Source organism: Glandiceps talaboti (genome assembly GCF_964340395.1).
Source record: "Glandiceps talaboti chromosome 2 unlocalized genomic scaffold, keGlaTala1.1 keGlaTala1_2_unloc_1, whole genome shotgun sequence".
NCBI lineage: Eukaryota > Metazoa > Hemichordata > Enteropneusta > Spengelidae > Glandiceps > Glandiceps talaboti.
In genome coordinates this window covers 202,114-263,061 of record NW_027554289.1, presented here as the reverse complement: position 1 = coordinate 263,061, position 60,948 = coordinate 202,114, and the positions used below count along the sequence as shown (strand labels likewise).

The window sequence follows — 60,948 nt, the reverse complement described above, 5'->3', positions numbered from 1 at the left end:
ACATCACTCAATAAATGACTATATTTTCTTTTTATCTCGATCTAAAATAACGTTTAGATGTCACAAAACAATTACTGAAAAAAAACAAGACGTTTGTTAAATCTATTTTGCGTGAACGTCTTTCGTAATGAAGATGTTGAGCTCGATTAGTGTTTAAATGTAGCACAGTCTACGTCTCTAAATGGGGCACCCCTTTCAGCTATAAGTCAACGTATCAAATGAGATTACACCATAATACTAATTCGGTAGGCAAACTCAGATAGACACAAAGTAAAACTATTATGTTGTCGTTGCATGTGGACGATACACAAGTGGCGATAATGGTGCCTTGGCTATATAGATCACAGACCACTATAGAAAAGTGGTCTGTATCGCTATAACACCTTGTCATCAAGATAGTGTAAATGCTGAATGAGATTGAATGTGCGACACCTTCAAGGAAACTTGTCTTCATATAGACCTCATCCTCATCCTATACTATGAGTGTAATTACATTAACATTCTTTGCTAGCTTATATCAACATGTTGCTTTACTATATAGTTCTTGTTTGTGTTTATCCTAGTTTGCCTATAGCTTGATTTTCGTAGTACATTCTGACACTCATATGAAAACAAATCAGAATCGATAATTCAACGACCCACTAAACTGTTCCATTGAACCATTCGTCCAAATTCCAGGCTAGAACTGTACACGATTCAACACGATTTAGTAGTTCGAATCAAATAAGTGTATCAAAATAAAACAGTAACTCTAAAAACTATTTAAAAAATTAAAGACTGCGCTCCTTTAATACACTCAACCTTTGTTTGTTATTTGACAATTACTGTACAATTTGGAACTGATATGTCGCAAATAACATAAAATAAAAAATAACAATGCTACATCGTTTACTGCTTACCTTTTTATTTTACCAGTCAATGTTGTTCGTTATGGTACTGTGTATAATTTGTAATTTTTTTGTGTAAATATAATTTCGATTTAATTTTCAAGTATAATAAGCGAAAATTATTTAGCCTTTGGTCTAAAAGACTTTGTACAATTCAATAAGGAGTGTATGTGTGTTCACCAAAATCAATTGAAAATGGGGATAGTGTACATTTCCAGGGCTTGAATTGTATATATATAAATTATTCGTAATGAACAAATATGTACACACACGGCCTCAATACAACGCCTTGGGACTCACGGTCGTGGACACCTACAGAACAATATGAATCCCTTATCCGACAACAATATCAATATGATAGTAGAATAAGTAATATATGTAACATATTTGACGAGATTACTCAGACTCTTACTGAAAAGAACGTACAGCTTGCATGTATAAAATCATTAGTATATTGACTTGTGGAAGTAACAAAAACTATTTTATATGAAAACTGCACAGCTTGTCACATAGTCTCTATGCAAAACGCACAACTGTGCCAACATGATGATGACATGGTGAAGTATTACAAGGTAGACACCGAATATCGGTGATTGACATTTCTCATTACCATGACAATTTCTGGCTTGACCATTACAACTTTTTATCTGCATCTTAAAGTCGCCATATGGCTTATAAAACAATTTTATCATAGCTTCCTACTTGAAAAATCAATGTGCAAAAGTATGTTTATAACTCAATACATTGCAAAAAGCTAAAAAAAAATATGTGCAAAAAGTTTGTTATTGTACGTACGATAACAAGCATTTTACACAATGTCATGTATTAATGTTTATTGAGTTACAAACAAGGTCTTGGCATATGTTGTTTCACATTGATTTTTCAAGTAGGAATCTATGATAAAATAAATTCAAAGTATAAAATAAATACCCAATTTTCATCCATATGGCCACTTTAAACATTTATTTTGAAAGAGAAACAAGGTATGATTTGTATTCAACACGACGTGCAGTTGACTGATTACGTCTACCGTGTAACTTTCGTGTGGAAAGTTGTCGTTATTAGGTGGAAAATATTCAAATTTGAACAACGAATTTTATGGGTGAAGTATTCATCGAGTAGTAATGATTATGTGAGAACAGTCATGCATCGCTGACGTAACAGACGTGGTTCAATGGCCCAACATGATATGCATGGAAAGAAAAGTTGGAAACCAATTTCTCGTGTAAATTTGTACTAGGTTTGCATTGTAATATAATGAGTTCTGACGTTGTGTGTTGTTCTGTTATTGTATGTTCCGTTGTAAAAGTGATGTTTTCGTTTAATATGGTGTGTTCCGTTGTGCTGTGCTGCAGTGTGCTCCTTAGTCTGTCACCGTTTACTACTATCAATGTGGTGTATTCTATCATACTCCGCTGTTTGGTGTGTTCTGTTGAAATGTGATGTTTTCGTTTGGTGTGTTCTGTTGAAATAAATGTGCTGTTTCGTCATGGTGTGTTCTCCATAATATGATGTTTTCGTAGTAGTATGTTCAGTCTGAATGTGCTGTTTTCGTTATAGTGTGTTCTGATGTGATGCACTGTTTTCGATATTGTATACACTGTTGCATTGTGTTGTTTTCGATCTGTTCTTTGTAATTTGCTTTCGTTCTGGCATGTTCTGTTGTGATGTGCTATTTTCATTCAGTGGTGTGTTCCGTTGTGCTGTACGGTGTTCCCGATTGTGTGTGATGTTGTACTGTGTTAGATATCATAGACGGGCCCCGCCACTGTCTATGGGTCTATTCGTTTCGGTATATATCTTGTATATTATGATGTGCTTTTTTCCCTATGGATATCGTTTTCTGCTGATTTCAGTTCGTTATGGTTAGTTATTATAGTGTCGTGCCATGATGCACGCACCACTGAATTGCTTGATTACATTGACAGACAGCAATAATGAATTCTATCAAAACGTCCACATTTCGCATATTTGTTCTTCCTTTTTTACATATATTTTTTTATATATCAAAACATAGTTATTACATTAGAAGTAATCTGCACAGTCTGGCAAGTTTTTTGGTTCTCTAATCACATTCTACCGAATGATTCAAAGATAGTCAGTGTATGTACAATTTCAAGAATATATCTCCAGTGCACTGTATGACATGAGATCGCTATTTAAAATTCAAAATTTGTTCCAAATACCGGTATTCCAATATAGTTGCAGTGATGAAGTGTTTATTCATACGATGTTCACACTGTTTGTATTTCGAACCTTATTTCGACGGCGTCCTCTGCAATCCGCCTTATTCCCAACTTGATTCTTCATTGATGTTAATCGATAGTTTCACCGTATTAAAGTAGGTCGGTGAAATACAGCCTGAGATTGTCTGTGGGTGAAATGGTCGATCGTTATGGTTTAACCCTCCGTAATATCGCAGATGGGGAGAACATTTCACAGGATCGATAACATTCTCGATTATCTTGTTTTGGGTTATCTAATAAACGTTACCTAGATACTGTATTGCTACCCAGTCACTCGTCGTTGAAAGAAATTCACTCTATACATCGTTCATGGAGTGCTTTGAGATGTTACGCTGGTCGATATTTTCATTTCCTCGGGTTATAAAAGTTTATGCATAATACATGTATATCACTGTCAATATTCGGTGTAATGGTCTATCAAAGTGCCAGAGGGGGACAGCTAGCTAATATCGACAGCCTATCCGTATCCATTTCACGCCTCTTTCACTTTGGTCAATCGATTGAATGCCCTACAATCAACATGAAAACATGTAATACACTAAACTGATTTCTTTCGAAACAGCTGTTTTTCTCAGTTCTGTAGAAATATATATTATTTAATAGTTTGAATGGTCTCATATATTCACGTTATATTTTGTCGTGGCCAGTCTATTGTGGGATCATCAACGTTTATCGTTTCACTACATCTGGGAAAAAAATCATACCATCACCTAAAAGATGTATTTAATTGAATAGAATGCAAATATTTGACCCCAAATCTATATATTAAATACTATTCCTTCATTCAATTCATTGCCAATGTCGAGACTGGCGTCACCTCTCTCCCTTATTCGTTGCGTTTCGTGATCGTGTGCTTCGATGTTAAAATTTATAGCATCGTTCTTTTCAGAGGTTCCCCCACTGTTCGATATTTCCTGCATATTCGATTTTCCGCTGTTCGCTCTCCCATTTTGAACAGTGTTGTCAAGCGAGAGATTATCAGTAGCGTTCCTACTGTTTATATTTTGCATGTTGGTAGTTATTGTCGCTGTTTTTGTATCATTGTCATCTGGGTGGCCTTTGACACCGATACCATCAAATTTCGTTCTTTCCCTTGTGTTACACATTTCAATGATAGCATCAGTGTTTTGCGTTTCTTTGTTATCTGATTGACTATCAGTTGTACCTACGTCACAATTTGTAATCGTTCCGGATCCCTTGTCGTTTCCATTTTCCATTATTGTACTTTTTGCAATGAAATGTGGCAGCTTTTTTGGTTTGACGTTCATGTCATCGGCAATACTGGTGTTAGTGGCGATTGACACACTTTCGATTTTACCATTCTTTTGTTCTTTGTTACGTAAATTAAGTCCTCGTTTCACAGCAACGATATCAGTTTGCGTTTCCGTGGAAACCTGTATATCATAGTTATCTCCGGAAACCTGCGAATCTTGTGTTTCCATGGTAACGTCTATATCATCTGGAGTCAAAGATGGATTGTCATGTCCACCGCACTGATTTTTATCTTCCACAGAGACTGTTTTCTTTCTCTTGAATCTAGAACTCCTCCTTTTTCTGGAATCTCCTCTAGATATGCCGCTATCGTCTTCACTAGCATCTCTACCATCGACACAACCTAATAGATTTGAACTTGATCCAGAATTTCTTGTTTCTATGGTAACTGTAGTGATACCTATTTGAGGTCCATTTTTACCTAACATTTCCGGAGAAGAGTCAGCAGATCCTGGCGTTTTACCATTTGGTACTTTAGTCTCATCGGCGATTTGAATACCTGTATGTTTGTTGTATTCAACGATGTCATGTCTCCAACCAGGTTCTTCTTTGGCATCCTCGGAGGAAATGTTCTTGATTGCTGCTTCTTCGTCTTCCGGGAGTTGATCATTCTTCCTTTCGGCCCTTACCCTTGCATTTTTCTTTATAATCCGTTTGCGGTCCCTGTGGGAGCAGAAAATAAAATGCATTTTAAGGACAACAGTAGAAATAAGTGTCGGACGTCATATAACTATTTTCAAGTTTATTCAATGCAAACACAGACTGCGATAAAAAGTCAGTATTTTTATTTCGACACGACATTGTAATATTGTCTTTGTAGTATGAGTAAACGGGTGCGCACGAGTTTACGTAATAAATATCTTTATGAAATCAATATGTGTCTTACATCCTTTATCCTTGTATAATGGTATATATATTGCCATTGATATTTTCACACGTTCTTCCATTTCAAATGAAAAGGTTTTTTTCCTGATTTTATGAAGGAACAAAAAAACGATGGAACGACGAGAAAGGTATAAGAATAGCAGTAACAAATGAACATTTTATACACCTGGTTAAGGTTTTTGATACTGTTAAGGGTGTAAATTGCAAGCATCTTGACGTGATGTAACATGAGATGAATTTCACGTCAACAAATATATTGATGTATTTGTATATGGACACAATACTATCTTGATATTTACACAGGCATTGATTTCATGCCATCTTCATGTGTATCTACTAAGAACATATTGATCATTACCATTAAATCATTTGCTTTAAAATGTTTTCGACTTCGATTTCATCATCCTCTCCTGAAATTCTATGCCTGGATGTGTATTATATGTATAGTACTGGGGGCCTGAACTCTAGTAAGATTGACCCAGAACGACGGTCCATTACAACTAATGGGGGTGTCTGTATACATAGTACGACTCCTGGGGTACGACTATCAATACCTGCATATTGCCTGGATAGTAACAATTCTGCTCACAGGAATAAACAGTTGATGTACATAATTTTTTTAATGCATTTGAAAGAAAGGCATAATTATCGTTATGTTTGATTCTGTCAGTATATATTTGAAAACATAGTAGATTTTTCGATTAAAATCCCCATTTAATGTATTTGTCCTTTCTGACAAAAAAATATTTGTAATCATGTTTTTGAAAGTAGTGCGATGGTTTACGGATAATTTTGTTTGAAATCAAACTATCTTATATACAGACGAATTTATCTTCAACTGTGCTAAATCTTTGAGGGGACTCTAACCGTATTACTAAATTTTCTATAAACAAGCAAACAAACAAACAAACAAACAATCAATCAATCAATCAATCAATCAATCAATCAATCAATCAATCAATCAATCAATCAATCAATCAATCAATCAATCAATCAAACAAACAAACAAACAAACAAACAAATGTACACGTGTACATAAACATATACATGGTATGTACATGCACCAAAAAGGAAGTACGCACAGTACTACGCGTACGTTTTCTCCGGCTGTAATTTAATTTCACTGTAACTTCAAATTTGATAATTCATCATTTGTCAATCCTTGCATTTCGTTTACATGTGCTCATCTCCGTTTTTAAAAGTATTTTATCTTGCATAAAAAACAACATTTATGGATGCATTTACACAAAAACGCATGAATAAATAAACATATTCTAATCTCTATCAGATCTTTTGTATTAAACTGAAGAGAACGTACAGGTCGTAATTCGATACCGATTCAGAGAGATTTAGTTTGGGGATAAGGATTCATTATTCATGATCAGTGTGTCACTCGTGTGTGGGATTACACAGTTAGATATACATTGCGTATATGATGTATTTAGCAATAACCACCACTCTACATTGAAGTATGACTTGACTTGACATGAATCTACACGTTGTTTTATTATTACAAATGTACACTTACTTGACGGCTTTGTACCCAGAATATATACATATGAGAACGAATAAACCCGCAAATATTCCACCGACAACTACGCCGGTAACATTCATTTCCATCGTAGAAATGTGTCCACAGCTATAGCGACATCGGTGATGAAATCATAACAAATACAATATTATTGCTTTATATTCCGACAACTGTGGTCATAGATGACGTCACGGTGAAATTCACATGTGCGTTCACTGTCGGTGCCTCAGTGTTGTTGTGTGTATATTGCCTTCAGGCACGTAAATGGGGATTGGTTTTCTCTGCTTCCTAGATGGTTTCTGAAATAGATTGAAGTGGTGAATAGCGAATACATTCTTAGCTACCCACAACACGTTTAATCGTGCTAATACTTCTTTTAAAGTTACATGTCCGTTTCCATACGGTATGGTAAAATTAAAATGCTTTGAAAAATAATCTTTTTTAGTGTACTTATTACCCCCTTCTAATACATGTATAAGAAAAAGTGACATTTAAATATGATCAAGATACACGTAGTGGCGTGTAATCGTAATAAGTAAGAAACCTTGATGAAATATAGCTTCGTTGGTTTCAATGAATACAAACAGTGTTACAGACAGCCAAATTGCTTCTTTTTTTTCATTTCCGTAAAGCACGTAAAATGGTAAAAGTGATTCACTCTGTCACAGCTAACTCATATCAATAATCTTCGCCTCTGACAAAGACACATAGGCGGTTTGATAAAGTTCAGATAGTGCAATAACATTTCAACGTCAGCCAGAAAAATCTCTACAGGATTATTCAAGATCAAAATTGTGTGGGGAAAATAATGGCTGTACTGGTGACACACAAGTAGGGAATAAGTAGATCCGGGTAATCACGATGAGAGCGTGCTCAGAAAATAATTGGTCTCGCCTCGTCATGTTTTGTGTAATTCTAAATATATTAAGTTGAATATTTATGTCATGTAAGTTGTATTGTGAAAGGTCAGTGTATAATATAGCCAGCATAAAGAGATAAACAAACATAAGTAACAATAAAAAAAAACACCCAGGGGTGTGTAAAATAATAAACAGACGGAAAGAGGTAATTCGTAGGGTAATATGACAAACAAATGCATTTTCAATTGAATTGTTATATAGTGTTAGTTTTCACACATGCCACAACATAATTGTTAGAATCTAAGTGATGTTACACATACCACAACATTCTGTTAGAACATGTGATGTTACACATACCACAACATATTGTTAGAACATAAGCGATGTTACACATACCACAGCATATTGTTAGAACATAAGTGATCTCACACATACCACAACATATTGTTAGAACATGTGATGTCACACATGACACAACATATTGTTAGAACATGAGTGATGTTACACATACTACGATATATTGTTAGCACAGAAGTGATGTTACACATAACATATTGTTAGAACATGAGTGATGTTACACATACCACAATATATTGTTAGAACATATAAAGTGATGTTATACATATCACAACATATTGCCAAAACATAAGTGATGTCATACATACTACGACAACAAGGGGAAATAATGTTAACGCGTAAATCACACATATCATAATACCCATAAGGTCAAGAATGATACAATGCTTCACACATCATGTATCCAAAGGATTCTATTAAAAGGTCCCAAAGGATTCCTAGCAAGTAGTGTAACACAATACAAAAAATACAGGTTTCAGTCACCATACCTACATCGTAGTATTTCACGTGTGTGACTTTTTTTTTTACAACATTCCGAATGATTTTATACATATTCTGGTTAACAATGCTCATTAATAATAGTGGATAGATGATGTTGCAGAGCACAAACATACCAAGTTTATTGACACTTGTTATATCTGTTGTCAATCGTTGAAAACAATTTCGTACTTGCCGTCTCCATAGTATATTGTAACTGTCTAGTAAAGTAATATTTTGATATTTGCCTTACCATATATATATATATATATATATATATATATATATATATATATATATATATATATATATATATATATATATATATATATATATATATATATATATATATATATATATATATCGTTGTGATGATAACATTATTTGAGAACGTGGTCAGATGGAAGTATTGGCACGATATATCTGCAGTGAGATTACATTACTGATATTATAATATTACAATTTAGTACTTACCTGTAAAACTTACAAGTTGATATTTTAAACTGGCGTGTCTGCATCAAAGTTTAGTATGCAGTACAATTCACTATTCCGTTAGTATTCACGAAGTCTTTTGACGTCGTTACGCCGGATTTATATCCAAATCACAAACGAACTAGAGACAACATGTCGACAAATGCGCAGATGGTGATTCCAAACAAGAAGTCTGACCGCAGGGGAATATAAATGTATGATGTTATACAGACCTCTGAATTACATCCTGAAATATCCACCAAGAAAAAGACGACCCCTTGTTGCGGTGTAAATTCTGCTGGAATTGTTCTATTTGTGTCTCTTGAAAGTCGTTTATGTTATCTATCTAACTGTAGTGTAAGTCATAACGTTATAGTGTAAGTTGTTATAAAGTTGAACCATTGAACACAAGTACACTGTAGCAAGTGGTTGGGATGTATAGAAAATATTTAACGATTTCCGACTCAAGACTTTCAGTTCCCGTTTTATGGCGGGGAAAAATCCAACACAGTGTGTTTACCAGTTCATCGCCTATAAATGTATACCTTGTTGACGACGTGAAAAGGGCTGTAATAATTATCACCTGGCGTCGAGCAACCGTTCAATATATATCCATACGATCAAATCACACGATTCAAAAACACGACACAGAATTGTAAAATCGCTAAATAATATCGACAGATGAGTTGTGTTCTCGGAATCTACCAATCCATTGACGAGATGCAATATGTAGAGAGATATTTGGACAATTCAAACCATTGACAGCAATCCTGTTGACTTAGATGACCGCCCACGAACTATTCAGGTGAGATTCAGAAGTAACCTTGATGTCAACGAAGAGAGCAGATGACAAAAAATATGCCGAAACGTGTTGTATGTTTGAAGAGGTTCCAGTCGAAATATTAGTACGGACGTTCAATGATTAAACAAGCAAAGCAAAATACAGCAAAACAACACGTATGTAGTTAATTCATGGACCCGACAAATTATATATTTACGAACACTCGCTTATCACTTTCACCACGGAATTGATACCAAAAAGTGGACTCCTTATCGCCGGCAATAATTGTTGACGCCCTAGGTTTCAGTCGGATCGGGTGATAAAAAGGATGCCAATCTGACTGAGACCTCAACGTTTTACATTTATATTGCCATTTATTTTCAAGCTGTGTTGCTACAAGAATGATCGCGAACCCTTTACGTACAAAGAGAATCACATAATTTTGAATTGAAAGGGATTCCATACTGATTTCCGTTTTTATTTCTATGATGATGTGTTATATTCATCAATACGGCTTCCTACAGCTGACATATCAGCAAAGGTGACTGACTATCTAGAGTGCCTTCGTCCTTTGACCTTGTCTGCCCGGAGTGCTGCTATCTACATCACCTGTCTAGAATACTACCATCCTACCTTACCCGGCTACTTTAACTTTGTTCCGTTACTGGAGTGCCATCCTAACGTATACCTAATTAGAATACCGCCATCCTACCCTATCATGCTTAGAATGCCGCCATCCTATCTACATGTCTACCATACAGAGCTGCCATCCTACTCCACCAGCCTAAATATTGCTATCCTGCCCTACCTGCTGCTTCCCGTCAAGAGTGCCATCATGCATCCTATCTTTATATCTGACTATATTTCAACTGTCCTACCTTAGTTACCAGTCTACGTACAGTGGCGCCATCCTACCTAACCCTCTGACCTAACCCGTCTAGAATGCCGCCATCCTATCTAATCTGACTGGATTTGTCGCCATCCTTCCCTGACTATAGTGCTAAGGTCCTAACGTACGTGTACCTGCCTACCGTGCTGCAGTCAGTCCTACCTTAACTGTCACGAGTGAGTGCTGCCATCCTGCCATACTTGCATTGGCTAGAGTGCCGTCCTATTAACCTGACTAGTATGTCGCAATCCTATAGTACCTCCCAGAAAGTGCAATTCATTAGGCCCTAAATGTCATTCTGTCGTTCAAATTAACATACCCCTTTGGTGTGTGCTTGACCCTGTGCTTGACAATAGCACTGTACTTGAATATCTCCGAGTGTTGGAAAAGAAATTGTAAAACTTTCCTATTAAGGACAATGCTGCCTATATAAGTAGATGAGATTAAATTGACGGCTGACTCGTGCCTCCACGATCCATGTCAGTATCACTGAAAAAATTTGTTTGCATAGCCGTAACAAAAACTTATATTAACAATATTATTGTATGGGTTCTTCACTTTTCATTAAGTCTGGATGAGCGCCTTCACCATGATAACTCATTACTTTAATAAACGATATAGCAGGCCAAAGTAATCAGTGTATGCTATTTTGCTTTCAAATCACAACAACCTAATAAAATGCTACGTAAACTAATGCATGGTAAGTGATGAAATCCGCACATATGCGCATCAAAACTTAATTGCTGAGTGTCAATTCGAGCTTTTTCGTTGAAAAACGAGACATGTCTTGAAAAACATTATTTTTTGAGAAATATGCATGCATTTCTGGAATTTCATGATCATTCCATTTTCGCAAGCAAGAGCTCTAATTGTTTTTGCCTGGGCAAAGAAGAACCAAGCGTAAAGAGATGCCATAACGAGGTATACGTACGTGTGGTTTGACGACGATCATTATTCTAACAAATCTAAATGGAAGTCGATGTTCAAAGTCGTAAATTATACAGTGACGTCACTAAGTGGTCCTGGATGAAGTGTGACGTTTTGATCCAACTGAGTGAAGATCAGGGAATCACATATTTCAGTATCACACGCAATATTAAGAGAAAGACTAATATGATCGCTGTCTAAGTTTATTCTAAGGCTACATCGCGATATCGTGGATGTCCTGTTCACGAAATAAAACAAAATGCTTATATATATATATATATATATATATATAGCACAGGGTGATTTGAATCGCTACGGGTATATCATTATGGGTAATATACATCCATAACCCAGTGATGATGGTAAACTCCTTGTGTTAATTAAAGCTTTATATGGAGAGTTGGTTTATATCTTGTGACAGATAAAACAGGCGAGAATACATATCGTGTTTTTCCAAGTCGATTTCAGATTTAAAATAATACCACACTTGTATATTTAATATTTTATGAAAAATCTTTAATGTTTGTAAAATAGTTGACAGCAACATTTGGAAATCACTTTATCAATGACCTAAAGTACTGGAGTGTTGTCATTTGTCATAGTGCCCCCATTTCCTTCACTTCAGTGATTTTCAGTGTTGAGGATACACATATATTAATACAGAAGTTTAACACCTCCCTAGACGTTGGGCAATGATATAAATATACGGACTAATACCAAAAGGCGGTATTTCCCTTTACGTGTCAAGTTGTATCTATAGTTATTAATCTAGTGCTATCCCACATTAAATCCACATTAAATGTAAAGATTTCGGGGTCAGAGATGATTCGGTACCACGTTAGTAATTATTCTATATCCATAATAATATATAATTACAAAAAATCTAATCATCGATGTAGCCTTTTTGATCTACACTTCATAATTCAGTGTCCTGGTCCAAGAAATATATATCTTGTCTATTCTCTAATGTATTGTATCATGTTAACCATAATTCACAGCTTAGGTAGAGACCTTAAAAAGAACGATTTTTTTTTATTTCATGTTAATACATGGCTCTTGAAATCAAACAAGTACACAAGTAGTTTTGAAGTGTACATTGAGGGCGCATGTCATATTGACAGCTACATAAATAATCACAAGTTTATTTGACGTGACCATGTCTACGGTTACCATGGTTACGAGTTCGACACATTTTCCCTCTCGATGAAGACGTGTCGAACCTCGTAGCATACTATACATCCATATCCAGAGCTAGCCCCCCCCCCCCCCATCTCATCCCACCAAAAAAAATCTAATAATCTAATATGAATACAATATTCACAATACGCGATGGTGTAATAAATGACTTTAATAGATAATCTACATGAAAATAGTATGTGTAGAGTTATGACTAGCGAGGCCAGTCTGCGGTTATATCCTAAAGTTATACGTTTTTAATCGTATGAATTATCATATTAACGGAAATGTCATGATGATCTGTAGATTCGACATTGCGGAGTCGGGAAGAAAGCTGATCCCGTTCCTGTTTTGGGTGTACGTATCTTGCAGTGACGTCACAGGGAAACCCTTAAATCTTCAAATTGAATCAATGAATGTACAAATAGTTCCTTTACTCTCGACACGTCTAGCGCACACTTCCAGAGCTGAAATAGTTAATGGCTCGTGCTCTGAAGAGTCTGAGTATCACTTTACAGTGCTTTATTACTTTTTAGACCCCATCTATACGCTGATTTCAAAGTCAGTGATGCTCGATGCTCGATCGATGCTCGAAGTCCAAAGTCTAATAGGGGCCTGTAACCGGACTCAAAGTTCAGCTTACAAATAATGTGGAGGCAGTACTGTGCACTAGATACAGTAGCAGTGGTAACTGTGAGAACGCTTTCCCCGGTAATATCACAGATAACAGCTAACTTTGTCAGGTAATGAGATTTAAATTCGAACTCCTTATGCATATTTAGTTAATTGTTATAAATTATTATTAGTAACAGAGCCATTATGAGGAAAGTAGGGTTTTATCAGCAGTTTTTATACAGAAATCGCCACAGGCACTTTCAACAAGACTTGTAAGTTAACCCACTTGCATAGCATGCACGCATGCACATGCACACACACACACACACACACACACACACACACACACACACACACACAGACACACACACACAGACACACACACATGCATACATACATACATACATACATACATACATACATACATACATACATACATACATACATACATACATACATACATACATACATACATACACACACATACATACATACATACATACATACATACGTATTACAGAGACATAAAGACGGACAGATGAGTGGACTAACTAACAAACACTTCCATATACCGACAATAACATTATAGAAGACACGTCCTACATCCATATATCTTATTGTTTTATTGCCATTGCTTTGTGTTTCAATTTTGTAGGAACCTAAGTAAGATGACTGCATCCATAACAGTCAATCCAAGAATTACCCTTGCTGATCAAAGAGTATCTGTTTGTGTGTCTGATCTACCACCATTAACTCCAGTAACTATACGATCACTTGTGAAGAATGAAAAAAAGGAGCAATTTGAAGCTCATGGTCACTACACTGCAAGTATCGATAGACAAGTGGATGTCACAACACAACCATGTATTGGTGGTTCTTATCAAGGTCAGTCGTCTCAAAATCAATCTATTTTAGCTACTATAGCCATAAATCATACACATGAAGGAGAAATTATGTGATGTAGCTGGAATGTCATTAAACCCAGGAGAATGATGGTTTGTAAATGTGCAGAGAGAGAGAGAGAGAGAGAGAGAGAGAGAGAGAGAGAGAGAGAGAGAGAGAGAGAGAGAGAGAGAGAGGGGGGAGGGGGGGCAGGAGGCACAGAGAGATGAATTTGGAATTTATGATAGATGACATTGTATGTTTTATAATTTGCACTTCATTTGCATACCTGCTGTGATTTATTGTGTGGTATACTAGTATATGCATGTTCATAAACATATCCATTATTGTTAACAAACTGTACATTGTATTACAATTACAACTTAATAATTTTGAAGCAAATTTTCATTCTAAATTGTGAACCCATGAGTCAATGAACATTCATTCTCAGTCTATAAGGACAATACTGTAATATAGGTGGTAATACAATTTCTAGATATAATGTACATATTCAGCTCATGCTATTATTTATAGTTATATATTGTTATACTTCTTTGAGATGGGGGGGGGGGGGGTGACCAATTAATGATACAAAGTGACTTAATTATAAAAATGTTATTCATGTCACAATTATAGGAATAGAGCCAATGGGTTTATTCTGGAGTATGCTGCAGTCACCAGGTCAAAGGTCAGGTTTAAGATTTACAAAAACAGATGTGACTAAACCATCTATCATGGAATTCGCAGTCTATCCAGGCCACCTTGACACACCAGAGTTTCAAGACATATCACCAATCAGTACCGCAGTCATTGAACGCCATTACATGGATAAACACATTGAGAGGATAGCTGTGAGAGAAGGTAGAGTCAGAGGTACTGTCTTAAAACCTAAAGGTAAGTTAATATTTCAAAGAAAACTATTGTGTAAACATGACAGTAGATTTTCAACTTCAAGACATCCATGCACTGCAAGAGAGTGAGAGTGGCATGGACTTGATTCAAAACTCACATCAAACAATTGAATTGTCATGATTGTGGAATGATAGGATATATTGTATGAAATATGTAGAGTATATCATCATGTGTGTAAGAGTCAGTATAATACTTTTCTACTTCTTAGACTTGGTCAGCCTGAAGGATTCTACTTGAGTATTCATTTCACAGAAAGCTGATTGTATCATAGATCTTTGAGTGGAAAATGAAATCACTGATCCTTGGATGAAAACCACTGGAGAGGGGAGGGGTGGCCTTTAACACTCAAAATTGATCCTGGTTTCTTTGTCTTACATACCCCATTCTCCAAGGTACTGGTCCATTTCCTGGTATAGTGGATTTATATGGTACTACTGGCGGACTAATGGAAATGAGAGCGGCCATGTTGGCAAATCATGGCTATGCTGTGATCGCATTAGCATTCTGTGGATATGATGATCTGCCAAAGACTTATCGAGATTTTGATTTTGATTATTTTGAGGTAATCATTGAACTATTTTCACCTTTTATCAGATTATTGGCAACTTGGTTTACTAAGATAGAAACATGAAGAACTGACATCAAATCGCTATCTTCTTTTAGTTTTAACATAGACCAAAAAGAAATTATTTAAAAAACCTCCCTGATCATGGTGATTGTGGTGGTCTTTGTGGTGGTGATGATGATGATGATGATGATGATGATGATGATGATGATGATGATGATGATGATGACAGCAGCGGTGACGGTGGTGGTAGCGACGACAACGATGACAATGACAGCAATGATAATGATAATGAAGATAATTATTCTTTCAACAAATAGGAAGAATCACTTGGAATAGTTCACCTCATGACTTAAAGGTTAAACTGACCAATTTCCTCCTTCTATCTAAGGAGTCCCTGAACTGGTTCCAAAGACAAGTTTATATAAAACCAGGAGGTGTAGCAACAATAGGAATATCAATGGGAGCAGAAATGGCACTTGCAATGGCTGTTTATTTTCCAGACCAGGTAATCCAAATGTGTCCTGTTAGTCAAGATAACAGTTATCAATCACTGATATGTAGAACTAAAATCAACAACTGAATCTAGTATTTTGAATCATGTGAAGAACTTTCAGACGACAGCAAATTACCCCTACATGCTGAAGAATGTAATATTATTATGCAAGTTCTTTTTAATTATATTCTTATTTCATAAGATATACACAGAGGATATACATTGCTTTATCATAATTACATAATTACAGTGAAATACATTGTACTACAAATATTTCATTCTTGTACGCCGATTAGGCACATGATCATTCCTGGTCTGTAAGGTATGCCATGACGGGGCGCCCTCACACAAATAGACCTACCTACTTAAAAACAGACCTCCATGATGCATGAGTACCAGTGTACTCAGGGTATTTGCAATCATGCTTCTGGTGTTTTTAACTGCACTTTACCTTGCTTTGCTATGAACGTATGGCTATAGAGAACATTTGCAAAGACAAATACAAATACCCCAAGTATACCACACCAGCACCAATGCAGCATGGGGGTTCTCTTAACTTATTGCACCATCGGTTTCTGTTATTATAAATTATGATTTGAAGTTGAAATATATGCAACTTCATCAGCATTTGACACAAAATTTCAATGCTCACAATATTAGCTTTAAAATACATGTCAGAATATATTGAACCAAATTATGGGTTGTCAATGGCTGAACAGTTTAATGCTCATAGTCATACACCTCTTACCACTGCAGTCTGGGTTCAACCTGGTGTCGGCTGGGTTTGATTAAAAATTAACCAGGTCTGCATGTAATAAGTGCAATGCTCAGTTTGACTGTGCCAAACAAAGCAGATTTTCTCCAGGTACTCTGGTTTCCTCCAACTTTCAACTCTAGGGCACTGCTAAGTGGCAATTTCAGAATGTATTTGGACTGATAAAATAATTATTATTAAATACCTTATATAATCTCTATCTACAGTTACTGTAATAATCTCAACCCTCCCCCTCACACACACACACACACACACACACACACACACACACACACACACACACACACACACACACACACACACACACACACACACCACCACCACCACCACCACCAATTTAATGTTTCCTATTTTTCATCACCAGGTTAAAGCAGTGGCAAGTCTTAATGGCTCCCATATGCATACATACAGTGCAAGGATGTTTAGGGGCCAGTTGCTTCCTTTTACAGAGTAAGCACTCCTAATCTGTATACCGTCTTAATTAATCTAAACTATAGGACTGCTCTAGTGTAAAACTTTGCTTCAGTAAGAAGTATAATCTTGCAAAAAACAAAAAAATATTTTCATGATATTAAACCACATAATGACTGAATTTCAAAGGTTATAAGGAATAAGACTTAGTTCATATTTTTAGAGTTGAGTTTTTGATCTATCAACGTCTGAATGCTTTGCAATAGAATGACATATTCCATAGTTACAGCTGAGCCCTAGGTGGCGGTATAACCAGCCGGTTACAGATGTTAGGTAGTTGACCATAACACATGATGAATACTATCTATCTGATAAACAGCATCTTTGTAAAAAAAAATGAGTACTTTGCATGATTGCATCCATAAACCCTATACGAAACGATCTATTATGATGATTACATGCACCTGTATACTAGTCAACTCATACTGATATATGTTGGTAACTGTTGTCTAAAATCATTTTTCATTCTCTAGCTGTTCATACGATAGATTTCTTTCTAAAGATGATGGCACTTATGCATGTTTGGAATTGTTAGAAGAACCAAATGAAAAAGCCATCTTTGATGTAAGTTTACTGTTTTAATCTTAAATTTCCTTTCATGATTTTTACTATTTTGCTACCGTGTACTGTACATACAAAAGAAAATTTTCACGAAAATATAATTTAATCAAATCTTTTTGATTCACAAATTTCGATATTTGTCTTTCTGATGTCAGCCAAAAATTAAGTTGTTTGTGAAGTTTCAGCAGAATAAGAACTTAGATATTAAAGTATAACGAGATATGTACAGAATAGACTTTAAGTGTCCACTTAGTAGAAACATTACACGTTAACATTTACATGACAACTACAATTGGAAAATATTAAATTCCCTAGCATTTCTTAAGTTAGGTACTAATCAACATCTCACAGACAGAAATTAATTCTGGTGTTATCATTTTATTGGATTCTACGGCCATATTAAATTCTAGAATGACTTAAATTTGATGTCATTTTGATGTCTATTTCACAAATTTGTAGAGCGGCTCTTGATTGTTTTTAATGATTTTTAATGAATGAGTTTTACTTTTCTTGGACAAAGTAACTTTCAGCAAAAGTTTAAGGTTTTTGTTTCTGAAGCACATACTATGCTCATGAAAAAAAAATATTTGCACTGCAAACTATCGTTTTCATATGATCATTTTCAGCTTAAAAAAATGAAAGCGCAATTGCTACTGATGGTTGGTGAAGATGACTTGAATTGGAAGAGTTCATTTTATGCCCAAGAAACTGTGAAAAGACTTAAATCTTACAACAAAACTAATTACAAGTTACTCAGTTACCCAGATGTTGGTCACCTGCTTGAACCGGCATACACACCATTTTGTAAATCATCATATCACAGTCTGGGTAAGTTTGGTTTTGCCAGCAAAAACACCACTAGACTGGTGTTGACAGCAATGATGCAGCCATTTTTCATTTTTTAAAAAGTATTTAATTGTTTTGTCATTGTCTGAGTGTGTGGTTATACCCAGATTGATTATTGCAAGAATTCTTTTTTTTATCATATTTGTATTCTATGAAATATGATAAAAATATAAAAATATAAAAATATGATAAAAATGAAAAATGAAAAATGAAAAGATGAGTATAAAACCGTGGAATAGGTTTTCCAGCAACAATAAGAGAGGGAACCTATTTATATTCCTGATGATTCTATCTCATGTATTGGCGATGTCTTGCTTTATTACAGGGACTTCTCTAGCCTGGGGAGGGAAAGCCAAACCACACGCCGATGCTCAACAAGAATGCTGGAAGGAGATATTACAGTGGTTTCATCGACATTTACAAACTGAGAACAGTAAACTCTGATAATATGAAACTCAATGATGAAGACATGTTTTGTGATTTTTGAAAGACAACACTGAAAAAGTGTGACTTTGAACAAATTTCACTGAAGGTCTCTAAGACAAAAGTCTTCTCAAATTCAAGTTCATGTACCCCTAGTTTGGAAAAATTAGATTTTTGTACTCTGTTGTGTACTTATGAAATCATTTGTTAACATACTGGTTACATTTCTAGTTGTGTGTTGTGTACTTGATATCGTAGTTGCTAATTATGTCACTAAGAATTACAATAAGGTAATGAAATTCCCAACCTCTGCTGCAACTTTTGTGACCAGATTTAAACTGAATGCCTCCCGTAAGGGAATCACTAATTATGCAAATAACTCATTAAACTAAAAAAAAAAACTATGGTAACAGGCTTTGTGTTTTGGACAAGCGTGCTTTCTTAGGTTAATGTATGTGCCAAATTATATGGAATTTGAAGAGTGCATGATACTGGTTAATTACTGAATATCGTTCATTATTCAAAATACTCATTAAAGGTAAAAGTAGGAACAAACTTCATAGGACAGGTGCGTATTATTATGGTTGATATATGTACCGTCATATGCGAAATTTGAAGCTTGCATTTTTAAGATATAACATAGTTACCTAAAATCATTAATTATGCAAATTTTTCATTAAAACTGACTGCAAGCTATATCAAATATTTTATAGTACATATCCGCTTTGGTATGGTTAACGTATGTACTAAATTATATTGAAATTCGAGTTTGCAGTGTTAAGATATAGCCTAAATACCGAAAATAATTAATTATGCAAATTATTCACTAAATCTTCAAACGAAATCAACAGCTTTTATAGGAGATATGCACTCTGTTATGTTTAACGTATGTACTAAATTGTATTGAAATTGAAGTATGCAGTCTTAAGTTATAGCCTAATTACCGAAAATCATTAATTATGCAAATTATTCATTAACACTGAAAGGTACATCAACAAGCTTTACAGGACATATGCGATTGTTATGGTTAACGTGTGTACTGAATTATATTGAAATTGAAGTATGTATTCTTATGATATAGCCTAATTACCGATAATCATTAATTATGCAAATTATTCCTTAACACTGTAAGGTACATCAACAAACTTGATAGGACATATGTACTAAATTATTTTGAATATGAAGTATGCATTCTTAAGATATAGCCTAATTACCAAAAATAATTAATTATGCAAATTATTCGTTAACTCTGTAAGGTACATCAACAAATTTTATAGGACAAATGTATGTTGTTATGTTTAACGAATATACTAATTTATATTGAAATTGAGGTATGCAGTCTTAAGATATTCCTTAATTAGTTGATTTCATTAATATGCAAATTTCTCTAATTAAACATTAACAGATCTGGCTCAAAACCTAATCAGGTCTAGCCATTACCCTAAAGATTATACATTCCAAATTTCATTACAATTGAGCCAGCCGATTTTTAGAAAATGATGACATAGACACACACACAGACAGACAGACAGACAGACACACAGACAGACATTCCCCGATTAATACCTCCCATACCCTTACGGGGAGGTAAAAATGACATTTTTATAATTTCAAAATTGGTTTTTGAACCTGGGAATTACTAGATTGGTAAGATACTTAAATAGAAGATCATCATCTGAATGCCTTGTCAATGTTACATTCATCATCGGAATGCTTTGTCAGTATGTTACAATCATCATCTGAATGCATTGTCAATATTACAATCATTATCTGAATGCATTGTCAATGTTACAATCAGTATCTGAATGCATTGTCAATATTACAATCATCATCTGAATGCCTTGTCAATATGTTACAATCATTTGAATGCCTTGTCAATATTACAATCATTATCTGAATGCATTGTCAATGTTACATTGATCATCTGAATGCATTGTCAATGTTACAATCATCTGAATGCCTTGTCAATGTTACATTGATCATCTGAATGCCTTGTCAATGTTACAATCATCATCTGAATGCCTTGTCAATGTTACAATCATTATCTGAATGCATTGTCAATGTTACAATCATCTGAATGCCTTGTCAATGTTACAATCATTATCTGAATGCATTGTCAATGTTACAATCATCATCTGAATGCAGTCAATGTTACAATCATCTGAATGCCTTGTCAATGTTACATTGATCATCTGAATGCCTTGTCAATATGTTACAATCATTTGAATGCCTTGTCAATGTTACATTCATTATCTGAATGCATTGTCAATGTTACAACCATCTGAATGCCTTGTCAATGTTACATTGATCATCTGAATGCCTTGTCAATATGTTACAATCATTTGAATGCCTTGTCAATGTTACATTCATTATCTGAATGCATTGTCAATGTTACAATCATCTGAATGCCTTGTCAATGTTACATTGATCATCTGAATGCCTTGTCAATATGTTACAATCATTTGAATGCCTTGTCAATGTTACATTCATTATCTGAATGCATTGTAATGTTACAACCATCTGAATGCCTTGTCAATGTTACAATCATCATCTGAAGGCCTTGTCAATATGTTACAATCATCATCTGAATGCCTTGTCAATGTTACAATCATCATCTGAATGCCTTGTCAATGTTACAATCATTATCTGAATGCATTGCCAATGTTGCAATCATCTGAATGCCTTGTCAATGTTACAATCATCATCTGAATGCCTTTTCAATATGTTACAGTTAAAACATGTCTTGGCTTCATGTTAACATTTCTCTTCACAGAATCCCACTGTACGTGCAAGTAAAACAAATCAACCTGACGAACCAGTCCCTTACAGCTTTCTATCTTTTAAGTTGTTTATTAAGTCACATCAAAGTGATGTAATTTGTGCAAACATAACCAATAACCCGGTACTTTTGTTGTAAATCAGATCTGTTTATTTCATTTTATTAAAATAAAGTTTAATTGACATTAAAGCTTCAAAGGCAATATGTAAAACATAATATTTTGTTCATGAAATTTGGATTCAAATTTAAAATACAGTATTATACATAATCTGTCCTCATCAAAATACACATCAATAAATAACCTTGCTAAATTAAACAATACTATTACACAGAAAAGTATGATATGATGCAGACATGGATATATATATATCACCCCGTTCCTTATGAGAGTGGGAGGCGTTCTGGATTCAGATCAAACTATCACTTTGAGGATTCATAAATGACATGGAAGACTTCAAGGTGATGTTGTGCAGTCAACATGTGATATTTGACTAAAATTAATCGTTATATGACAATTAAAATGACCATGATCTATCATGATATATAATCATTATTATATATTTCTTATATATTCATTCAAAAGAATTTGGAATGTAGAAAGAGCAAAGGTTCCTACTCCCTTGCTTGTGGTGGAGGGGGGAGGGATGCCATGGGAGGGATTGGCTACAGATCATACTTGCTTTGAGGAGTCATAAATAACATGGAAGATTTCAAGGTGACAAGTTAAAAGGTCCTGCTTTGTATTGGACACTATTTTGCTAAGTGAATAACATTGTCTGTAAAAATGCTGTGGTGTATTCTTAGGAAATTTGTGTGGATATCTTTTTTGAACTACAAGTACTTTATCATAATTTGAATTGATCATGGTGACCAAAATAATTTGTTATAATTATTTATTGGATGTCAATAACTGTCGAGTTATGAGATATTTAATTTCATTGCAGAGATAATTCCATCATTTTTTGTAACAATTTGACGTCGATATCAGTGACAATATTGACTGTTTTTGTCTTCTTTAAGAGATCACACCAATCAACAACCATCATGCCTCTACTATATTCCCCAGTCAACTCCACTGTTGCGTAGTGCTGCTTCATCTTGGTGACCACTTGTTTGTCAATAGCCACTGCCATGGCTACAGGGTCACATGCTACCCATCCATTTGTACAATCAACTTCATTCTGGGCCTGTAATATTAAGAAATTAAGTTAATCATGTAATAAAACTTGCTCGATATGACCTCTTCATTCACCCTATCACCAGCCGTGCCATTTCTGCAATTTGACACTCATCTTACGACTTATGTCAAGATGTAGAAATAGCACTCATGACAATACAACAAACAAAGTGCTGATATTCAGGGCTCGAAATACCCGGGTGCACCGTGCTACTATGCACGTTAATTTTGCCCAGTGCAGCTAGATTTCAAAACAAAGGTGCACCACGTGCATGTTGGCTATCGTGGAAAAAACCTCATACATTTCTTCGGATTGACTACAAATATCTCTAAATAAGTGCTTTAGATGAACAAACTTTGGATTTTGATAGTAATAAAATGATTATATCGATATTGGTCGATCGATCGCCTTGTCGTAAATGCGGAAGTAAAAAACCGCATACAACCTCATTACCTCTCAAGACTTGAAATAACGTAAAATGCGAGATACATGTATTAAATCGGCAATTTTCGGTCGGTGCACTTGATCGACTCGTGCGTATACGTTATACATTACACATACTTGACCAATCACTGATAGGACCCCCCACGATCTAGCGATCGGCTAAATGTATTCTCTTTGTGTTCTTTCGTCAAAAATACGTCAAGCGGTCACATGTAAATGTGTTTATTTTTGGGAATTTTACAAACTTTGATGATGTCAAAACAGCGGACCCTTCTCGACCTTGGCATCATGCGATCGTCTGACGAAATTCGATCGAGGAAGTGTCCCGAAAAAGGCGGTTCAAGTACAGGTACTAGTAGTAATAATGAAGTGATTTCTACGACGAGTACAGCCGTCGACATCGCAAGAAAGTGGTAACGTGAGTGATAAAATATATGATGACACTGGACAACAACCACTAAAGAAAAAAAAGGTCTATCGGTTTCAAAAAATCTTGGCAAAAAGATAAACCATAGCTAGTTTTAGATGAAGAAAAAAAAATGTATGTTTTGCAGCGTTTGTCAACAGTTTGATAAAAATGCGAAGCCAAACAAGTTTCGTAGTCCAGGCTGCAGATCGTTTCGTTTGCACATAATAACAAGTCATGAAATAACGGATAACCATGTACAAGCTACGGCTTCGAAGCAAGCAATGGAAAGTACACCAAATGATCGACCAATTGAACAATGTATAATCCGCATGGAGAGAACAGAAATTGAGCAGATGAGAGTTTTGTTTCGTATTGCATTCTACTTGGCGAAAGCTGGTCGTCCATTCACCGATTTCCCTGGATAAATTCAGTTGTTAGTGGCCATTAATAAAGTACCCATCACTGAAACTTATACCAGTGATAAGCAGGCAAGGTGTTTCATCGATTACATTTATGAAAGTAAACGGTTAGAACTAGTAAAAGAAATAAATGATTCTGAGTTTTTTGCCATATTGTCAGATGGAAGTACTGACACTAGTGTTATTGATGAAGAGATAGTATATGTTAATTACATCAAGAATGGAAGACCTACATATACGTTTGTCACATTCAAACCACTTATTAAAGCTGATGCTCAGTCTATTACTGGTGCTCTGATAGAAGCAATGGAAAATTGTACTGCTGATTCCATGCAGCACATCAGTATGTGAAAGGGGTTTTTCCCTTATGTCAGCCATTAAGAATGACTGGAGAAGTTGTCTAAAACCAGAAACTCTAACATCATTGATGACAGTCAATCTGAGTAATGACACCACAGAGACATTTGATCCAGACAATGCAATTGAACTGTGGTTAAACGATGGTAAATCCAGACGACCTAAAACAAGGTCATATGGACCTAGACCACAACTACAAGAGACAACCTAGGATGATAATGATGATGAACTTCCATACATAATGGACAAAGTGTAACTGAGATATAGTGTGCACACTGTGTGCAGGTATATTTCAAAGTGAAGGTGCACACTGTGCACATGGAAAAAACATTCTATTTCGAGCCCTGATATTGAGTAATAACCTTGTAAAATAGTACATATATTTCAAACCATGCAGAGTGAAACACTCAGTTGTCAGGGGATTTACTAGTAATTTACATCAACATAAGTAGTTGCATAATTTCCATGGATATTTCTCTTTTCACTTATACTAGAGATGCAAACAAAGTGTAAAAAAAATACTTTTAATGAGAATGCAGTAACAGAAAAAGAGACATTGGTGAGAAATTCGGAAACTTAAAATCTCTAAAACAGTCTCTGAGTATGTCTCTCTGTTCCAAACCTAAATACAGGGTGGCATTTATACTTAAGCAGAAGTACTGGTGTTTCTTCCCATTAGTCTTTTAAAAAAAACACTACATAATTTAGTAGAATGTGTATTTCTGCTATCATGATTGTGTTATTGCAAGGAGTGTATGATTCAGACACCAAGTTCTGAAATCACTTCATTAAAAATTTTGATACAAAAAAAAAATAAAATATGAAATCATGTTAAATCCTATCACTGCAACCAGTGTATCACCAGTCTATTTGGTTGAATTATTTAGCCCTCCAAGATGTATGCCATAGCACATGCACACAAAAAACATGTCCTGTATTCACCATGCATTGGGTTTCCCGAGCTTCAATGTAAAGAGGTACAGTGTACAGTGTAACACCTATTCTACATCATGAGAAGGTGCGCCCCCAACATACAAATCTGGTAAACTTTTGTTTGCTAGATACACTTGTTACATATTTGTCTATTATTTATTATTTACATTTATTCTCTTAATTTTTACTTGTCATTCATCTTGAACAATTTACTTCAAAACAACCTACAATGAAATTCACATGACCAGTGTGAAAGGAATAAACACAACTTTGATTTTCAAGATAATTGATAAGACCCCTGTATATAAACAATTACACTCTTTAAAAAGTTCAATTCAAACAATCAACGGTCGTAAAATACAAGCCACCAATATCTAGACTGACTGTTACGAAGCACACTATTTTTATAGAAAATGTTGCAATACAATGGATTGAACCTTAGACTGAGATTGAACACAAGAAATCTATTTTACAACCTCCTGTTATCAGATACCACACTTGGTGTTGATTGGTTGAATTGAACTTTCCAAACAGTGTAATTGTTTATATACAGGGGTCTTATCAATATTGAGTTTATCTTGAAAATCACAGTTGTGTCTATTCATTTCACGCTGGTCATTTGAATTTCATTGTAACTCTAGAAGTCTGCAAAGCCAATGCCGCAGTGTGAGTATGAATGTGAACAGATTTGAGCAGGACACAATAATATGATGAAAAATGACTTGAAGACATAGTAGTAGTAGTGCAAAGCATAGACTGTCTATGTGCAAAGTCACTTACTCTTTCAGTTTCATAGTACTTCATCCCAAATTGACATATTTTCTTCATAAAGACACCCTTTTCTGTTGGTGTTTCCATCCACTTTTTGAACCATTCCTGTCACATGCAAACATAGATTTCAGTGATACCGAGTACAACAGTAGTGATGTCTATGTGGGGATAGATCAAGTAATTATTCATTTTATTGTATGAGTAGTAGGGCAATCCTTGAACACACTGAATTATATATTAATTTGTGATATTGGTGATATCTTTAGCAGCAGGTGATTGTAAAAAGTAGTGTGTGATGGGGATATCAACTTTGACTCCTCTAATGGTTCGTCAAAATTACTAGTTAAGTAATCAACTTTAATATTGACTTATACAGCATAGCCTATGTAAATTGTAAGTCCATCAAAGGGGAGTTAAAATATAGTTGGCACTATCATAAAAGCCTTGCTTTTTTACGAAATGCACCTTTCATATCATATACTGTTCAAGGTAGTGAAATAAAGAATAAGTGTTATACATATGTCCTTAACCCTATAGTGTCTGACATTTGCACCAAGTTTGCTTGAAATTTGAGTCGTGGGTTTCAAAGATATGGCTTAGTGTATAGATAGATGGACACGCACACTTGGTTCATTCGTACTGCCACTTCCAGTTCTAGCCCATTGGTGGCTAAAAATGATGTCATAATTGACTTATCAAAAGACAAAATCTTTCACTGGTGGCTATCTTTGACTGAAAATCATAAATGGACTCACCCAATCAAGTGGATAATTACAAGTGGTTTCCCAACTCAATACATACACTGGACAGGTAAAATCATTTAGAACTACGTGGGCTGCCTCTGAGTCTATATAAAAGTTAAATTCAGCACATACACGTACGTTTCCTCGACCTAAAAAACAAAAACACAAACAAAAAGATCTATTAAAGCATATTCGTATTGTGAAATTTTACAGAAACAGATATGTAATGGATATGTAAAAAAGGTTGCAGTTATGTCAAAAATTGCAAGATTTACCCTGTTATCTGTTTTGAAACAATAGCAGTAACACTGAGAAGTCATTTCTGTGATCATTGGTATTATTTTCTAAACTCTGTGCCTACCAGAGCACATCTACATCTCATGACTGATCCACTATCATAACAAAAAAGATCATTCAAACAGGCCCAAGGGGAAAAAAAAGACTGGCAACTCAATTATTTAGATATTACTGGGCCCAGATATTCTCATGATCACCAGAGGGAATTTAAAACTATGCTACTGAATAGTCAGACCTCCCTTTGAGGATATATCTGTTCCTCAGTACAATTGCAGCTATTATGGTATCACAGAATAGGAAAATTTACTAAATTTAATGCTATCATTTAACATCTGAACTTTATCAAAGTTTATGATTGGGTGAGTCAGTTCATTTGAATGCTACTTAGTACTGGTACATGCAGTAACTTTTGTCTAGATAAAAGTCAGATTATATCTCAATCAATCTGATTAAAATCTGATGTTGTGTACTCGGTGCGATTTCTTTTCAACTCATACGTTTATTGTTGTTTGTTCTATTGTGAGCGCCAGATACCTATAACTGACAAAATGCCATAGGTTTACTTGGACCAAATCTCATCCTTACGAGTAGCAAACCAGAATCTGTCTTACTATATAACTCTCAACGTTCGGAATTGAAAGAAAGAGAACCAACAAACAATAACGATAACATCGTTGTCTGTGCTTGAGCTCTTTTCGAACAGAGCATTCTGCAGTACTGTACTGGTATGTTTTGGTCCATTACACGTTCTCATTCATTGAGTTAATTCACTCAACAATCTTGTGTGGCTCGAGAACACCTATAGTATTGTGTTAGATGTAGGTATCAGGCACTCACAAAAGAACAAACAACAATAAACATTGAAACAAGAGCTAAATTGAAATCGCCCAAATACACATCGGATTTTAATTTTACCTATTTACTGCCCTAATAACAAAAACAGTGAATTGACAAATATCAAACCAAGAACAAAAATAGTGAGTACACAAACATCATTCATAATTCAAATTATTACCTTCAATATTTCCTCCCATTATACTGATATCTTTTACATTGTTGGCAAACTCAGGATCTAGTCTAGCTGCTAGGGCTAAGTTTGTCAATGGACCTAATGCAGCAATTGTGATTTTGTTAGGATATTTCTGAACTAGTTCCACCATCTTCAATACTGCATTGCCAGGAGATACGTGACTTTCATCTGAAGCATTGTCATCGGCAACATCACCAAGGCCATCCATACCATGGAAATGAGTTGAGCGCATCTCTTCTCTGGTCAAAATCGCCGATTCAGCACCTTTGTAGACTGGAACCTGAAAACAGAAGATGAATTCAAATCACATACTCATGGGTTCACACTATTGCGTTATTTGAATACTCAAAACACAAAAAGAGACAGCTAGTATACTTTGAATTCTGTTGGTCTTATTATGGTATTACATTCCACCTGAAAATATGGGATTGATACACCTTGGTTTAAATAACTGCCGTATGGACTGAGAACCCTACATTCTGGTTATCCACTTTGAAGACTTAAATGTTGGAAAAGTGCCATACCCTTCACAGAACTGAGGAAATAAGTAATTGTTGCTGTGGATGCCATACAAAGTTGGCATACCTAGTACAAGAAGCAATATACCACATATGCATGTAAAACAACTTCATGAATGCTACCTACAAATATCATGAAATGCTGAGAAAGAAGGACTACCTGTATACATTATTATATTATACCAGTATATTGATGGTGGAAATCGAGGGATCTGATTGGTCTAGACATCGAACTAGCGCGTCTAAAACGAGTGATAATGCACTGCTGGTACGATAATGCACTGCTGGCACGCGTCCAAATTTTGTTCGTCTGCACGAGCGTTGAGTTGTAGTCCGCCGTGATACTGATAGTGAACTCTTCGAATTGTCAGAGGAGGATTTTCTCTCAATGAGACAATATTTTATGAGAAATTATGAAGGAAATTTCGAAAGCAACCCAGTCATCGCGTATTTGTTCAAATCATCGCCTACTACATGTACTAAGGTCAAGGCGCTAGGCATGCACGTCCCAGCCTCGGCGCGGCTGGAGTGGAAACATTGGTGAGCTGTCCTGTCCTGTCATAAAAATGAAGCAAGTGAAAGAGGTTACACTGGCCGACTTACCATTAATCTAAATAGAAATTTGTCTGGGATCCTGTCCTAGATTATCAGTCATCAATCCGAGAGGGAAATCCTCAAACCCGAAAATCTACTGATGTAACTTCCAGTAATATAAATACATTGTAAATATCAACCTGTCTATCATTTCACTGAGTCGCCAATTCGGCCGGGAACGATCGAAGCACGCTGTATTCAATAAACCACTTCAAGTTTATACCTTGAGTCAAACAGGTTGTTTATTCATCACTGTGCACTTTTAATGAGCCGATCAATGAACAGATTATCCCTAGAAACGACGAGCAGATAAATAAATCCAGTCGCTGCACGACGTTCACATTGAGGCCAAGATCAGCTGTCTTGAAAAGCAGCGTATTGTTATGCAAATTAGACAGAGGCGCATATGAAACGAGAAAACGTTAGTTCTTATCTTGTTTCCGATATTTTCAATATACTGGTATAATATAATAGCGATAAACCACTCCCTGGGGAAGGTATACCACTCGGTTTTGACCAGTGAACTCAATATATGCACTCGCTATCGCTCGTGCATATATTTCGTTCACTGGTCAAAACCTCTTGGTATACCATCCCCAGGGGGTGGTTTATTGCTTAATTATAAACCAAGATAGACTCACTTGACCCAGTTTACCACAGACTTTGAGTATTCTCAACACATTGAGAACGACTTGGTTGACACTGACGTTACCTGCTACACAGGTTATGGCTAGTATCTCAACGTTAGGTTGGGATAATGCCATCATGATGGCTTGGGCATCATCAATGCCTGCATCACAATCAATGATCATCAAAGTCTTGTCTGACATTTGTGTAAGTTTTTCTCTCCTCACAAATCACAAACACTAGAAGATACAAAAGACATTAATATGATCATTAATAGATGTGGCTCAGTAAACATCAACTCCACACAAGGTAAATATAGAATTCAAATACCTTTTCAGGTATCTACCATACAACAGTTTTCAAGTAACTGAGGACAGCCAGATATAGTTGTATGTTTCTGATGACCCAGCTGACCTTGTTTTTTTGGAATTTGACCCCAAATGATGCCCTCTATGGTCAGATTAGAAAAATATTACAATGTCACTGATTGTAAGATGCACAAGCAGGACCTTTGATAAATAAAATTATTTACAGTATCCTTCAGACTGGAAATGGAAGAGAATGAAAGTGGTCACTCACAAACAACCGAAATTAAAATAGGCCATAAAATACTGATGCAACAAGCTGCTTCGTTTCTTCTTATAGAATACATTGAAATTATTGCAAGTAAATCATGTATAAAGTTAGAAAACATTAAACTTAAATTTAAACAAATGGTCACACTTTTCTGGAAATAAGAAGTATTTACATCTACATGTATGAAATAATACAATAGTGGTCTCTACTATAATATGAGAAAGTTCAACCCCGGCTTTGAAAGATCTTGGAATAGATACGTGTGTTGGGAAGAAAGATATCATGTGTAAACTGCTAGCAGAACAAACAATGTTAGTCAAAGTTCAATGTATGCAAAGATCCTCTACTACAGAGTAATAGATCAATCCGAAACAATATAAACGAATTTCTTCATAATAATTCTCCAACCAAATTCTCCGTAACCATGGAAGTAGAACCCCATGATAAAAGTATACAATCACAACATGATCTTTAGTAACACTAACTATGACAAAACAAGAACTCAGTCTATGTACTTCAATCAAATAATACTATAGATGGAATATTGACGAGAAAATGCCTCTCATCTACCGTACCAAACAAGCCCGTCAGACAAGACGAGGCTAGGTGCGTGACCTCGTTGGTCCTTAGTTAGAGTCCAGAGACATATTATGTCAACGTACATTTTCCCATACAAGTCTAACAGCATACAGCATGCCTCCCACGCCAGTCAAGTCTAAGGGAGCGCTCATTTGGACTGTGGGCTGTGGGGGCGGTGTTTTGGAGTTAGACATGGGTCCGGGTTTTCCCAAAATGCCCCCCCCCCCCCGGCTCCCCCATGCAATATTTTCATACTTTAATCACGAAACATGGTATAGAAAGCTTTCTACGTAAACTATATACTAAACCATTTGAATGTTCTCATATATTGTTAATTTTAAAAGCATACACAAATTTTCGTACAATTTTTGTTTTATTTCTACATGTTTATTTAGACTATGATTGAAACACGTATATTTATATCATTATCCCTCAGGGTATCTCAGTACACAACATAAATATGTAGTAATCTCCGACCCTCCCCAATCCCATTTTCTAAAATATGGCCCTCCCCTGTAGCTGGCTAGAGCTGATTTGTAAAAAGTGAACTAGGGCGGCCTGTAGTACGATGGCGTCCATTATGATTGATCCTCTAAATTGACCTCAACATTCAACGTACAATGTGGAGGCAGTACCGTTCATTAAGTACGGTAGCAGTGGTAACTGCGAGAACGCTTTACCCGATATCACAGACGAGTAACTTTGTCAGGTAAGACTGCTTTCAAAAATAACTCGAGGGGGGGGGGGGTCACGTGTGTTTGTAGCTGGGTATGTAGTATTAACGTATGTCAATTTGTCACCGCAGCTAGCTGGCTACACTAATAGCTGTAAGTTTCGTTTCGTCTGTTTCATCATGGCCGTAAAGTGTGTATTGAATATAGACTGAATATCTAGATTGGTGATACAGAAAGGGGCCAATTCAATGTCGTTAATTATTATTACGAGGTCAACAACAGGATTCCTGGCAATTGTTCTTTGAATACAACAAGCATCAGTCGAGGACAAAATATTCCTTTTGACAACATGTACATCGCCAGTATATTGATAAAGATTAAACCAACTTCCAAGTCATGTGTACTTAATGCGATAATAAGATTTAGTATCCACCCAAGTTGATTAACACTGTCACTGACCTATCAGTATTAAACTAGAAACAAAATAAGTCTGTAAGCCATTGACACAGGAAATGTGGGTGTATGATATTATAATATAAATGGAACTTTGAGATTTAGATCTCCAGGTAGTGATGTTTGATTAACATGTAGTGTAGACAAAGGAAATAGGAGGTGTTAGAGATTAGTAGCACCAGTGATACCACAAGATTTACCCACCAACTGAAACAGGGACAATTGTCACATATAGCATATATACAAGTAACAGACTCAGGAGAGAACTTTAGAGTAGATAGTAGGTCAAGATCTCTCTTAGTGAGTGTTATCATGGTGGAGTGTGAATGCTAACTATCAAACAATCCAGGGATTAAAATTTATCTCTGGCTCCACCTCATTAATTTTTAATCCCAGGACTGTTTCGAAATTTCATATACTTCACCACTGTCTTGGTAGATAAATTTGAAAAGAGAATTATGACAGAACCCCATGGCTTCACAATGGATGGTGGGGTGTGATGGAGGTGTCAATGGCTGCACTTTTGTGAAAGATAGGGAGCGAAAATACAGCACAGTTAACACACCCCAACGTGAGTGCAAACAGTTTCTGTATGCCCCACAATCCATTGTGAAGCCCCATCATGATGGGATTGTCTTGTTATCATGAGATGGACTGGACTAGCTTTGCAATTTTCCATTCTAACTTTACCCATTTACCTAAGAATGCTGTGACAAACAGGTAATAAATAAATAATAATATAATTACAGAACACCCTATCCATCTGAACATCATATTATTACACATTGTGATTGCATGCACAGATGTGTGAACAAGTGGTATTTGCACTGCAGTACAATTCTGTAAACATTATTGCAAACCTGTATGTAAATAATATGCAAATAAGTGTCTGATCATTTCTTATAAATGAACTTGTGATTGCTATAAGATTTATATGAACATTTGCTGTTTCAGGTAAGCGTACATTATGTTGTAATTATATATTTGCACTCATGCATGCAGAGTTTCACTCCTTTTGTTCATGAGAGTAACTGCCACAGAGAACACTGCAAGCACTCATGCAAATAGTAATACCTCAAGTATGTCACATTTGTGCATCATGAGGTTGATCTGTCGTTGTTCCATTTTGTAGGAATCTGAGTAAGATAACTGCATCCATAACAGTCAATCCAAGAATTACCCTTGCTGATCAAAGAGTATCTGTTTGTGTGTCTGATCTACCACCATTAACTCCAGTAACTATACGATCACTTGTGAAGAATGAGAAAAAGCAGCAATTTGAAGCTCATGGTCACTACACTGCAAGTATCGATGGACAAGTGGATGTCACAACACAACCATGTATTGGTGGTTCTTATCAAGGTCAGTCTATGAGTGTGGTACCACTGGCCAGCTCTTGTAGGGGTGTGTAACCAATACTGCCAGCCCCAGACCCTTTTTTAGACCCATTTTACCCAAAAACCAATACCCCATTTTAGACCATTATAGAAGATCAAATTTTAGACCAAAATATTTGTTCCATATTAAGAAAATTGTGGATGGCAAAATGTATTTTTTATGCTTGTGTTTTTTCCCTCAGGAGGCAACATTTTGAGGCAATTAATAGCACAGTTATGATTTAGTGAAGGAAAATGGAGCAAATTTTAGACCAAATAATGTATAGTGGACCCATATAGACTTCAACTCGAAAAAACCACACAATTTTAGACCAAAGGGCAAGAAAACGCACCCCAAAGGACAGTATAGTCTAATAGCTCCCCCCCCCCGTCACCTCAAAATCAATCTATTTAAGCTAGTCATGCATACATCAAATACATGAATAGAATTATAAAATGTAGTTTTGAATGGTCATAAATTCATTAAAGATAATGATGCTTTGCATTAAATACAAACAATGCTTGTCTGCATCATAATCTAAAAAGAGAAGTGAATTTGTATGATTTAGATCCAACATCAATACATCCTCAGCTTTTTGGTTGGCTGATCCAAGGTCTTCTATGAACCCCGATATCTATGATCATTCATTCTCACTTATTATATCTTGTTACTTTGTCCTGTTTTTCCCAACTTGTAATTTTTTTGTGCAAACTAATGCCCCCTGGTAGAAAGGAGATTTAGTCTAATACGACAATCATACTGTCATACAAAGGGTAATAAAATATATAGTTAATACATCACACAGGTACACACACACACACACACACACACACACACACACACACACACACACACACACACACACACACACACACACGCTAAACTTGCTAATTTCTTGATATCAACTGTATAATGTTGTCATACTTCATTCCTATATATATGGGGACCAATTTTGACCCAAAACCAATACCCCGTTTTAGACCGTTCAACTTTTGCGCATGCGCAGTTAACGTAACAATGCATTATGGGGCGATATCTAGAACCAAGCGTTTCAGGGTGTGTGCATGCTATCTTAACCAGTGAATTAGCAGGGGAAAATCCTGAACTCGTCGAGAATTTATTAAGTAGCTCCTTCCAGGACCCCATTTTAGACCAAACAAAATATAATATTGTGAAATGTGGACCCCATTTTAGACTCATGAGCTCTCAAAAGACAGTACCCATGTTAGACCAAAGAGCGAAAAACCCTACCCCAAAGGGCGGCACGTATACGTATACCCAATACGTGGGAGTACACCCCCCCACCCCCCCACCCCCCCCCCCCACCCCGGTATTGAACAAGTGACTATATTTGGATAGAAGGTACAAGGTTAAAATTGGTGAAATTTTATCAAATCAAAAATGACTCTTTTGTATGTCTAGAAATGTTTGCAAAAATGTTTTCACAACACCCACATATTACAGGAATAGAACCAATGGGTTTATTCTGGAGTAAGTTGCAGTCACCAGGTCAAAGGTCAGGTTTAAGGTTTACAAAAGCAGATGTGACGAAACCATCTATCATGGAATTCTCAGTCTATCCAGGCCACCTTGACACACCAGAGTTTGAAGACATATCACCAATCAGTACCACAGTCATTGAACGCCATTACATGGATAAACACATTGAAAGGATAGCTGTGAGAGAAGGTAGAGTCAGAGGTACTGTCTTTAAACCTAAAGGTAAGCTAACACTTCAAACCAGTACATGTACATAATCGAAGCTTTGACTTTCATCTTCATGAGGTCCAAGTCAACAGAATGACAATGGCTTTGACTTTTATCTAGATGGGGTACAATTGGTACAATGGGTTGTATTTGATTTCAAGCAAATATCAAAACTTTGAGCTATTTGATGGTGCTGGTGTTTTACAACGATAGCATAAAAATGTTGAATTTCTACATTGCTGCATATCAACATCTGTACATTCACTCCTATAAATGAAAGTACTTGTTACTTGATTGACATAGTCTAAAGCTAAGAGGATTGTATTGGCATGTTCATTTCAAAGAAAGTTGGTTGGTTGTACCACGTAAAAAGATATAAAAGTTAAGGATGAAAATCACTTCGTTTCCTTGTCCTTTTTTCTCCAGGTACTGGTCCATTTCCTGGTATAGTGGATTTATATGGTACTGCTGGTGGACTAATGGAAATGAGAGCGGCCATGCTGGCAAATCATGGCTATGCTGTGATAGCATTAGCATTCTGTGGATATGATGATCTGCCAAAGACTTATCGAGATTTTGATTTTGATTATTTTGAGGTAATCAACTATTTTTTACCCTTTATCAGATAGAAGCTAAGAGACATGACTTGAAGTTTATTTCTGTAATTCTTCTTTTACTTTTAACATGGACTATAAAAGAGAATGATTAATTTGAAGAAACTTCCCAGTTTGATTTCGCAAGTTATATTTTTAGTTCAATGACAGGTGATGATGATGATGATGATGATGATGGTGATGATGATGATGATGGTGATGATGGTGGTGATGATGATGATGATGATGATGATGATGATGATGATGATTCACTTTGTCTTAACAAATGTCAATGATCAATTGAAATATCATAGATCACAAGCCATCACACACGTAGTTCAATTGACCCATTTCTCCTATCTAAGGAGTCCCTGAACTGGTTCCAAAGACAAGATTATATAAAGCCAGGTGGTGTAGGAACAATAGGAATATCAATGGGAGCAGAACTAGCACTTGCAATGGCTGTTTATTTTCCAGACCAGGTAATCCAACGTGTCCTGTTTAATAGTCATGATAATAATGTCCGTCACTAACATATGAAAATAGAATCAGTTGCTGAAACTTCTATTTTTTTACTGAGTAACTTTATCTAATTTTACAAACCATTTTCAAATCCCACTTATCATGTATCCTAACATTTATATAATGTATGTAATGTATTCCATTTCTTTATACAAATGTAACTATTTTTCATCATTTATTTTACTTCTTAAATTACTACTTAAATTATAACTTTAATTTGTTTATCATTTGAAGTTGAAATATATATTTAAACACAAGCATATAGTACTCATGATATAAATCCAGCAAAAGTAGTTGAAGATCGAGAAATGATAAATATTCACCTTATACAAAAATTCTTGTTTTATGAAATCTTCATGTACAGTAAGTATTCTGCTCCTCCTCACTTTACAAAAATGTCATGTTTTCGTATTTTTTCATCACCAGGTTAAAGCAGTTGCAAGCCTTAATGGCTCTCATATGCATACATACATTGCAAGGATGTTTAGGGGCCAGTTGCTTCCTTTTACAGAGTGAGCACTCCCAATTTGCATACCTGTGTTATAACGCATATTCTAAACTGTAAGAAGGACTGTGAAATTTGGTTGTACCCACATCTTTTTTTTATCAATATACTTTAGAACTTTTCACTGCCAAACTTTGTCATCACAGTGTCAGTAATCAAAAAAAAATTGTTCATGACATTAAACAACATGATAACCAACATATATATTTAATTTACAGCAACCTACTTCACATTTTGTGGCATTGTGTTATCTTTAGATATTTCACAGACAATTTATGCTGTTTGTGTTAATGATAGTTTGCATGATAATCATGGCATGCACCTGTCAAGTCTAATTTCAGACTTAATGATGTGTTGGTAACTATTTCTGAAATGGTATTTCTTTCCCTAGCTATTCAGTGGAGAGATTTGTTTCTAGAGATCACAACTCTTATGCATTTATGGAATTGTTAGATGAACCGAATGAAAAAGCCATCTTTGATGTAAGTTTACTATTTAATCTCAAATTTCCATTCGTAAATTTTGCCCCTTTCTTACCTTACAAATTCTAAATGACAATATTGACAAAATTATAATCTTATTGTAACTGAGAATTTAATTCACAACTTTTGATAATTATGTTTGTGATTTCAGGCCAAATAAAGTTGTTTGTGAAATTACAGCAAAATAAGAATTTTGATTTAAATATTTATGGTGAGAAGGCTGGAGGAGAGAAGTGATGAAATGTTCATGTACCTATAGTAGATGTAGTTTTTGTCTGTAACCCTGTAGGTGACACATTACCACAATTCAAAAAACCATCACATCCTGTGGCATTTCTATAAGTTAAAGAACAATGTAATCTCTCTATAAATACAAAAAAAGGTTATTGTTAGTTTTGTTACCACATGACATTTTTTTATCTCTTTCAGTTTAAAAATGTGAAAGCACAATTGCTACTGATGGTTGGTGAAGATGACTTGAATTGGAAGAGTTCATTTTATGCCCAAGAAACTGTGAAAAGACTTAAATCGTACAACAAAACTAATTACAAGTTACTCAGTTACCCAGATGTTGGTCACCTGATTGAACCAGCATGCACACCTTTTTGTAAATCATCGTATCACAATCTGGGTAAGTTTGGTTTTGCCAGCATACACATTACTTTGTAATTTATAGTTTGGGTATGTTTGGTTTTGCCAGATTATGATCATTGGCTCTCTGATTTGACTATACTAAGCAACTACTTGTTATAGCTTTTGGTTCCATTTTTATTTGCACCAGTCTCCTAATATTAAAGCTACATATGGTGCAGACTTTGTTATTGTCATGATATCAAATGTAAAGCCTTGTATTGGGTTTTGTGTCAAGGAACAGAATATGATCTTGGTTGACATTGTTACATCATTATTTATACATAATTATTTACCAGTGATTACTGGAACGGGTGTGCACATGTACTCGTGGTATTTTCACTGCAGTGCAATGCATAAAACATTATCATATACTAGTACATGCATGCAAATGATATGCAAATGAAGGTTTGTGATTGGACAGGATCATTCTAATTTCTTACAGAAATTTGCTTTTTCAGACAAAATAAAATGTAAGAATAACAGAACCCCATGCTGCGCAAGTTCTAGTATGGGTACTCACAGATAATTGCACTCATGCTTGCAGTATTTTCTCTGCAGAGAACACTGTAAGCACTCATACAAACACCCCAAGTATGCCACATTTGCACTTGTGAATTATGGGGTTCTGTCATAATATCTCATATTGTCACCTTGTCCCATTTCACAGGCATGACTTTAGCATGGGGAGGAAAAGCCAAACCACATGCCACTGCTCAACAAGAATGCTGGAAAGAGATATTACAGTGGTTTCATCAACATTTACAAAGTGAGAACAGTAAACTCTGATAATATGAAACACGCTTCATCAATTATGAAAGGTGGCAAAGTTTTGCCCTAAACACTGTACAGCTAGTGTGAAATTTAATTGTGTTACTTAACACCTGGAAACATTTGTTTTCAAGGTAATGTAGTGTGATATTATAAACGGATATTTCCAACAATGTGGTTGGGTTTTTTTTGCAAGAGTACTAATTTTCCATAATGGTTTACTTACACAGGGAAATAAATACTGAAATGTACTGTGAAGATTAACTTTGGCATGATGACCAAATATTTGTATTTAGTAGTATTACATTGAATTGGAAGAGTGGGTGAGGGCAAAACGTTACGACGTATCTTACAGTCTAGGGTGAAGCGATAATTACAAATAGACCACATCGGTGCACCCATGTCACCATTTCATGCTCACTCAAACTGAAACCTTTTTTTTTCACCTTCGTTATGGGATCGAACGCATTACGTGAACTTACAGTTCACTACATGCTTTTCAAAGCTTCATTTGGGGTTTATATGGTTAACACGTAGACATCGTTCAAGAATAAACGATTATCATGGTATATACCAAGTTAATAATTCTCCTCACCAACACAAAATTTGTTTATACCATAGTTTTTTTAGTTTAATTTGCATAATTGGTGGTTCCCTGTGAAAGTATGGTTTCGTGTGAAATTCATATTAATTTTTGCCAATATATCTCATTGTGTTCCCCATCATCTGAGCAATTAAAAAACATATGTTTGCAATTTTTATTTCAATATTAAGGGTAATTTTTACAGCAATTTCATAAATGATGTAAAATCATGTTTTTTCTGTATATTGATGGCACATTAAAATGTGTGAACTGTACAATTGCTTTATATCTGTATAAATGTACTTATGGGCATCCTGTAGACTATAAACCTGTAGACTGTTGTATAATTTTGCATTTTAATCACAATATTATAAATTCTGGCTTCTTTATTTGCATATCATTTGCATATTATGTATGATGCTTCTGGTTTATTTGATTTCCTGTATTGTTTGATGTTGCTGATTGCTATTCAAAAATGTACGCCAACCATGAATTATTTCAGTTACTGTGAATACTCTGGTTGTTTTTTATCTTTTAAAGCACTAGTAAGTCCAAACCTTGACTATGCTTCCCCAGTGTCTTCCCACATATATACGGGATATTGCATTTTGACTATGCTTCCCCAGTGTCTTCCCCACATATATACGGGATATTGCATTTTTGGAAAAAGTGCAGCGTCGGTTCACCAGAATGATTCTGCAGCTTGGTGGCTTGAATTATGAGGACAGTTACGCATATTGAAACTGGCAACTTTAGAAACTAGATGAATTAGAGCTGATTTGCAGGAAGTGTATAAACTTTTCCATTTACATATTCTCCTTGATCCAGTTGTATTTTTCAAAGTATCTACTTCGACAACAAGGGGACATAGATTGAAATGATTTAAAGTACAGATCCAGATTTGATATACCTAAATATTTTTTTCAGTCAACATGTTGTAAACATTTGGAACAGTTTACCAGAAAGGATTACTGTTATTACTACACCAATTAAATCATTGTAATTACTTGAAAGTTGTTTATATATTTTACTTTTCAATATTTGTTTAATCTTGTTTACATACGTATGTTCAAGCAATTGTGTTATTGCATGGACTTTATAAAACTGTGACATGATATGTTTACAGTTTAAAGGCCTAACAAAAAAATTGTGTGGTTCCCATTAAACTCAATTTTAAAATAGGTGGGTTAGTAGATTTTTTTTCATGTGTGTGTCTAGTTCAGGTGAGTACAGTTTTTTTTATTTTGTATGTTATAGTCTACATATATTACATATAAGTTCTTTATTCGCAATAACACAAATTAATAAATAAAAATTAAATGAAAATAATGAAAATGACAAATGAGACTGGGTGCTGGAAGATAGCTAATGAAAAGCTAGTAGGTGTCCAGTCACCCATCCCCCCCCCCTCCCTAAGTAATTATTTTAATCCAGATTGGATATACGTAAATATTTTTCCAGTCAATATGTCGTAGACATTTGGAACAGTTTATTCTAATAAAACTGAAATTCGGATATAAACCAAATATTAAGTGTTTTTATTTTACCATTCATCCGCCTCACAGAGAAATTCATAACAGTCTCCTCTGGTGAACCATTCATACTAATCACTGTCAGGACGTCAAAGTTATCACTTATCATCATTTAATATATTAAATCAATGATTCCTTCATCTCTTCATTAATTCCACTACTTCTATTACCTTCAACAAAAATATATGTTGACACTATATTGGCTTGGTAAACAGTAGTACTTACATTTCTTTTACAATCAACACATCAAATTTAGATTCAATATTACGTAAACAGTTCACAATAACTTATACTTCTGATTGTTTTTGTTTGCGCATCAAATTCGAAGTTGAGAAGATAGAAGAACAGTTTGTTGGTGACGCGTCTTCAATTTCAACTAAAAATGTTTATTTTAACACTTGCACTGCCAGTTTGATATATGTACTGTCATAAAATTTATAGCCCAGGGACTTGTGGTCACACTACTTAAAGTCAAGTAAATCACGTTTGTCAGTGGTTTGGATATGCACTGTGGGTCTAGATACTTAAAACCGCAAGTCCCTGGGCAATAACAAATTGCAGCATTTGGAAGCACTCGACGATCGCGCATGTGCATGACAAATTTTCAAAAATATATAAACATGTCAATCTCAAGAACAGCAAAATATTTTCAAAAAATACTATTCTATTTAGACTATCTTTCTCGCCTTGAACACCTGGCTAAACTACTACTACTAACACTACGACTTTTCTTCCATAAATAGCCATTTAGGTTATACCCATTGATTTTATAAGTACATCATGCAGCATTTCAGATAAAATAATCATTTCCAATACATAACTGTATGTATGTATGTATGTATGTATGTATGTGTATGTGTGTGTGTGTGTGTGTGTGCGTGCGTGCAAGTGGGTTAACTTACAAGTCTTGTTGAAAGCGCCTGTGGCGATTTCTGTATAAAAACTGCTGATAAAACCCTACTTTCCTCATAATGTATGTATGTATAATGTATGTATGTATGTATGTATGTATGTATGTATGTGTGTACGTATGTATGTATGTATGTATGTATATATGTATGTAAGTATGCGTGTATGCGCGCGCGTGCACGCGCGCGTGCGTGTGTGTGTGTGTGTGTCAATTACATATGTAATAATTTATGACATTAAAACGAAGAATCTGCCACAGAAGATAAATATGCCGGTCATATAAAGTGAATTGATTGTTTTTGCGTAAAGTTCTGAAGTATTTTATGAAAGTAAGATAAAGTTGAGGTTACAAAATGTCAAATCCTCTAGTGGTCAGATACAACCATATAGAAGATAAAATAAACATGTGAATCTGAGCTTTCTTGGCGTGTATTTAGACATTCGAGGTCATGATAATAAATTATTTAGATTTAATGGAAAATGATAACGCAACTAATACATTTTCGAAATCATCATAAATAAATAAATATATATCAAATAAATAAAGTAAACGACTTATACAAACATCAGAGTTAAACAAATATTGTGTACAAAATTAGTCAATTTCTGCTAATTCTTAGTGTTTCGTTCCACTAGAACACTCGAGCTCAAGCATGCAATAAAGACTAGATGTGCTGATTGTGCATTATTTTCATCCTACTAGTAATACCAGTAATCATACACATGCTGCAATAAGTCCACTACATATCGTTTTAAGTAGTCTTACGTACAATTCTTCTCGTTGAACCGTTACAACACTGTGTGTGAACTAATCATAAAACTCGTTCCACAAACAGAACACGATTCACAATGCGACTAAATAGAATTTTCTAAATCACTTTAAAACGTAATAACGACACCAAAACAAATCAACTGAATTGATACTGTTCGAAGAGGAAGACACCACGACAAAGCCTACGGTACAGAGGTATAATCAGCATACAGCACGGTCTCCCTATATTACGCTGATGTTCGTTTCAATGAGTTTTGTTGTCGCGGGATGTTTACTGAGTTGTAACAGTTCAGAGAGTAGAGTTGTCCATGCGAATAAATCCCAGTTTCCTTTACTCTGACGTTAATCTGATTCAGGCGGTAGACTTCTCAATGTCTCTTTATTATCGTCTGTTAATTGTTGACGTTCACCCTCCTCTTCTTGGGGCTTACATGTTTTGATGGAATACAGAAAAGCAGCAACCAATAACATACAACCTATAGAACAAGAATATATATGCAATGAATCTATTTATGTATTTTCTCCATTACATGTGACGTCATATAAATTGTAGATTTTTTCTTGCCTATTTTTCTTTAACACAATAACAAATTTATCTCATCTGACAACAATAGTGAGATATTTTTTCCGTGGCAGTGTAGTTTCTTATTGGCTTATTGCTTGACAGACAGACAGACAGACAGACAGACAGACAGACAGACAGACAGACAGACAGACAGACAGACATACATACATACATACATACATACATACATACATACATACATACATACATACATACATACATAAATTACATAGTATTTATTATTACATACATACATACATACATACATACATACATACATACATACATACATACATCCATCCATACATACATACATACATAAAACGAACAAATTGACCCTAACAAAAATGCAAAAGGGAGAAAACTGATCTATTATAGTTTACCTGATAAAATACCTAGGGTTGTACCAAATGGAAATATGAAGCATACGATGGCTATCAAAATATATAAAATTGACTTCTTCCAATTATCAAACCAGACTATAGCCTTCCAGCAGGAATTATCATCCCTATTAAAAAGGTACAAAAGGTAAAAAAATAGAGAATTTGAGTTATACATCTACAATATTCTTCATATGACGTCGCTGTTACCATGGTTACACACTTTCAGACTGATGACACTGTGTGTGAGGTGAAGGTACGCACACCACGTGACATGTGTCAAAATTTTGAAAGCAACTTTACTTCATATTCAATAACTCTTCCGGTATCCAACACCTATAATATCTAATTTTTATTCTTACATTTTTCCCTAGGGTTACGTTTTGAATGTATCTACAAGGGTGGAATGAGGGAAGGGGAGTTGTATATTTACTATCTGTCCTTGTATGGGAGGTAAATTTTGAATACCGTATGTAAGTAGATTCTTCATGTTGTGCCTTCAACTGACGTTGTAATTCAATATCTTTTGTATGGGGTCAATAGATTGCGTAAAATTATGTTACGTTACGTTACGTTTTGTTACGTTATCAGTGATGGTACATAATTTATTTATTCATTTGTAATTTTTACCTTACTTACCCATGTTGTATAACCTCTCATTTTGTCTTTGCTTTTGGAAACCTTTTATTCCTTCGGGAATTACTATGTATTTGCATACAATCAAACAATTACGTGGCGAGTGAAACAACCTTCCTTCGCGCAAATCAGTGACTGGTTGTGATACAGTATGTATAACAACGTCAACAATATATTCAGTACTAACAATGGCATCATTAATGAGACTTTCATTACTCACCCACAACACTTGCATTTCCTAATAACGAATGTTAGCTCTAAACAGGCGACAAGAACTCCAACAACCCTGCAATATCAAGAAAGAAGAAAATGTAAGAAACAATGAAGTAATATCATGTTGTTTATTGAATTTGTGACTTTTTTTGAGGTCAAGTAACATTTTTGTTTCATATGTGCATGGTAGCCAATCACTGCGAGGATATATTAAACGCACATAACAATGATAATTATGCTTTGCATATGAATTACCATTATGCAAATCATGTTGTCAATATAATGTCTAGACACCACATCCAATATAAAGCTCTCATAAAGTTACAAAAGTTTGTATTGTACGGATAAATTCCATCTCATTGAACTGCATCGTTGTTACAATGTAGTTCCCACAAATGTCATTAATAACTATCAATTCGACCTCAGGGTGACCCTATTTTTCATCTCTGTTTCTCATTACGCGACCGACCCAAACTTTCAGCTCCGACATCAAAATAAAAAATAAAAAAATTTCGTCCGCCCTTAGCGCCCTCTCTGGCAAGAATAAACAAGTGCCTGAAATGTCGACGTCATCTATAGTCATGGAGACGGCGACGACACTTGTGCACAAACAGAGTATTTCTTTCATGACGGAAATTATTCAAGTACGGGGCTGAGAACATGCCAATTGTGTAGAGAAGCTGCGAAAGGGCTTGTTACCAGGAATGCAATAAAAAGAAGATAGAGAGGAGGAAAAGGAGAGGCAAAGAATTGTGAAGAAAATGACATTTTTTTTACTTTTTTTAATCGACCGACCGACCCATAGTTGCTATGAGAAGGTAATGAGAAATTAACATAAAAAATAGGGTTACCTTAACATGCACGTTATTACTATATTAGCGTTTAAGGTAATATGTACCCCGTATCGGTGACTATTGTCTCTGAACACGAACATTCTTAAAATCTCTCCTATTAAACTTTGAAATACGAAAGGCTGTTCCCCGTCCCTTTGGAATAATAAAAGAAATTAAAGGTTCACAGACTGTTATATTCAAGTCATTTCCCCTGTTTGTGTGTAATACGATATTCGGCAGCCGATTGCCACGGATTCTAAAATGGATAGATTGTTTATAAAATTTTGTCTAACATTTCGATAATTTGAAATGTGAGTCCTAATTGCTTTTTCTTGATTTTAACTGCGAATTAGTTGGTGGTGTCTTGAACAGAAGAGTCCAAAATATTTGTATTTCAGATGCGCATTCTTCTTTAATGTACAATGTCAACCTATACCAGGCGGGTTAAAGTACTTACTAAATTTCAGATAATGTAAGTTTTGAAAAGCTTGAAATGTTTACGTTGCTAAAAAAAATAGTGAAATCTTTGCTAAGATCTCTTGTAAATCATACATCGATTGACTGGTGTGAGTATCTTATTGACCCCCCCCCCTCCCCATCTGTGTATCGGTAGATCTCTAGGTTTCTCTTTCTATGAGGACAAGAGTGGCAAGAGCGGTTCTACTAACAGTAGAAGGAGGCCAGAGTGTTAAACGTATTATCACCGATGCACAATAATCCTGTCCCTAATTGATCTGTTTCCGATGCTTTATTTCTTGCTTGACAATGAGACCAATTTTTCCCCTTCTGTTGTTCATCATTTATGTAAATATGTAATGAGGCATTTAAGAGTTGACAGGTATGACAAAGAACAATTTGTACAAAACGGAAATTGAAAGTGTTACCAATTACATAGAGACAATTACATTTTTTTTTCAAAATGACATCCGCAAATTAAGTTGAATTCATAAAATAATACCCAGCGAAGATTTATTTCATGATCTATTTCCAAGTGACCTTTCAATGGTTTAGCACAACAAGGAACCATGTACGCTAGTCAAACCGTTCCAATGTTAACGCGATGCTGTAAAAAAAAAAGGTGCGAGGGGTGGGGTGGGGGCAGTGACAAAACCAATGAGAAGCACAGAAAGATATGCATTGGAAACCATAGAAATGAACATTCACACTGACAACCAAGTTCATCGTATAAGCTCAAAGGTTTATTTAAAACACTTGAAAGGTATATAAAAAAAATAGTAAAATTTTTATTACTTACAAGTAATAAATGCCTATCCATATAGCGAGGGGACTGTCTCTTAGTGACGTAATCCCTGTGGCAAGCAGACCTAAAAGAGTAGGGAGGGATCGAACAATGTTTATCCATCGTTCCTTTGAGTTATTTATGAACTACATTTATGTACTCCAATATGCAATGTCAAAAGACATCTGTCGGCCTCTGTCTCCGTTCCCCATCTTTCTCTCTTTTTCATATGTTGCATACGATAAAGTGTATGTATTTCAGAATGTATTAAAATACATCAATATATTGAACACGTTTTGATTGAAAAATGTCTTATTTGTAATTTCCTGCCCTCGGCAAAAACAAAAATATCTGTCTCTCGCATAAAATTGGTTGGGTAAATTTTCTCTATAAACTCGACAAAAGATTATAATATATATATATTACATCTTTTATTTCAATATATATATATATATATATATATATATATATATATATATATATATATATATATATATATATATATATATATACATTTCTTATACCATTTTATAATTGAATTCGTGACTCAATCGGGAAAAGCATTAGTATTTATGGAAATAGAAGATGTAATTATCATTTAGACAACATACAAAATTAGTTCCCTTGCTTCCCTAGAGCGATAAAACGTTATCGAGCAAATTGCTACGGCTAGATTTACGTCTCACATATGTAGGCCTGCGGATGTACTCCAACAAAACACAACACAGACAGTCTACTGTCACGAGGCAATATGTAATATTGACATTTTCATACCAGCATGTCCTACTGTCGGTATTTGGATGCAATATCGAAGGTCAGAATTTAAATATTGTATGAGAGCAATAATATTATATTTGCACGGGTCACGCGGTTACTAAAATAGCAACACGCATTCCCTTCACTGCATCATTTAAATACAACTTTATATGATATAATGTAAATAATGCTGGAATGATGAGATTTGCAATCAAACGTCATCAAATTGATGTATGATTCATTAGAAGCGCCACGTTGTATTATATGCCAAATCTGGATTATTCAATGCTATTGTCGCTCGTAGCCCTATGTCATAAATCTAGCTTAGCTGAATTAATTAAAGGGTCAACGCAGACGTGACTGAATATCAAACGGTTATTTTAAAACTCACACACTATAGCAACGAATATTACATGCAAGATAATATCAAATGTAAAATGTACTTACATACAGCGGTGAGCAATCCCCATATACGCACTACAGCAGTTAGGTATTTCCACAGACAGTTTCTGACTGCGATCAATTTGCTCTCCGCCATAGTAGCTCACGAAAGCTACAGTCGCAACGCTAGCTGCTGTGTAGTCTGTTTATAACGCTTTGAGTTGAAAGAATCAATTCACGACTTAATCACAAGTAGACAGAGTGATGACGCAAAATAACTCCTGACACTGTACGGAATCGGCAGGTGGAAACGCAGCAAAATACACTATCAAATTAAAAATAATCAAATAGTCATACGTTGTATATTGGCTACAATATACAGATAGGTTTGCACACAAGATGACTTCATGCACACAACCGACTGATAAAGCGCCCTCAAGCGTAGATTCGTGTCTGACCTCAGAGACGATTTGACACGATAATAGGTAAAATATATTTAAAACTGCTTAGGTGAATATTAATATTACAGTATTGCTTTGAATATAGATAACTGGTATGATATCAAGGAGTCCATTTTTGAAGCTTCGTCACACACGAGACGAACTGACTCACAATATATTACAATATATCTTAAAAATACTAATAATTTGTCTATATTGCTAAACTGTTTTCATGGTATTTCTCCACTTATTTCAAGGTCGAATATAACGTGTGTTTTTTTCTTTCTGTGTACATCTAAACACTTTGTTTACCTGGTTGCTCTACTGCAAAATATGATAATATTACACGTTAAGCGAAATATAGCTATTAAATGACAGGTCATTCATTCGATCATTTATTGATGATACTGCAAAATATGTGGAAGATCACGTAAGAGTTACTGTTGTACATTCTCCTAAATTAATTTGGCAATTTAAAAGGAAAAAAAAACATACATTGAATCCAGAAATTGGGTCAGCGAGGGGTACATTTTGTGACGATGTTTTGTACATATATTTTTTCAACATATATATTTTTTCAACGCAAGTATTATTGTTATTATTAAAGTCATACTCCACAGTTATACTTAATTCATGTCATAGCAGTAAACTGTGTATATATGGATGAATATACTGATATGTTATATATATATCCATCAACCAATATTGCAAGTCGGATGTCAACACGATTAAACTCTCGCCATCCAAACGATTACAGGATGATATATAATCAATTTAAAAGCCTCGATCAATATTATATTGTATGCACGTTTTGGTGTCTTGTTTCATCTTGAGTATTGTAAGTAATTATTTGTCAAATGATATCTCGACTAAAATATATGCAAAACAAACGAATTATTGATCACGTCGACAGAACAGAAGAACGTTCTTGTAAGTGTAACAGATAAATCGACCATCATTACATATTTGATACAATTCAAGATTTGCTTAGTAAACCCAGTCCGTCATCCAAGCAATGTATGCCCATATACGTGTAAATCGTAGTGATAGTCTAAACAGCCGAGTATAATGTTAATTTTACTGTGATAACATACAAGATTCCTAGCTAAAATGTAATGCTGTTCTGAAATTACTATATTATTTGATGATTTCAAAGCACAATCATGCCGGAAATACATCATTGCTTGTTTAGTATTTAAAAGTAATGTTGTGTATGTGTATGTGTATGTGTATGTGTATGTGTATGTGTATGTGTATGTGTATGTGTATGTGTATGTGTATGTGTATGTGTATGTGTATGTGTGTTTGTGTGCGCACGAGCGCTAGCTTGTTTATACATACATACATACATACATACATACATACATACATACATACATACATACATACACACACATACATACATACACACACACACATACATACATACATACATACATACATACATACATACATACATATATACATACATACATACATACATACATACATACATACATACAATACACACATACATACATACATACACACACATGCATACATACATACATACATACATACATACATACATACATACATACATACATACATACATACATACATACATACATACATACATACATACATACATACATACATACATACATACATACATACTTTCATGGATTCCTGTGCCCTAGTTGTGATGTTTAGGGATGGTACCGACAAAATAAAGAAACCTTGGCAGGTATGACTTCAAGTCAAACATAAGCCCATTATCTCAGTTACTCCCCGAAAATACATTAATAACCTCATTAAAATGTCAATGCCAGTACGCATGCGTAGTTAATCGATCCCGTGAACAAATCCAGTGCGTTATCACTACATTGTATTTTCTTCTTGGAGTAAAGGTGCTAGTATATACGAAGCTCCAGCAAGAACAGAATTTTGATGAAGCGATATGATTTGAACGTGCGTGTGTTCTTGATTATCTACACTGAAGAATCTATTTTGAGCCAAGCTTTGCTGCATTAGCATAAGAAGAGGACTTGACATGACAGAAAATCTAGCCGCATGGACCTTTTCTACGTCTGTTGTATTTGCCTTCCCTCCATCTCCTTGCGACATAATAATGTACAACGACCTAACGCAAGTATGAACTTTGCAAAACTTTATGGACATATATGTGTTGTAAAATTGGAGTCTTCTTCGACCATAAATGCGCTACAAATGACATAGATTTCTTTCAATGATTGAGTAAACGTCTATAATTTTTACCAGAGTGGTACCGATGATGGAGTGTTCAGCACATTTGATAATTATAATTTTATAATACTTCAGGCATGAAACTTTCCGTAGAAACTTCATAGGAAATATATGTGTAGTGGACTGAAATGACATGTCATGTCATAAGTGAAAATCAAGGTGCCCTTATCGTGGATCAACTTTTCTTCGTATAGATATTAATGTGCGTATTAATATATCATATTCGTATTCATATTAAAGTAAGCCTACTGCTGTATTATGAACTATGTTCAGTGACGAAGCAATCCAACCGTGTGCGCTGATCATCGGTCATATAAATCTCGATATCATTCCGTGACGACACCTGGTTATTTCACAGACAGACTTATACCGATGAACGTTTTCTATTCACTGCTACTCCAGTGCCTTACCAAATTGCATGACACAGTATTGTCAGCTACTTTGCTATTACATTGAAGAGGTCTTACACTCGCGATGAGTCTAGAAGCTTTCAATATCACAACAAGTAATGCGTCTAACACGTCTGTCTCCTTTACGCCCGAACCTGTTGAGACCGAAGGTTTTTATAACAACGTTGTGCTCATGAAAGAATATATTTATTTCTACGGCAGTGCAGTTATCCTGTGCGTTTGTACTATTTTATCAGTGTTGGGTGAGTATTTTAGTGCATTGCCGTGTTTCCTTGTTTCTCTAGCAAAGATGCAACATCAGTTCTATTGTGATATGTAAGTACTCAACTAATTAGGACGTTATTCATACTGATAAGGTTATGTGTTGACATCAATGTGTGACAATTATCGCCTAATTACTCTCATAATACAATAGTACAATAGAGGTAATAGGTAATATCAATTGGGGTGAAAACACGAATTTACTATCTACAGTCGAGCGTTTGATCACAATCAATATATTGTATGTCTACCTCGGGATCACAGGAGATGCAGACATATTTACATATTGTGCGGAGACTTCTGGGGATTGGCCACAAAAGATTTCTATTGTGTGCATTCAGGTATGATCGATTATTGAAAGGAGAGGTAATATCTATATCTTGAGTTCTATAGAATTACATATCCTCTTTGACAAATGTTAAGTCCCCTCGCGATGTAAGCTGTAAACATGGCGTTAGTGATAACGTGTGCAACTCTGAAATTATCATCAAAACAGCAGCAGCAGCAGCAGCAGCAGCAGCAGCAGCAGCAACAACAACAACAACAACAACCGTAACAACAACAACAACAACAACAACAAAACATGGCAGCAAAAACATACCAAATATCAATCTAAAACTAATTCTTAAACGAAATACAGAAGAAAAAAACCCCGAAGGAGTGGAATAATAAATCTGATAATCATCAAGAAACTATTGATTTGGGTGCTGTTAGACTCGGCGATATAGTCTAACCAGTAACGACAGTAACGGTAGAGTGTTCGATGTCAGAGAGAGTTGACTGTATAAGCTACCCTGTCGTTCACATATACATGTAGTTGGGAAATCAAGAGATTTAATATGGCCCGCGATAGATAGATGGGTGGATGGGTGGCTGGGTAGGTAGGTGAGTGGATGAATAAATACATGAGTAACACACACACACACACACACACACACACACACACACACACACACACACACACACACACACACACACACACACACTCATTCATACATACATACATGCATGCATGCATACATACATGCATACACACATACATACATACATACATACATACATACATACATACATACATACATACATACATACATACATACATACATACATACATACATACATACATACATACATACAGTTATCAGAAAATATCATTGACTATTTTTTTGCAATGTTTTCGTCAATTTGTATTTCTCTACTGATTAAAGAGCCTTCTGTAATTACAAGGGAGAGGGCCGGGGGAAATGAACCCCAGTCTGTGGCATAAAATGTGACCCTCCCCCTAGTCCGTTGTGCTAAAAAGTGAGCTACCTCGATTTCCTTTCTCTAAAATATGACACTCCACCTGGCCAAGTTCAAATATTTCTGTGAAAAAACATGTTTAACACCGCCTACCCGTGGCGTAGTTTATAGAGCCCAAGATTCAGTAGTCAGGAGGTGTTGGGTACGAGTCCCCTAGAGGCAGGGAATTTTTTTGTAGTTAGGCTGGAGTCAGAATTTGCGGCGGGGGGGGGGAGAGGAATTATTTTGGTCAAAAACTTTTCGCAGCCCCCCCCCCAAAAAAAAAAAAAATCAGCCCCCCCCCCCACATGAACCCAAGAATTTTCGTAGCCCCCTTCTCGATTACACACATTTTAATCTGAAATTATACAGTACCACCGCTCCACTTCAGAGATGTGTCACTACAGTATGGTATGGTACTTTAACCTAACAGTGGCGATCAACTTCAGCTTCCATACATAACAATGAGAGATTTCTTTACAAATTTTATGTGGGCTTGCGAAAAAGGTCTCACATTGGGCTGTACTTGGAGATACTAATAGTCAGCAGGGCTTTATCTTTCAATCTTGATTCTGGACACTGTCAGAAACAGCACCTCTTGATAGATAGTACAGTAGTACAGTAGATACTTTTTAAAAAATCATAAGGACATGTAGGAGGTCATTTAATGGCACAAAATTTCAAACCATACACATTATCGAAAGCCATAGAGTACTTGAAAATTGTCCAATACCCCCAATTTTACTCGTGTCTATACATTATTACACAACTGTATTACTATATTACCTACAACGTATATATTCAGATATATTTTGGCAGACAGACACATTTGTTTGGAGGAAATGTGACCCACCTCATTTTCTAAAATATGTCCCTCCCCCAAGGACCGATTTGTAAAAAGTGACCCCCTAATCCCCCTTTGTAGTTACTGAAGCCCCCCCCCCAACACATTCTGGTCTCATAATAATAATATGTTCATTGCTTTATGAGGCCTCCGACCCATATACAACGTAAGAAATATACAACAAAATCAAAGTCACATACCATTAGACTAAGTTCAGATAAATACTGGTATTACGTTATTTCACTTGTAAGTGCCTCTATCTTCTTGTCTCTTGTCACTATGGAGACCATTTTCATGGGAACGCTTTATTTTTATTAAAATTAACCCTGTCAATGAATAGTATGCATGTATACAAATCAGCTATTAAACTCGAAGGCAACAAGTATGGAAGTTAAACGTATCGCCGAAATGATGTTCAGAATGACCTCCGGTCGCATAATCATTGATATTCAAAAAAAATGTTACAATGAAGTTGGGATGGCGTGATAACTGTGTAACCTTGAATAGTTGTTATTTCTATTAGACGGCACGTAGGCACAAAATGTCGATCTTGAAAGTGTTCGACCTTTATTGAATTCTTATGATTCACACTTAAAATGTAAAGGTCAGATTTTGCAAGTGTTCGAATTACGCGTACGGTTCTTGTTTGTCTGCTATACACATTTCACCTCAAAATACAGCCTACCAAGTCGTTTTTTTTTTCTCTCACTCTGTCAAATAAATGGAAAGTTTGAAGTTGATCCCGATACATTCGTTAATGACTTTCTGCTTTAAGAACGCGAGGGCGGTAGAATCATATAAGCTTACTTTACATTCTATTGATAACGTTACATTGATAGAATTTGCATTTTTACGTCATTTATATCAATATACATGTATCGAACCATATACTTTCATATTGAATTCCAAACCTTCTCAAAACACAGAAAGACAAATAGACTGGGAGATAGAGGAAAACACACAAAGACTTTTACTTGTTTATATAAAACCAAACATGCAAGAGAAAATTACAAGTACGTATGTAGGATAAATGCCTGCTGACTATTTGTGAAGAAACACAAAGCTGGGTTGGGTTAGATTGTGATCAAACCAGAGACTTGTGGAATAAATTCTGTTTCCATGGGGGATATTAAACAGGAACTTGACATTTATGAAATATGGTGTTCTACATCTAGATTTTAGCAATTTTCGACGTCGATAACAACAGGACGACATTAACTGTAAATTTTTTTATTACTCTATTTGAATTATCACAAATTTAAATGGAGGTGGTATTTTATGCTGAAAGGTCAAATGGTGTCAATGTACATTGTATATATTTGATGAGCTGTCTCACGTTAAATGTCATGTTGTTTACGTATGTTGAGATGACCTAGAATAAAGATGATTACTTCTGAATAAATGGAAAAGAAGTATGAACAGCTGGCGGCAACACACTAGTAAACAAGCTGCACCACCGTCCACACACGGTACGTCTTTTCTGACTTCTTCGGGACGAATGGACGTATACGTAGTGTGTGAAGACAAGTCTACTTCACTACAAACGAAATGTTTTCACCGAATAAAATTTTCAAGTTCATATAACGTTCAACAACAAGTTATATGTCTAAATATTATAAACCAGAACAAATTGTATGCCCTCTTCCTCTTACGCGGATGTCCGTGCGGAGATACAGGTTAACGTTGATTAACAATATTTGCATAATTGTCTACGTCACGTACCATAACAAAATCTGTTACAATGCCACCTGAGACCGTATGTGGTTATTGAACTTAGATCATATCTCAGCAAGCTAACTTTCGTTCGTAGTCGAGCTTATATCGTATCAGGGCCAACTCAGCGGAGAGCCATTAGTTTATTCGAAAGTGGATACAACGGCTCCAGGCCGTTAGATCTGACCAATTATGCAGCTTATTGAATTTGTGCAAACTTGGCAATACTGCCATTCTTTTGACGTTTAAGAAAGGCACTAAACAACAACAACAACAACAACAACAACAACAACAACAACAACAACAACATAAGACAACATAAGACAACATAAGACAACATAAGACAAAAGACAACATTGAACAACGACAACAAAAGGCACATCAAAATAGTGTGTTTTTTTAAAAGAGGAAAGTGTCTTATCGTCATCCGCAAAATGCCTTATCCTTGTCCACAATTTAAAAAAAAAGTTCTATACTAGGTACATGTAATGTCAACGTCGTACAATCAATCACTATACGTTTTTGACAGACTACTACATTCGTAAAATGGCAATTCTTATCTGCTGAGGTACAATTGTAGTGGAAGGCAATCCCACCATACTATGGACGTTTGTCGTTGAATGAAAACTGATAACTCACATATAGTAACATCGCTAACGGCGTAATGTAAAAAAACGTATCCAATGTACATTATAAGGCAACTATTAACGAGGTAAAATACATCTGAAATTGGATTGGAGAAGAATTCGTCTCAAATAGCCGAGCCGGTGACAGCACATATAAACTGGAAGACATGAAATACATGAACGAATATATAAACTGAAAAAAAAATTATAGATAGATATATGAATCAATGAGAACAAACAATACTAGATAAATTCAATCGTAGAAAAATATGTTCATGAATAAAACAGGACAATAACATTAACATTAATGGAAGGTTTAATATGACGATAGATTATATGCTGAGAACGAAACAGTGGTGACGTCATGCCTAAATGACAATCGTTTTGTCTTTACAGGTAATGTAACAGTTATAACCGTGGTATATCGGAAAGTGTCCCTGCAAACTGTCACGCACCTCTTGATCGTGAACTTGGCATTCGCCGATCTATTGTCCAGTTTGCTTTGTGTTCCATTTGACATAGCTGCTAATTTTAACCAAGGATCATGGCTACCGGGTGCAGTGTCTTGTAAAGTTGTACGATTTCTCTATTCAATATTTGTGTCAGCTTCTATTGTCACGCTAAGTGCTATTGCCATAGACAGGTAAGTATTAATATACTCACAAATATTCACGAAGTATTGAAAAGACGGGAGTGGTTTTTGCTGGGCTAGAAAGTCCGAAAAACGTCAGTTTCATGAACGGGGGTGGGGGGGGGGGAGATACTTCAAATTTGAAAATTTGTTCTGGTTGAAATTGTGGAAGGGTGCTGCTGGTGTTGGTAGAAATTGTCATATTCAAAGTGAGGTAAATTGGTAATTGGTAGGAACAAAATAAGAAACTCATATTTGATAATTCACCTTATTTAGTTACCTTCGATTTCTACACAGCAATGTATGATAATACAGTTTTCCACTTAAAATTGTACTCCCTGGTCAATTATTTAACAACTATGTGAACATCGTTGCTTTCAAATCAATAGAATGCACATACTAGTTAAATATGTTGATTTCTATGACATTTAGCCGAATACCAGCCTCCTGGTACTAAAGAGTTACACGTGTTAACTTCAGAGTTCAGAGACTCCATCACATGATAACGTCACCATGATTGTAGCACTTTTATTGAATTACTAAGCCGATACGTAATATGCATGGTGGGTGTTTTGGGTAAGAATGTCTCAGTTTATTGTCAGTTTTAATACTGGTGTGGGGGTCGTGCTTGATTTCTTATCACTTCGTTGAAATTAATTGCAATACACCGCTCGCCTCCAGAAAATTAAGTATGACAGGACTTGCTCCCAAAGACAGGTGGTTACGTGTATTGTTCTTTCTTTGTTCCCTCCAATAATGTAATGGCCCTCGCAAATCACGATACCAGACAAAATGAGTAATGAATTTCTGTGTATATGTAGACAAAGATTCATGCTAAACCAGGGTGATTTCGTAGTATAAAATGTTTTTTGGAGTATCAGTCCTAAATTTCTTGAAACCATTATATAGATTATTAACAATTGGATGGCTTGATCACTCACTCACTCACTCACTCACTCACTCACTCACTCACTCACTCATTCACTTATTAAATTATAAACCAGGCACCGAACGAACTCAAATGCAAACAAAATGCACTGCGAGAAGTCGTTTAGGCGATTTATTCAATAGCTGAAATAGGAAGCCCTAGATGCAATAGACTATTTGAAATTGTAGAATTTCAACCAGAAGCGTATGCTTTTATTCCATCGCAATGACTCAGTGGCATGCATGCAAAAGATATTCGCTATATAGTGCAATTCAAGACATCATACACCCCAGGACTTTTTATTAATAGCGGAGTTTTATGTTTTCAGTTCTAGGAATGTAGTCTAGTAAATGTATAATTTAGTAGACTCTAAATTACACTTTTCCATTGAAAGTAATGTTGAATTTGCACGCATTAAAATCCAATAAGTACCCTTTAAGCATTTTGCAGGTAGTTTACAGCGGTATTTTATATCGGGTGTCTAGGTAACTAGTACATTCTATCGGAGAGGATTACTATTTTTCTTGGTTTAGTAGTGATGCAGACTTGAAGAAGTGATAGTGGCTTAGCTTGCTATAATAGGTGGGAAGAATTCTACAACTACGGTTTTCTAAAGTTCAAATACATCATCCGGCGTTCTTGTATACACGTATATTTCGAAAAATCTCTTCTAGTACTCTTTATAGTGTCCTGATAAGTTAATAATGTACTTCGATTGATTGATGTCCAATTTTTTTTTATCGCACCCCTCTTCCTGTAGGTATTATTCGGTGGTGTACCCCTTAGAAAAGAGGATGACGTTGTTCAAGACAAAATTAATGATTAGTTATATTTGGATCCACGCGGTGGTGATTTGCCTGCCAAACTTGTTTGTTTATGAGGTCACTAAGATACCCAAAACGGACACTCTGATCTGTATTGATATTTGGAAATCTCGACTACAGCGAAGAATCTATCTAATCTTGTACGCGACACTCACTCTGTTCATTCCACTAACCATTACCTGCCTGGCCTACTGTTTTGTATGGCGGGCATTTCGACTAAGTCAACGAAGGGTAAACGTCATTAAATCATTGAAGAGACCCAAAACTGCTATGCATATGCCGTATGCGTCAAAAACTGAGATGAAATTGCTGAAAATGTTATTTGTGATGGTTTCAGTATTTCTGCTTTGCTGGGGACCGAATGTCGTCGTTGTGTTTTACCTCACTTTCTTGCCATCCGTGCCTATCACACAGTATGCTATATTAACGGTGCAATGGGTTACGCGACTTAACGCAGTTTTAAACCCAATTATATACGGCTACTTGAATAAGTATTTCAGGCAGGGTTTCAATGATTTGTTGAGAACTTGTCCATTTACTTGTGTCAAGGCATTGACACTTGTCGTGGACATCAGTGCGCCCCCTACGGAGAATAAGGGCCTTAGTCCAAGAGCTAGGGATGGAACACGCCAGCGTGACTCTGTTATTAGGACTGGACAAGGAGAGTACAGCCCGCAAAACATTTTCGTTGTATCGAAAACTTACTCGGAAAGAAAGCCAGACGATGACAGAAGAAAGAAAAGTAGCGTTTTGAAACCTTCATGCCGCCGCATAACAACATCCGAAGTTGAAGTCCACACGGTAGAAATACCAATGAAAAACATCACCAACAACAACCTTAAGAAAAATAAGAGTGTACGATTGATGACGAGAAAGAAAGCAACTTTCGAAAGTCCCATCGTTTCAAGTTCTGGTACAGAATCAACAACGGAGGCCCCCCACGGGAAATCGTTAGAACTGCCGGCTAGTTGGACGAAGGGCTATGGTCACAGGAAGAGGCTTTTACCTCCGCTGGGAATGACACCAGAGAATTTGGTAGAGGCGGTGAAGAAGAATAAAAGAAAAAAGAAAAGAAAGAGTAACGACAGACAGAAACCTCAGACAAAAACGAACATTCCTTAAATGCAGTACTTGTAGGTATACAGATTTTACATTTCCAAGTGGAAAAAATATCAAACAAATACCAAAAGTGAAGAAGTAAACTTTCACATTGTTCCTCTTAAATAATTTGTAAGTATATTTTTGTACAAACGGTTATTAAACGTGAGTGGTATTAAAAAAAAAGATCTTGATTGGACTTTTGTGTGTTAATGTGCTGATCCACCAGAGTTACATCCATTAACTATTAGGGGTGAGATTGATAGTTCAATGTAAGATAAAAAAAAATAATTCTTTTAGTTAGGCCATTGGCCACAATTGATAATTGTTTCAGACAGTACAGTCAATTTCTAATCAGTATAAAGTGGTATATAGTACTGTGATTAGAGCCCTGGTTCCCAACATGTATTTAAGTGCCATGCGTTCACTTTTTTTTTTATTAACGGTGCAATGGGTTACGCGACTTAACACAGTTTTAACCCCAATTACATATGGCTACTTATTTTTTTCTTCTTCCATTTCTCGATTTGATGGCATTCTGTAAAGAAATAGTTGTGGTCAGGGGTACAAAACAAATTCAATTAAAAAGTTAAATTGATTTTGTTTGATGAGGAATAAAATGGTTCACCCTATCCCACGAACCAAACGAATTAACTTGTTTTAATTCTACACCATGGGAGCATCTTCACGTGAGCAATTCTTCGTCTACACATTCTGAGAAACATTCCCATCAAATTGAGACTGATCTTTCCTTGACAAAAGCATCTTTGGGAGGCTTTGGAAGCCTTTTACCCACTTCCCCCATATTTGGTGCACCCATAACAATTTGAACAAATACAAAGGTCTGTCTGTCTCTGTCTTTCTTTTCATGAATTTAGTCTCATTATTATCAATGTACAGAATCTACAAGTACAAAATTTGGGGTCTTGTTTAGTGATGTTCCTTCACAAACCACTCAGACTGATATGCAAATACACCTTCTATTATTCTATTTCAATGTACATCCAGTATAGAAGTACATCACACCTTCAGTTTTGCATCAATAAGATCAAATGGGAACACAAAAAGTGAGCTGACAGAATGTAGCCATCACAAAGACAGAATCTGTGGCAGACACATTTTATTACTAAATTGTACATTACTGTGGGATACACTGTATGGACTATCTAATATGATATCCATGACGACTGAACTACAACACAGCTAACTGCCACACAAAGACAACACACATGGTGTAGCCAACAGTAATCAGTGATCACACAACAGCATTTTTCTATTCCATCTTACCTTTTATATTTGCTTGAACTGTCCTATTACATGTTTATGATTTTGTCTTGCTTGTCATCGGAAATACCAACTAAGACAAAAACACACACATGTAATCCAAAACAAGATTCAAGCATAAAAGTACAAGTTTGAATCAAATACTTCACCAACCTAAACATTAAATTTTAATATGCAAAAATAATGGACGACTAAATAAAAAGAACGCAATGTGTGACAAACCTCTGAAAATTATAACTCTACCTGTGGCTACATACTGTATTTGTAGATGAGCTAATGTGAAGGAGATTT

The 60,948-nt window shown here is 35.5% G+C and overlaps 6 protein-coding genes across 7 annotated transcripts in view; 3 read left to right on the top strand and 3 right to left on the bottom strand.

Moving 5' to 3' along the window:
* The first annotated feature begins 13,315 nt into the window (after positions 1–13,315).
* LOC144453255 (acyl-coenzyme A thioesterase 1-like) lies at positions 13,316–19,326 on the top strand. The gene is made up of 9 exons (XM_078144528.1): positions 13,316–13,502; positions 14,030–14,259; positions 14,893–15,150; positions 15,561–15,730; positions 16,125–16,241; positions 17,369–17,454; positions 17,949–18,039; positions 18,663–18,864; positions 19,208–19,326. The coding sequence occupies exons 1-9, from the start codon at positions 13,408–13,410 to the stop codon at positions 19,324–19,326; spliced, it is 1,368 nt and encodes a 455-aa protein (XP_078000654.1). The 5' UTR covers positions 13,316–13,407.
* A 3,693-nt stretch (positions 19,327–23,019) lies between these two features.
* Positions 23,020–31,676, bottom strand: LOC144453262 (inosine-uridine preferring nucleoside hydrolase-like). Its single transcript, XM_078144535.1, has 6 exons — positions 31,643–31,676; positions 30,419–30,643; positions 28,651–28,945; positions 27,351–27,487; positions 26,605–26,700; positions 23,020–23,271 (listed from the first exon to the last, which is right to left on the bottom strand). The coding sequence occupies exons 2-6, from the start codon at positions 30,605–30,607 to the stop codon at positions 23,020–23,022; spliced, it is 969 nt and encodes a 322-aa protein (XP_078000661.1). The 5' UTR covers positions 30,608–30,643; positions 31,643–31,676.
* Positions 31,677–32,136: 460 nt separating this feature from the next.
* On the top strand, positions 32,137–39,784 carry LOC144453252 (acyl-coenzyme A thioesterase 1-like). Its single transcript, XM_078144525.1, has 9 exons — positions 32,137–32,268; positions 33,819–34,048; positions 35,528–35,785; positions 36,197–36,366; positions 36,729–36,845; positions 37,312–37,397; positions 37,782–37,872; positions 38,302–38,503; positions 39,173–39,784. Exons 1-9 carry the CDS (start codon positions 32,180–32,182, stop codon positions 39,289–39,291), a joined length of 1,362 nt encoding a protein of 453 aa, XP_078000651.1. The 5' UTR covers positions 32,137–32,179; the 3' UTR covers positions 39,292–39,784.
* Positions 39,785–43,027: 3,243 nt separating this feature from the next.
* LOC144453256 (uncharacterized) lies at positions 43,028–48,317 on the bottom strand. Its single transcript, XM_078144529.1, has 5 exons — positions 48,140–48,317; positions 46,952–47,021; positions 44,871–44,936; positions 44,018–44,142; positions 43,028–43,545 (listed from the first exon to the last, which is right to left on the bottom strand). Exons 1-5 carry the CDS (start codon positions 48,228–48,230, stop codon positions 43,412–43,414), a joined length of 486 nt encoding a protein of 161 aa, XP_078000655.1. The 5' UTR covers positions 48,231–48,317; the 3' UTR covers positions 43,028–43,411.
* Positions 48,318–51,231: 2,914 nt separating this feature from the next.
* Positions 51,232–59,397, top strand: LOC144453261 (putative G-protein coupled receptor 176). Its single transcript, XM_078144534.1, has 3 exons — positions 51,232–51,409; positions 56,289–56,535; positions 58,212–59,397. Exons 1-3 carry the CDS (start codon positions 51,232–51,234, stop codon positions 59,395–59,397), a joined length of 1,611 nt encoding a protein of 536 aa, XP_078000660.1.
* A 1,089-nt stretch (positions 59,398–60,486) lies between these two features.
* The window catches only part of LOC144453246 (large ribosomal subunit protein uL14m-like), a 2,535-nt gene continuing 2,073 nt past the window's right edge, over positions 60,487–60,948 (bottom strand). For both annotated transcript variants that reach the window (XM_078144517.1, XM_078144518.1), the window contains exon 3: positions 60,487–60,948. This exon is cut by the window's right edge and continues 654 nt beyond it. The gene's annotated coding sequence lies outside the window, so the exon portion shown is untranslated.

Coding starts and splice junctions, on each gene's coding strand:
- LOC144453256 (XM_078144529.1), bottom strand. CDS start 48,230: ATGGCGGAGAGCAAATTGATCGCAGTCAGAAACTGTCTGTGGAAATAC. Junction 47,022..48,139: donor GGGATTGCTCACCGCTGTAT/GTAAGTACATTT, acceptor CTACTCTTTTAG/GTCTGCTTGCCACAGGGATT. Junction 44,937..46,951: donor TGGATAGGCATTTATTACTT/GTAAGTAATAAA, acceptor TTGATATTGCAG/GGTTGTTGGAGTTCTTGTCG.
- LOC144453262 (XM_078144535.1), bottom strand. CDS start 30,607: ATGTCAGACAAGACTTTGATGATCATTGATTGTGATGCAGGCATTGAT. Junction 26,701..27,350: donor GTAATTATCCACTTGATTGG/GTGAGTCCATTT, acceptor TGCATGTGACAG/GAATGGTTCAAAAAGTGGAT. Junction 23,272..26,604: donor AGTACTATGAAACTGAAAGA/GTAAGTGACTTT, acceptor TTAATATTACAG/GCCCAGAATGAAGTTGATTG.
- LOC144453255 (XM_078144528.1), top strand. CDS start 13,408: ATGTGGAGGCAGTACTGTGCACTAGATACAGTAGCAGTGGTAACTGTG. Junction 15,731..16,124: donor TTGATTTTGATTATTTTGAG/GTAATCATTGAA, acceptor CTTCTATCTAAG/GAGTCCCTGAACTGGTTCCA. Junction 18,865..19,207: donor ATCATCATATCACAGTCTGG/GTAAGTTTGGTT, acceptor GCTTTATTACAG/GGACTTCTCTAGCCTGGGGA.
- LOC144453252 (XM_078144525.1), top strand. CDS start 32,180: ATGTGGAGGCAGTACCGTTCATTAAGTACGGTAGCAGTGGTAACTGCG. Junction 36,367..36,728: donor TTGATTTTGATTATTTTGAG/GTAATCAACTAT, acceptor CTCCTATCTAAG/GAGTCCCTGAACTGGTTCCA. Junction 37,873..38,301: donor ATGAAAAAGCCATCTTTGAT/GTAAGTTTACTA, acceptor TATCTCTTTCAG/TTTAAAAATGTGAAAGCACA.
- LOC144453261 (XM_078144534.1), top strand. CDS start 51,232: ATGAGTCTAGAAGCTTTCAATATCACAACAAGTAATGCGTCTAACACG. Junction 51,410..56,288: donor TACTATTTTATCAGTGTTGG/GTGAGTATTTTA, acceptor TTGTCTTTACAG/GTAATGTAACAGTTATAACC. Junction 56,536..58,211: donor AGTGCTATTGCCATAGACAG/GTAAGTATTAAT, acceptor CTCTTCCTGTAG/GTATTATTCGGTGGTGTACC.